This window comes from Cornus florida, unplaced genomic scaffold, assembly GCF_030987335.1.
Source record: "Cornus florida cultivar Cherokee Brave unplaced genomic scaffold, ASM3098733v1 CherokeeBrave_3.0.0_Hap2_Chr06, whole genome shotgun sequence".
Classification (NCBI taxonomy): Eukaryota; Viridiplantae; Streptophyta; class Magnoliopsida; order Cornales; family Cornaceae; genus Cornus; species Cornus florida.
Genome location: NW_026775576.1, coordinates 27,258,158 through 27,330,246, shown reverse-complemented (window position 1 = coordinate 27,330,246; position 72,089 = coordinate 27,258,158). Strand labels below are relative to the sequence as shown.

At 37.6% G+C, this 72,089-nt stretch overlaps 1 protein-coding gene and 1 pseudogene across 1 annotated transcript; one reads left to right on the top strand and one right to left on the bottom strand.

Annotated features, from left to right (window-relative positions):
- Positions 1–42,331: 42,331 nt before the first annotated feature.
- On the bottom strand, positions 42,332–45,088 carry LOC132311235 (uncharacterized). Its single transcript, XM_059809063.1, has 4 exons — positions 44,666–45,088; positions 44,479–44,544; positions 42,923–43,095; positions 42,332–42,755 (listed from the first exon to the last, which is right to left on the bottom strand). The coding sequence occupies exons 1-4, from the start codon at positions 45,009–45,011 to the stop codon at positions 42,561–42,563; spliced, it is 780 nt and encodes a 259-aa protein (XP_059665046.1). The 5' UTR covers positions 45,012–45,088; the 3' UTR covers positions 42,332–42,560.
- Positions 45,089–50,024: 4,936 nt separating this feature from the next.
- LOC132314823 (cytochrome P450 78A5-like) lies at positions 50,025–65,359 on the top strand (annotated as a pseudogene).
- The last annotated feature ends 6,730 nt before the right edge of the window (positions 65,360–72,089 follow it).

Here is a 72,089-nt window from a genome sequence, read left to right as displayed (position 1 = left end):
TCTTAAATGTCTTTTTACGTTCTTGTGTATGTCCACATTGCACAAAACTCTTAAGTTTCAACTTTTGACCTATTTTTGGGTGATTTTTTATGAATTTTTATGAAAAATTCCTCCATGGGGTGTCATCTTAAGTTCCCTCTTGTTTTAGCATGTCTTAAATGCTTCAATGATGTTAGAAAGTGTTTTCGAACTTGTTCAGAACATATTATTGGATGCATGTAGAACCTTAGAAGTGGACCTAGCATCACAAAAACATATAGCAGCAGCTTTATATAGCTGCAGCAGATGTGTCGGTCGGCTGATGGAGCTTCATCAACCGGCTGATATGCCTCGAGACTCCTTTCCAGTAGGCTTTCAAGGAAAAACCATGTTTCGGTCGACCGACAATTGGGGTTCGGTCGACCGACGGTTGAGGTTTAGCCGGCTGATGGTTGTATTTCGGTCGACCGATCCTCCCTAGGACCTTCACCTTTCAGCTTCTCTTGGACAGTTTTCTTATTCCAACTTCAGAGGGTCATATCTCACTCATTTTAAAACCAAATCTGGTCATTCTTGATTCTAAGTTCAAGAGCTCAAAGTTAGCTTTCCAATGGTTTCAACCACTCATCGGAACTCCAATCGTAGTGAGAGTTATGCCAATTTTAGTAGGATAGGGTCGTGCTGTCTCATAAACGGAGGATGCCTCTTCGTTCTAAATTCATATCTTTTCCGTCTGGACTTCAAATCAGGTGATTTTTGAGTCTAAGTTCATTAATTTTTCATTTTCTTTCCAATGGTGTGCTCGATAGCACCCACTTTCTGGTTGGAAATGACCATTTTGCCCTTTGGTTCATTCTTATCCGCTTGTGAACCGTTACTTCCGCACTTGTTTTCTTTCAGTTCCATAGCTTCATGGGGAGTCACCTTGGTGCCTTAGGGATAATGTACATCTCTTGAGGCCATTTTGCTTCTTCTGCTTCCGCATTTCTAAATCTGGTACGGGTCATCACAGTAGACACTGGGTTGAAAAATTCAGGGTCGTTACAGGTGGTATAAAAGCATCCGGGTTCGAATACCTTGGACAATGGGTTTTGGGTGCATATCATACTCACGTTGTTTTACTTTGCTATGTCATTTGTATCTTGATAACATGTCTTGTGTGATAACATGTTTACCTGTTTAGGTGTTTATCTGTTAAGCATGTTATATGTGTATATATGTTTCTTGATAACATGGTCTGGGTTAGTATCATGTCCTCGTGTGACATCATATCTGTGTGCTCATGTTAGCATGACCGTGTGCAACGTGTGTCGGCATACCTTACATTTTTCATTCATATGTATTGTCATTGATCGGTTGTCAATTATACATCAACCTTTGCAATAGCACAAATCATTGTAAAATAGGGCTATTGGTCGGGTAAGTCGAACCACTAGGACTATTAGTTTATGGCAACTTAGGTGTCTAAAGTCATTTTTAGAATGATAAAGGGGGTTATAGAGGATTTGTTGAATTGTCACTACGATTATGAATTGAAAAGTGCATAAAACATTAATGCTAAGAAGTAAAGAAGCAAAGACAATTAAAAAGGGACTAGGGAAGTGAATCCACTACCCATTAATAAGTATGCTAGTAATGATTTACTTGGGGAAATATATATATATATATATAACCATGGAATGCAACAACATAGCATTGATACATTATCTTCAAGAAATATATGAAAACAAGATATAAGAATAACCTATCAAGGCTTACATGTTTTGGTTACCTAAACTAGGATGCAACCTTAGACATGATCACCAATCCATAGATCATCAAGCCCTTAATCTCATAATAGGAGCACATGAAATAGAAATCAAAAAGAATCTATCAAAGGAAAGCCCTAAGCAATAGATTATCAAAATTCCTAAATATCATGCCAATAAAAACACTTCCATGAACTCATCTCCATTTTCACTATGAAAATGTAGCAATATAATCATGAGAGAAAAACAATCTAAGATAAGATATTTGACTTAAAATGATCATTTATAGATAATTAAATTCATTACATCATATGAAGTACTCTAGTTCATGGAAAAGTTACATATATACATTATACTCCAAATAAAAATCAAAACAAAGTAATGCTTACGAAATGGGGCTTCATCACCTCCCTAGATAGGGAGTTAGTTACCCATGAAGAGAAAGAATGAAGGAGAAGATGAAGAATCCCTCTCCATTTTCACTCCTTAAGCTCAAAAACACCCAAGACCCTCCAAACTCACTCTTTCTCTCTCTAAAACTTAGCAAAATGTGAGATACCTTTCATAATGAGCTTTCACTCTCTAAATACACTCAAAACCAACTCCCCATACTGAAAATCCTGAGCTCCCCCCTCTGCATGAAGCTAGACTGCACAAAAGAAAGATAAGGGGACCAAGATGCTGAAATTTAGGGGCAGTTGAGCTGCCTTCTGCAAATCGGCGGGCGCCCGCGGTGGCTCGCGGGGGCTCAGCAAGGCCCCACGAAATGGGGCAGAGAGATGAGGGAATTGGCGAGCACCCACAGGGCCTTGCACCTGTACTTCAAACCAAGGCTTCTCGTAAGCCTTTCCGAGCCAAAGTACTGACGCGGTTTCCACTATGAACACAAAGCCCCGAACTTCACAAAAACGACGACTGAAGAGGTTAGGTCCTAAAGGTGACTCCCCGACACGGCGCACGTATTTCAACAGAAAGTTGCCAAAACTGCTTCTTTGATCATTCTTGGGAAAAATACCTGAAATCAGAAAGAAATACACAACTGAATTAAAATTGTACATTATCCTCTAATAATGGACTTAACTAATGCAAGAAAGGGCGCTTGAATATGTAATATTCGGCGCTTATCACACCCCGAAACTTACATTTTGCTAGTCCCTTAGCAAAACAAGACAAAGAGCTTAATGCAAATGACGACTAATGAAATGCTAACACATGCATCAATCATGAAACAAAAATATCGACGAAGCTCAACTATGATTTGGTACATAGAAAATTTTGAAGATAGACATTAGGCAGACTACCTTGCATATATGAAGCCTTAACATAAAACAAGTTCAACTTAAATGCATCAATCATCAAGGTCTATATAAACACTTCAATTGTCATCTCTTGAATAACATGAACTCTAACTTCAGTGAAAGTGAGCCGGCTTCCTAATATGTAGCTTTTATCTTCTTTTTCCAATCTCAAGAACACATTTTCACATCCTTAAATCTCCTTCTAAATGAGGTCTCCAAGGAATAACTTTATTAACTGAACAACTTTTGTTGCTTATTGACAATTTTATTGATTAACTCTAAAGATCACCTACTATGGTCATGCAATGTCGAGAATTTATTAAACTTTCTAACCAACCCATGTAGCAAGTGTTGGGCCAACAACTCCCAAGCCAGATGGCTTTAAGGCGCTAAATGTAATGACACTCCTAGGGCTTAATAACTCGAATTGGAAAGGCTACGAATTTCGATGAACCATCTTTATTTATTTTTGAACAACCGTGCAATGCCTAAGTTCTTTAAGCTTTCTAACCAAACCATGTAACAAGTATTAGGCCAATAACTCCCAAGCCAGATGGCTTTAGAGTGCTAAGTGTAGAAACACTCCTAGGGCTTAATAACTCGAGTTGGAAAGGCTACGAACTTCAACTGGTCATTGAATTATATATATATATATATATATATATATATATATATATATTAACTTATGCCAAGTATATCCCTTCATTAAGGTCATTAATTCAGATCACTGAGTCCCGATCAGGGTCAATTTTGGTTGCATACCTCACAATTAGGTTTCCGGTATGCAAATGTGCAATGTGAAGCATAACAAAGTATAAAATCCGACGAAAATTTAATTGAAGTTTTTATACAAACTGATTATGAATCAACATGTTTAATTCAAAATTTTCTTTATTTTCAAAAAAATTGTCTTGACTTCTATACACAAAGTATTAAGCACATGCTTCAACCTTCAAAAAGTTCCCTTTAAATAATACGATTTTATTAACTTACGAGCATAAAAAATGAGCAAAAATATCAAATGAGCAAAAAAAATATCAAAACTGCAATAACATGCTCATGCACCAAAAATGTAATAGCATGCACATGCACCCCCAAACTTGAATGTCACATTGTCCCCAATGTGAGAAGACAAGGGACAAGCAAAGAGAATGAACAAAGGGAGAAAGGAAAAATAGTACCAAGTTGAGAGGATTGAAGTGGCGGTGCAAAAATAGGCCAGCTCGTAAATTCCAGGAGCATGCCCCCAAACTTGGTTTCAAAAACCTATCAGAAGATATCTATACAAGGCACAAATCATATGAATCCAAATTCAATGAAAATAACTGCAATTTATTCGACTAAAAACTATACGCTATACAAAGTAGCAAAAGTGATGCAGTTATAAGTGCAAAAGAAAAACTGAAATGCAAATGCCAAACGCGGCCCAAAATAAGTCTAAAAAGTACTACTGAAAAGGGAAATAAAAAGAAAAACATGAAATCACTCCACCATTGGAGTAGAGGAGGAAGCACCAGGTGGGCCAGGTGCACGGTCAATCAGTGACTGGAGCATAGCCTACAGAATTTCTTGGTTCTCCTAAGTCTTCTGGACGGCACCCTTTATAGCATCAAAGCGCAAGGAAAAGGCATCGAGACGAGCATCCAAGGTGAGATAGTCGGCGCGAGTCATGACATTTGGTGGCGGGACCAAAGGGGCAGCTGGAAAAACTGGGGCATCAGGAGCAGGAGGAGCAGGAGCCATAGGGGGGCAGAGCACCCCAATCCAACGCGTCACCAATGTGGGCCTGACGGGACATCTGAAGCTGAGCTGTGCTGGACTTCTAGACCCCAAGGTTGAAGTTCAACACATCTTTCTCCTTCTGCTCACCACAGGGAGCTCGAAACCCCATATTTTTTAGCAACCTTGTAATAAGGTATGGAAATGGGAATGCCCAGGTGGTTGTGGTGCGCGACCGAACCAAGATTAATTCATTGTAGATTTTTAGCAATTGGTCCCAAACAAGCTGTGGGACACAAAACCGACACTCCTTTTCAGTATAGTAAAGGGTTTTCAGAAAATCCCCCTTGCGTTCGGAATGGCCTGGCATGGGTAGGACGTTCTTGGTCAGGACCGAATCGAGAAACCATAGCCGGCATGGTAAGAAAGATTTATTAGTGCTTATAGTTCTGTTTCCAGTGAATTGACCAGAACAAATTTCTCCCACAATGTCCGATAAGGTAAGTTGATCGAGACCTTCAACATAAAGGGCGAGGCCCGCCTCATTCACCAGCGAAACCAAGGGGCAATCCATAGCCATGGCAAGGTCATCGAGGTAGAATTCATAATCATAGCCATCAATGGTGGTTTTGATTTTGTCTGGTTCCTCACATGAGTGGAACATGTTGGCGTAGAACAGACGGACCACACGCGGGAAGTAAGAATGAGCGTACGGTTTGAAAAGAGAGGCGAGTCCACGGGCCCTTAATTCGTGGACGGACCATGTGGTCTCCAAATTATTCTGAAAAGTATTTGCAATGTCGAATCGAGTTTCAGTTTCAATTGGCCATTCAGCCCAATTTGGGGTCGGAGGAGCATTAGAGGGGCCCTCAGAAGAACTAGCACGCTTGAAAATGACCCTAGGAACCATTGAAATGAAGAGAACTGGTTCGGGAATTTCTACGAACACCTGCTGTGCAACAGAATTGGGAAGAGAGCAAAAATAAGGTTAGAAATGCAAAACCCCAAAATTTTAACCTGCAATGGACATTCAAGCACAACCTAACAATCACCAATCCCTCAGAACAAGAATCACATCCTCCTTAGTGCAAAAATTTAAAGAAAAAGAAAGGTAGAAATACTTACCTAAGGTGTAGGACTCAATCTCCTCAAGCTTGAATGATGGATGATGAGGATGGAGATTGGAGGATGATGATGGGTGAGATGAATGGATGAGAGGATTAGGGAGGAATTGGGAGAGAAAGAGGAATGGTTTGAGGGTTTGAGAGGGATGAGGGCGAGAGTAGAGAGGGAGAGGGGTTGAAGGGAGTATAAAAGAGGGGAAAATGGGCTTCAAAGCCCATTTAAAGTCCTACCTGCGAAGGCGGCGGGCGCCCGCGGTCGCGCGGCGGAAGCCCGCGGAATGGATGGCGGAGGCCCGCGCAGCTTGGCGAGGCCCCGCCGAGGTTGGCTTAGGTACTGCCTCATTTGGCGTGCGCCCGTGGAGGCGCGGCAGGAGCCCGCGAGGCCTCTCTACAGCTGCCTTATGCAGCTTAAGATGGTCTTGCAAGGCTCGAGCCAGGGTCAAAGAATACCGGAATTGAAAATTTAAGAGTCTAAGGACCTGTGACACCTCGTAGAACCTGCAGAACAAGAATTGAAGCGCATTTTCAAAAACGCTAGACTTGAAAGATAAGGTACTTGGAAGAAAAGGGCTCAGAAAATGGAAGAATTTCTTCCATGAATGCTAAATTTATTGTCGATAGCTAGACAAACCAGGCATTACATGGCGCACTAATCCTCGTAGATTGGGTCCGTCAATAGGATTTTCTCAACTTTTCGAAAAGGGATTATCCCATCGATGTAAGGCTTAAGCCGTTGGTCACTAACCTTGAAGAGAGATCCATTGGTAGGATCTTGGAGTTCGACTGCACCGTGAGGAAAGACGGCGGTGATGACATATGGACCATCCCACCGTGAACGGAGTTTACCGGGAAAGAGTCTCATTCTAGAATTGAAAAGCCAAACTTTTTGTCTAGGGGCAAAAGACTTTTTGACACTGTGCTTGTCATGAAAAGCTTTAGTCTTTGCCTTATAGATTTTGGTGCTTTCATACGCATCATTTCGAAGTTCCTCAAGTTCATTGAGTTGCAATTTACGAGTAGAGCCGGCTAGCTTGAGATCAAAGTTGAGCATTTTTATGGCCCAATAAGCACGATGCTCTAGTTCAACGGGGAGATGACACGCCTTGCCAAAGACAAGTCGATATGGTGACATGCCAATGGGTGTCTTATAAGCTGTCCGATAAGCCCAAAGCGCATCATTTAGTCTTGATGACCAATATTTGCGGTCCGGTCGAACCGTTTTTTCCAAGATGTGCTTAATCTCCCGATTAGATACTTCCACTTGACCACTCATTAGAGGATGGTAAGGTGTGGCAACCTTATAAAGGACGGAGTACTTGGAGAGGATAAATTTAAGGTAATAATTTCGGAAATGAGTTCTACTGTCACTAATGATTGCTCGGGGCGTACCAAAACGACTAAAAATGTTGGACTGAATGAAGTTGATCACTACTTTATGATCACTGGTTTTGGTAGCTTCGGCTTCAACCCACTTGGAAACATAATCAACCGCTACAAAGATGTACTCGTAGCCATAAGAAGATGGAAATGGTCACATGAAGTCAATCCGCCACACATCAAAAATTTATATGATTAAGATGGGAGTGAGGGGCATCATGTCCCTCCAGGACATGGATCGAAGTTGTTGACATCACTCACAAGATTTACATAAATTATATGCATCCCGAAACAAGGATGGCCAATAAAATTCTCTTTGACGGACTTTGTCGGCGGTCTTTTTGGCACAGAAGTGTCCCCCATAAGCAAGAGTGTGGCAGAAATTTAAGATGCTTGTCGTTTCATGGTCGAGAATGCATCTCCGAATGATTTGATTCGGGAAATATTTGAACAACTCCAGATCTTCCCAAAAGAAATGCTTAATTTGGGAGAAGAACCGGTCTTTTTCTTGTTTGGACCAACTGGATGGAATTTTGCCTATCGCTAGATAGTTGACAATATCCGCATACCAAGGGAGGCTGGAATGGGAAATCTGAAAAAGTTGCTCATCCGGAAAGGAATCATGGACGGCAGCAAATTCAGAAGATTTTTCAATGAGTAAACGAGAGAGATGGTTTGCGACAACATTGTCGGTCCCTTTTTTGTCCCGGATTTCAATGTCAAACTCTTGAAGTAAGAGTATCCATCAAATCAGGCGGGGTTTGGTCTCTTTTTTAGCGAGCAAATGCCGAAGAGCGGTATGATCCGAGAAGATAATAACCTTGGATCCAAGAAGATAGGAACGGAATTTATCCAAGGCATACACCACAGCTAGCAATTCTTTCTCAGTGGTGATGTAATTTAACTGAGCATCGGAGAGTCTTTCTAGCATAATAGATGACGTATGGAAGTTTTTTCACACGTTGGCCCAAAATCGCGCCTAATGCATAATCGGATGCATCACACATGATCTCAAATGGAAGAGACCAATTAGGTGGTTTTATGATTGGGGTGGATGAGAGAAGAGTGCGTAGTTTCATGAAAGCTTCCATACAAGCTTCATCAAAATTGAATGGAACGTCCTTGGCAAGAAGATTACACAAGGGCCGAGAGATTTTGCTAAAATCTTTGATGAAGCGACGATAGAAACTGGCATGTCCAAGGAAGGAACGGATTTGACGGACCGAATTTGGAGGAGGGAGATTAGAGATTAACTCCACTTTGGATTTGTCAACCTCAATTCCCCTTTTTGAAATGACATGTCCTAAAACAATGCCTTCTTGGACCATAAAGTGACTTTTCTCCCAACTTAGAATGAGATTTGTTTCCTTATACCTTTGAAGTACAAGAGATAGATTTTGGAGACATGAGTCAAAGGAAGATCCAAAGACGGAGAAGTCGTCCATGAATACCTCTAAGAATTTTTCAACCACATCCGAAAATATGGACATCATGCATCTCATTGCATAGCCCAAAAGGCATGCGTCTATAAGCAAAGGTTCCGAAGGGGCATGTGAATGTGGTCTTCTCTTGATCTTGCGGATCAATTACCACTTGGTTATAGCCGGAATAACCATCAAGGAAACAATAGAAGCTTTGGCCGGCTAACCTCTCTAGGATTTGATCAATGAATGGGAGTGAAAAATGATCCTTCCTAGTGGTAGAGTTAAGTTTCCGGTAGTCAATGCACACACGCCACCCAGTGGTGGTGCGTTGTGGCACGAGCTCTCCCGCGGAATTTTCAACAACGGTGAGGCCGGATTTCTTAGGAACAACTTGAGTGGGACTCACCCATTTGCTATCGGAGATAAGGTAGATGATTCCTGCATCCAATAGTTTGATCACTTCTTTCATGACCACTTCCTTCATGTTAGGATTCAACCGGCGCTGCACCTCTCTAGAAGGTTTAGCGTCCTCCTCTATATGGATGCGATGCATGCAAATAGAACGGTCGATTCTTTTTAAATCAGCCACTGCCCAGCCAATAGCTTCTTTGTGCTCTTGTAGCACCGCTTAAAGGCTAGTTTCTTGGTCCTTTAAAAGGTCAGAAGCAATGATGACTGAAAGAGTTTGATTTGCACCAAGGGACCGGAGGAGTAGAAGAAAGTTGAGGAAGCGGTTCTTTTGGAATTTTCCAAGGAAGAGTATCTATGACAGCATTATGATCGGTTGATCAACTAACATCAACCTTCGCAATAGCACGAATCATTGTAAAATAGGGCTATTGGTCGGGTAAGTCGAACCACTGGGACTGCGCTAGTCTATGGCAACCTAAACATCTAGAGTCATTCTTAGGATGATGAAGGGGTATAGAATATTTGTTTGGTTTGTCACTAAAGCTAGGAATGTAAAGATGCATAAAACAAGAATGCAAGAAATGTAAAGGAAGGAGATCTAGGTAGAGAGGGCTAGGGAAGTGAATCCACTACCTATCCATAAGCATGTTAATACATGATTTACTTGGGGAATAATATATACACATAACCATGAAATGCAACAACATAAAATTGCTACATTACCTTCAAGAATTTTTTATGAAATCAATAGGCAAGAATAACTTATCAAAGTATTGCATGTTTTGGTTACCTAAACTAGGTTGCAACCTTAGACATACTCACTAAGCATAGAGTTATCAAGCCCTTAATCACATAGTAGAAGCACATGACATTAGGAATCAAGAATAATCTATCAAAAGAGAACCCTAAGCTATAGACTATCAAATTTCCCAAGCATCATGCCAATAAAAACATTTCCATAAACTCATCTTCATTGTCACTATGAAAATGGAAGCAAAATAATCATAAGAGGAAACAATCTTAAGACAAGATCTTAAACTCAAAATGATCATTAATAGACATTGAAGCTCTTCACATCAAATAAAACTCTAGTTCATGGAGAGGTTATATATATACATTACATCCCCAAATGTAAATCAAAAATAAGACATGCTTACAAGAAGGAGTTTCATCACCTCCCTAGAAGAGGGTTTAGTTACCCATGGTGGCCCTAGATGGAGGAAGAAGCATGGATCCTCCTTCCATTTTCGAGCTCCATTCTTTTTGCCTGAAGAACACTTCCTTCTTTCTCTCTTCCCTCCCCTCTATCTTCTCAAAATGAAGCTTAAGAGATAATGAGTGGCTTTGCTTCCCTTATCTAGATCACTTATCCACCCCAAAAGCTACCAACCAACATCTCCAACCACTTCATAAAGGAGGCAATCCAAAAGGCCTAAAATCTGAGCACAAGTGGGCTGAGTCGTGTAGAATTCTGCCCTAATTTCGAGTGCTCAAAATAGGGCCTCGAGCATTCAAAAATTGGGCAGAATGCCCTATGCTTGGTTTGCTCTGCCCGGACCTACTTTGGTAAAATGGACATACTTTGTGCTCCAAACTCTGAATGACAAACTGTTTGAAGATTTGGAAAGCTAATTCAGAGCTCTAAAAACTTTATGTTTTGGTGGAGATCCAATTCCGAGGTCTGGTTGGTTGAAATTGAAGAACAAGGCAGACTTTCATTGCTGCCAGGCAGTTCTGAGCACCTCTAATAAGAAGATCATAACTCTCTGATCCGAACTCCGAATAATGAACTGCTTGAAGATTTGGAAAGCTGATTCAGAGCTCTAAATCTTTTATGTTATGATGGAAGTCCAGTTCTTGAGTTTGGTAGGTCAAAAATGGTGAGCAAATCCGGATTTCACTGCTGCCAGAATTCAGCATTGCACCTTCCTATGTTCAAAACTCCACAAAGCATCAGTTTTGCTTCCTTTTTGCAATTTAACCTGAAAATGTGCAAAAACATACAATTGGAGATAATCTATATAAAATACACAAATAAAGAACTTAACTAATGCAATTTAGGGCGCTTGAATATACACTATTCGGCGCTTATCACACCCCCAAACTTACATTTTGCTAGTCCCTTAGCAAAAGCAAAATGCAAAACTCAATGGAATAACAAACATGGGACTGCTACTACAAAAATATCTACCATGGTAAAATAAAATAGATACATAGCTCAAATACAACTTGAAACAGACAAAAACTGGAGATGGGGTTATTGGGAAAACTACCTTGCATATATGAAGCATTGATACAAAAATTGGCTAAATACATTTCCACATACATGCATCAACATCAAAGTCTATATAAATAACTCAATTATCATCTCTTGAATGGAAATCAACTCTAGCTTCAGTGAAAGTGAATTGGATTCTCAACATGCGGCTTTTACTTTCTTTTCCAATTCCTAAGCACAAGTTTTCAAATCATTGAATTCCCCTTTAAATGAGGTCCCTAAGGCATGATTTTATTTACAAGACAACTTTTGTTGCTTGTTGACAATTTATTGCAACTCATAAGCGAAACATAGAATGGTTGTGCAATGCTGAAGTCCCTTAAGCTTTCTAACCAACCTATGTAGCAAGCGTTAGGCCAACAACTCCCAAACCAGATGGCTTTAGGGTGTTAAGTGTAGAGACACTCCAAAGGGCTTAATAGCTCAAGTTGGAAAGGCTACGAACTCTAGCGAACCATGTTTATTACAATTTTTTTGAATGACCGTGCAATGTTTAAGTCCTTTAAGCTTTCTAACCAACCCTTGTAGCAAGCTTTAGGCCAACAACTCCCAAACCAGACGGCTTTAGGGTGCTAAGTGTAGAGACACTCCTAGGGCTTAATAGCTCGAGTTGGAAAGGCTACGAACGTCAACTGGTCATTTTCTTTCTTTCTTTCTCAGTTTTTTTTTTTTTTTTTTTTTTTTTTTTTTTAGACAACTTAAATCATGCCAAAGATATTCATCTATCAGGTTCATCAAATCAAATTAACTAGGCCAAGGTCAAGGTCAATCAAGTTGCATGCCTCACAGTTAAGTTTCCAATGTGCATCTGTGCATTGTGAAGCTTAAAAGAGTGTCAAATCCAGCGAGAATCTAATTGAGACATTTATACAGACTAATTTGAATCTACATGATCATTTCAACTCAAATTTTCTTTATTTTCAAAAATATCAGCTGCTTCTATACAAAAAGTTTTAAACATATGCTTTCATCTGCAACAGGTTTCAAATTCCATTATCATTGCTTAGCAAAAATTATGAAACCAAAAATATGCCAAAAATGCAATATTGCACCCCCAAACTTGAATGTCACATTGTCCGCAATGTGAGAAAACAAGTAAATCAAAAAAAAAAGTGCAAAGAGGGTTAAAGAACAATAATACCAAGCAGAGTGATGAAGGCAAATGGTGTGTAGCTATGTGAGCGCGCAAAAGCTTCCCCCAAACTTGGACAGGAAGACCTATCGAAACAGAACTATTATACACAAGTGAAAGCATAAGTCTCATAAGAAAAATCAAAACATAAATAAGAATACAAATATGCATGTTAAAGAAAGACAAAAATCTATACAATATATATATATATATATATATATATATATATATATATTGGCATGCATGCATGGTTGGAGGGAGGGTGAGTTTGGATTGGTTGCATGGAGGAGAATTTGATGGCTGCCGAGAGGAGTAAGGGGTGAGGTTGGTTGGTTTGAGAGGGATGGTTTGGGTAGGTTGCCGGAAATGGGGGTTGAGGGAATGGTGTTGGTTGGTTGATGTGTGGAGAGAGATGCTGAGGGGTTGGCATGGGCATGGGGTGAGGTTGGTTGCTGTGGGTTGTGAGAGAAGCCGAGAGAGAAGGTTGGTGAGGGTTGCATGGTGTTATGCAAGAGTGGTGCCCGAGCGGATGAGGGTTGGGGTGGTTTGTGGGTAGAGAGATGGAGGTGGGTTTGGTTTGGCGTGCATGGTGTGCATGCGTGGAGGTGGTGAGGGTTGGATGCCGAGATAGAGAGAGGTTTGGAGAAGTTGAGGAGGTTGGTTGGTTTTTTGGTTGTGGATGATTTGTAGATGCCGAGAGTGGTTTGCTTGGTGGGTGTTGGAGGGTGGAGAGAGAAGATGCCGAGAGAGAGAGGAGAGTTGGTGGGGTTGTCTGCAGAGATGCCGAGAGGAGGTTGATGGTTTGGGTTATGGTGAGCATGAGTTGGAGGGTGGTTTGGTTGATGGGTGAGGCTCAGTTGGTTGCGTGGAGGGGTTGTGAGGTCGTGGGTGCATGGTGGCTAGGTTTGTAGATGCCGAGAGGTAGAGTTGAGTGGGTGCTTGGTGTGCATGTTGATGTTGGAGAAGGTTTAGAAGTTGGTTGTGAGTTGGTTGATTATTGGAAGTGCCGAGAGGGTGGAGATTGCATGGTGCTGTGCAGGAGTGGTGCCCGAGCATGGTGGGTTGGGTTGTGGGTTTGGTTGGTTGATGTTTTGGAGGATGGTGAAGTGGAGGGGTTGCCGAGATGAGGGGGCATGGTTGTGTGGCTTGGTAGGGAGAGGGATGGTTGAGAGGGATGGCATGCATGCTGTTAGAGGAGGTTGTGGGTTGGAGAAGAGAGAAGATGGTGGTGTTGGTGTTTCGAGCACTAGGCAGGGGAGGGTGGAGTGCTCGAATTGGGACCAGTAGGCTCGGGGGTTCGGTGGAAGGGATTTCGAGTGCGCTAGTTGAAAACAGAGAGTTCGGTATTTTGGGCTAAAAATGGATAGCAGCTGCGAGCACTCCAAAGGAACTTGAGAGGGCTAAAAAATGAGGCAGTGGCTGCTTATGAAGGGCTGAAATTGAAGGGCATCAGCGAGCACTTGAAGCTTGGTAGTAGAGTGCTCTAAATTAAAACAGTGGGCATGCAAACCGGATGAAATCACTGGGAAGGATTTTTGAAAAATTGCAACATTATGCCAATGGAAAATTTTCCAATCTTGATACTTTGCAACATGATGCAAAATGGATGGAAATCTCAAAAATGAAATTTTAAGCTTAAAACATTGCAACATGATGCAAAATGGATGGAATTCTCAAAAATGAAAATTTCAAGCTTAAAACATTGCAACATGATGCAAAATGGATGGAATTCTCAAAAATGAAAATTTCAAACTTAAAACATTGCAACATGATGCAAAATGGATGGAATTCTCAAAAATGAAAATTTTAAGCATAGAGAATTTTTGAAAATTTGCATGTCAGTCCTAAATTCAAGTCATGCATGGAAAATTTGAAACTTGGCACATTATTCCAATCCAATGCATGGATGGAGTTTTAGAAAAATTTGGAAAACTTTTCAACTTCTTTCTAATGCATTGATCAAATTGGAAAATTTTCAAAATGTAACACCTTTCCAATGCATGGATGATTTTGAGAAAATTTCAAGCCTTGGAACATCTCTTCAATGCATGGATGAATGTAGAAAAAAAAAATTTTAAACCTTGCAAATTCATTCCATTCCAAAGCATGGATGAAAAATTTTGAAAACTTTTCAACTTCGTTCTAATGCATGGACAATTTTCAAACTTTTGAACTTCAATCCATTCTAATGCAAGGAGGGAAAATTGTCAAACTCTACACTTCATTGCAATGCATGGAAAATTTAGAAAATTTTTCAAATTGTACAATTTGTTTTTTTTCAATGAGTGCATGGATGATTTCAAGAAGATTTCCCAACTTTTGCAACCTCACACAATGCATGGATGATTTTGAGAAAATTTTCAAGCTTTGGAACATCTCTTCAATGCATGGATGAGATAAGAACATTTCAACAATGCATTAAAAATAAGAGATTGCACATGAGTTGCATGCCAAAGATCCTATGAAATTGCTCGAAAGCGATGGAAATTTTCGGGAATGAAAATTAGAGCTGAGAAGGTCTAAGAGGCCAGTCTAAAATTGCGAAATACAACTGAAGACCATTTCAGAAAAATCAAATTTTTGGCTTATCGAAACCATTTCCCATAAAATTTCAAGGCACGAGCAATTTAAGAAGGTAGAGAAGCTTGGAACATCGAAAGAATTTATTCCCTTGCTTTGCTAAATTTAATGTCGATAGCTAGACGAAGTTAGAGCAGGTACTAATCCTCAAAAATCTCGATAGCTAGACACACCGAGATCAGATTAGTCCTCCTTACCCTATACCATGTCTCTCAAGAGATTCAAGCTTCCCAAACTAGGATAATTCTTTTAAAAGCGAAGGAGGAAGAGTTTAAAGACAAAAGTGGAAAAGAGGTAGCGGAAAGACCTCAACCCACTCTTCATCCTCAATGAAGAACTTTGGATTATGGGGCTTATTTGGATTATGGGAAGATGGATTAGGTGAAGGTGCACCAAGCAAGGACTTATGAAGGGTCATATTGAGCACGGGAATGCTCAACAAGTTATCCTTCAGACTTTCAACATCCTCCTCACACTTATCCGGCGGTTCGGGCTCAATAGCTTGAGATAACTCAGGAGAAGGAATGAGAGGAAGTGCAAGTTCCCAAGAGAGGGATACATTTGATGTTGCCCAAGGAAGAGAATGAATAGGAGGAATATCAAGCAAAGAATTGACCTCGCAAACAGAATTGGCAACATCAAAATCCTCATAATTAAAATGAGCTAAGCATGTTTTTAGAGGATCCTCTATTAAAGGAGGTGCATCAAGCAAGGGATTATGTAGGGGCTGTGCTGGATTTTTATAGGATACAATCTCATCATCATTAATTTCCTCATTTTGAACCACAAATTCTTCAATTTTTTGTGTGGCGACAATTTGATCTTCACCCACTATTTCTTCATTTTCACATACGGTAACCACTTGAACATTCTCGTGATGAAAATTACTAGAAGTAAACTCATCATTCATAGAATTCTCTTTTGGATTGACCACAAGTTCAATTAGAAATTCTTCTTCCTTTTCCTGATTTAGAACATCAACCATTTGTTGAATTTGGGCTATTTGGTCATCTAAATCAACTCTAGATTGGGAATGAGAATAGGCGGTGGATTGCATGCTAACAATGTCATCCAACATTTGCTTGTTGGACTCCATCATTTGCGTATGCATAGAATCTATCATTTGTTCGTTGGTAGCTATTAACTCATCCAATGGAGACGGTAGAAAAGGAAAAAAAGAGGGCTGGAAATAATGATCATTGGGTTGAAAATTGGAGTGAAAATGTTGCCCAAGAGATTGTGGGGCTGAATTTCCTATGTCACGCCACAAGAAGTTTTGATGATCTCCTGAACCTGAGTTATAACCATTGAAGTATGGATCACTACCCGGTTCAGAGAAATTTGCATTTGGTTGCTCTAGATAAAAATCCGAGAATTGTCTCACTAGAAGACATTCTCGTGTATGATGTGTATGACTAGAGCAAAATGCACAAAACTCATGTGGTGTGTAGAATGGAGTTGGAAGATAGTTATCCTCCATCTAGGAGTAATTCAACAACACACAAAGCAATCAACACAACACTTCATCACCATAACCTCTACATATGATATTCCCTTTCTCCTCAATTATCAAGACAAAAATTAAATTGGCCACGACAAGGACCGATGCTTGGAATTGAAAATACACAATAAAGATTAGCCTCGACAAAGGCTTGCAATTATCTACTTCTAAGCTTAACACATGCACGATATTCACAATTCGAAACTAGAAGGTCAAGAGACTTACCCGGGGTCCTCTAGACTTACAATTTGCTAGCATTCCCACGGCGAGCTTCGAGTTCCTAGAATCTCACTTACAACTTAAAGATGATCAAAAATACACAAGGCGTATTCACAAGACACAATATTCACAATCAAACTAAAATTAACCCTAGAACTTTGGTCGCTAAACCGTTTGCAGTCCCCGGCAACGACGCCAAAAATTGATCGGTTGATCAACTAACATCAACTTTCGCAATAGCACGAATCATTGTAAAATAGGGCTATTGGTCGGGTAAGTCGAACCACTGGGACTGCGCTAGTCTATGGCAACCTAAGCGTCTAGAGTCATTCTTAGGATGATGAAGGGGTATAGAATATTTGTTTGGTTTGTCACTAAAGCTAGGAATGTAAAGATGCATAAAACAAGAATGGAAGAAATGTAAAGGAAGGAGATCTAGGTAGAGAGGGCTAGGGAAGTGAATCCACTACCTATCCATAAGCATGTTAATACATGATTTACTTGGGGAATAATATATACACATAACCATGAAATGCAACAACATAAAATTGCTACATTACCTTCAAGAATTTTTTATGAAATCAATAGGCAAGAATAACTTATCAAAGTATTGCATGTTTTGGTTACCTAAACTAGGTTGCAACCTTAGACATACTCACTAAGCATAGAGTTAGCAAGCCCTTAATCACATAGTAGAAGCACATGACATTAGGAATCAAGAATAATCTATCAAAAGAGAACCCTAAGCTATAGACTATCAAATTTCCCAAGCATCATGCCAATAAAAACATTTCCATAAACTCATCTTCATTGTCACTATGAAAATGGAAGCAAAATAATCATCAGAGGAAACAATCTTAAGACAAGATCTTAAACTCAAAATGATCATTAATAGACATTGAAGCTCTTCACATCAAATAAAACTCTAGTTCATGGAGAGGTTATATATATACATTACATCCCCAAATGTAAATCAAAAACAAGACATGCTTACAAGAAGGAGTTTCATCACCTCCCTAGAAGAGGGTTTAGTTACCCATGGTGGCCCTAGATGGAGGAAGAAGCATGGATCCTCCTTCCATTTTTGAGCTCCCTTCTTTTTGCTTGAAGAACACTTCCTTCTTTCTCTCTTCCCTCCCCTCTATCTTCTCAAAATGAAGCTTAAGAGATAATGAGTGGCTTTGCTTCCCTTATCTAGATCACTTATCCACCCCAAAAGCTACCAACCAACATTTCCAACCACTTCATAAAGGAGGCAATCCAAAAGGGCTAAAATCTTAGCACAAGTGGGCTGAGTCATGTAGAATTCTGCCCTAATTTCGAGTGCTCGAAATAGGGCCTCGAGCACTCAAAAATTGGGCAGAATGCACTATGCTTGGTTTGCTCCGCCCGGACCTACTTTAGTAAAACGGCCATAACTTTGTGCTCCAAATTCTGAATGACAAACCGTTTAAAGATTTGGAAAGATAATTCAGAGCTCTAAAAACTTTATGTTTTGGTGGAGATCCAATTCTCAGTTTGAGTTGGTCGAAATTGAAGAACAAGGCAGATTTTCGTTGCTGCCAGGCAGTTCTGAGCACCTCTAATAAGAAGATTATAACTCTCTGCTCTGAACTCCGAATGATGAGCCGCTTGAAGATTTGGAAAGCTGATTCAGAGGTCTAAATCTTTCATGTTATGATGGAAGTCCAGTTCTTGAGTTTGGTAGGTCAAAAATGGTGAGAAAATCCGGATTTCACTGCTGCCAGAATTCAGCATTTCACCTTCCTATGTTCAAAACTCCACAAAGCATCATTTTTGCTTCCTTTTTGCAATTTAACTTGAAAATGTGCAAAAACATACAATTGGAGATAATCTATATAAAATACACAAATAAAGAACTTAACTAATGTAATTTAGGGCGCTTGAATATACACTATTCGGTGCTTATCACATTAATGTCAAGAAAGGAATTTACTTCTTGGATTGATTGGTCAATGTCAAAGTTTGAGAAGTCAAAATAAGACATGCAAGTTTCCAAAGGATCTTTGCTTAGAATGAAGGGGAGAGATTCTTCGACCACTTCATCTACCACATCGATAAGGAAACAATCATCCTCATCGGAAGGATGTTGAGTTGCATGGAAGATGTGGAGTTTGACTTGCATATTTCCAAAGGCGATATCCATCACCCCGGTTCGGCAATTAATTGAAGCGTTAGCCGAAGCTAAAAATGGCCTACCGAGGATCACGGAAATATGCTTCTTTGGGTCATGGACCGGTTCCGTGTCAAGAACCACGAAGTCTACCGGAAAGTAGAATTTGTCCACTTTGATAATGACATCCTCAAGAATGCCTCGTGGGTGCTTGACTGATCTATCGGCAAGCTGCAAGACCACGGAGGTTGGCTTTAGATCTCCCAATCCAAGTTGTAAGTAAATTGAATATGGAATCAAATTTACACTAGCTTCTAAGTCAAGGAGGGCCTTTTCTATCTTGTTGCCGCCAATGACACACGAGATAGTTGGAGCGCCCGGATCCTTATACTTTAGGGGAGCACTGTGTTGAATGATTGCACTCACATTTTTAGTTAATCTCACCTTCTTTGGCAAATGATTTTTGGAAGTGCGCTTTTGAGTGCACAAATCCTTGAGAAATTTTGCATAGGGAGGGATTTGCTTTATAGCATCCAAGAGAGGCAAGTTGATTTTTACTTGCTTGAAAATTTCCCACATGTCTTGAATTTTGTAATTCTTGTTCCCAATATGTGTCGACTTTTGGAAACGTTGAGGAAACGGAGCTTTAGGCTCATAAGAAGTTTCCACATTTGGGGTGACAAGCTTGGGATTTTCATGAGTAGGATTTGGATTAGAAGAGCTGGGACTTGAATTTGGATTTTTTGAAGGAGGATTTTTCTCATCCTTGTTTCCATCAACCTTGTTGTCAACAACACGACCACTCCTAAGGGTGGTGATTGCTTGGGCTTGTTAATGAATTGGCCCACTCAGATGAGGGGTTTCGTCAATCACATGCATCCCTCTAGGATTTTCAAATGGTTGAGCGGGAAGCTTACCCTTGTCTTTTTGGAGCAATTGATTCATGGAGTTAGCTATTTGGCCCACTTGATTCTCAAGCTTAGCTATAGACTGAGTATGAGAATGAACCATTTAGAGAGTGGGTTGCAAAGATGTCAAGAGTTGCTTGTTGGAATCCATCATCTGCTTATTCAATGATTCCATCATTTGCTTGTTTGCAGCCACGATCTCATCAGTTGGGAATACATGGGGTTGATTGGAGACATTTGGATTGTATGGAGGACGGTAGCTTGAGGAGGCCTGAAATTGCCTATTTTGAAATTAAGAAGAGGGCTGATTTTGTTGCCCTTGATTTTAAAATTTTTGGATTTTATGGGGCTTATTGCCTCCATGAGAAATTTGGATGATCTCTCCATCCAGGATTGTAAGTATTGGAATATGGATTATTTCCAGTCCTTGAGAACATTGCATTTGCTTGCTCTTGATTGGAATTAGGAAATTGTTCTGGTGTGGGACAATCTTCTGAGAGATGGAATGGACTAGTGCATGATGCGCAAACCGCACTTGCCAAATTTTGAGACAATGAAGGACAGAGATGTGGTGTCATTAATTGATAAAATTTATGAGTTATGGCATCCACTTGAGAAGATTCCTCCCTTATAGATTTTGGTTGACACAGAGTGGGGTTCTTTGCATTGGTTGAGATCGGAGCCCTACAAGAAGTATGTTGAAGTGAATTTTCACTTAAATTCTCAAGTAGAGTCCAAACCTCATCCGCATTCTTGGACATGACCACAAGATGAGTCAACCACGAATCTATGTGGTTCAGTTAAACCAACGTAGAAAGCTAGCACCAATTGCCATTTTGGAATTAAATGATGTGGACATTTCCTAAGGAGGTCTTGTAACCTTTCCCAAGTCTCATGGAGTTGTTCTCCATCAACTTGAGAAAAGCTAAGAATGGAATGCCTCATTTGGTTGGTTTTACTCACTGGATAGTACTTCTTGAGGAATTCTTGCTATAATTGAGCCCAAGAATTGATGGAATTTGCAGCAAGGGAGTTTAACCAATACTTAGCCCTATCTTTTAAGGAAAATGGGAAAAGATGTAAATGGAGTGCATTTTCAGGGAAGCCTCGCAACCTGATGGTCGAACAGATCTCAAGGAACTCATCAAGATGCTTATATGGATCTTCATTATCAAAACCATGGAAAGATGGAAGCATTTGAATGGTATTAGATTTGATCTCATATTGAGCCACATCGATGTTTGGCATCACTATGCATGAGGGTAAAGCATAGGTGGTAGGGATGAACTGGTCTCTGAGAGTCATTGGCTCTACATTTGGAATTTTGGCCCTATCATTATTAATACCCTCATTTCTGACATTTCCTACATTTTCAGCCATTGTGTTAAATTCAGTTTCAAGTTCTCTTATGCTAGAAGATTCCCTAAGGTTTCGTCTAAGAGTTCTTTCAAGTGAATTTATGTCAACTGGTGAGTCAAGAGTTGGTAAAGAAAGTGATCTACGGCCAAACATTAACAACTCACAACACAATCATCATAACAATTTATCATCATCAACTCCACATACGATGTTCCCTTTCTCCTCAATTATCAAGACAGGAATTAAATGGCCATGACAAGGACCGATGCTTTGCAATGTAAATTACAATAAATAACCTCGACAAGGGCTTCACAATTTAACTATTGCTTAACTAACACATGCAGGATATTCACAATTTTGAAACTAGAGCTTCAAAAACTTACTTGAAGTCGTCTAGACTTACAAATTTGCTAGATTTCCTCAGCAAGCCTTGAATGCCTAGAATGTCATAGAAACACTTCAAACACAGGTTATCGAAACTGATAAGAAAATATTCACAATATCACAATATTAACAATCAAACCAAAGTTAACTCTAGAACCTCGGTTGCTAAATCATTTGCAATCCCCAGCAACAGCGCCAAAAATTGATCGGTTGTCAATTATTCATCAACCTTTGCAATAACACAAATTATTGTAAAATAGGGCTATTGGTCGGGTAAGTTGAACCACTGGGACTGGTAGTTTATGGCAACTTAGGTGTCTAAAGTCATTTTTAGAATGATAAAGGGGGTTATAGAGGATTTGTTGAATTGTCACTACGATTATTAATTGAAAAGTGCATAAAACATTAATGCTAAGAAGTAAAGAAGCAAAGACAACTAAAAAGGGACTAGGGAAGTGAATCTACTACCCATTAATAAGTATGCTAGTAATGATTTACTTGGGGAAATATATATATATAACCATGGAATACAACAACATAGCATTGATACATTATCTTCAAGAAATATATGAAAACAAGATACAAGAATAACCTATCAAGGCTTACATGTTTTGGTTACCTAAACTAGGATGCAAACGTAGACATGATCACCAAGCCATAGATCATCAAGCCCTTAATCTCATAATAAGAGTACATGAAATAGAAATCAAGAAGAATCTATCAAAGGAAAGCCCTAAGCAATAGATTATCAAAATTCCTAAATATCATGCCAATAAAAACACTTCCATGAACTCATCTCCATTGCACTATGAAAATGTAGCAATATAATCATGAGAGAAAAACAATTTAAGACAAGATATTTGACTTAAAATGATCATTTATAGATAATTAAATTCATTACATCATATGAAGTGCTTTAGTTCATGGAAAAGTTACATATGTACATTATACCCCAAATAGAAATCAAAACAAAGCAATGCTTACAAAATGGGGCTTCATCACCTCCCTAGATAGGGAGTTAGTTACCCATGAAGACAAAGAATGAAGGAGAAAATGAAGAATCCCTCTCCATTTTCACTCCTTAAGCTCAAGAACACCCAAGACCCTCCAAACTCACTCTTTCTCTCTCTAGAACTTAGCAAAATGTGAGATATCTTTCATAATGAGCTTCCACTCTCTAAATACACTCAAAACCAACTCCCCATATTGAAAATCCTGAGCTCCCCCCTCTGCATGAAGCTGGACCACACAAAAGAAGGATAAGGGAACCAAGATGCTGAAATTCAAAGGCAGTTGAGCTGCCTTCTGCAGATCGGCGGGCGCCCGCGATGGCTTGCGGGGGACTGGCGTGTTTGGTAGGCACCCGCGATAGCGCGGCGGGCGCCCGCGGGGCCTTGCACCTGTACTTCAAACTAAGACTTCTCGTAAGCCTTTCTAAGCTGGAGCGTTGATGCGGCTTCCACTATGAACATAAATCCCCGAACTTCACAAAAATAGCAACTGAAGAGGTTAGGTCCCAAAGATGACTCCCAGACATGGCGCATGTATTTCAACAGAAAGTTGTCAAAACCGCTTCTTTGATCATTCTTGGGAAAAATACCTGAAATCAGAAAGAAATACACAACTGAATTAAAATTGTACATTATCCTCTAATAATGGACTTAACTAATGCAAGAAAGGGTGCTTGAATATGTAATATTCGGCGCTTATCAGTCATACCATGTACTTACGTGCTTCTTGATAACATGTTTTAATTTGATAACATGTCTGCTTGCTTATGCGGCACCTTGAGTAGATAGTCCGTTGCTATGTTGCATGCTAGCTGTTTCTTTTTATGTCAGGCTTTGACATTGTCTCGTAGGATCTGTTGTATCCCTTGGATGCATTCTTCTTTCAAGAGTTTCTTCCTTGGATAAGAGGAATTTATTCTATAAGGACCCAAGTCGGGAATCTTCTTGTCTGTTCTGTCGATTGATGCGAGTAAGGCTCATGTGAGCGTAGAAGACTACGATTCATTCCTCTTCCTTGTCTGCTGGAGTGAGACATGGGCCAGGGAGGCACCGTTTCATTTCCTTTTCCTTCGTGGCTTCACGACGTGGATCTAGGGCCTTAAGCGTAATGGTGCCAATGTCATTATTGTCGGAGTTTTGGGATTAGTTACCCCAACTCTCACAGATGCCTGGTTCCCGTGGTGCTTTTGGTAATGATCATTCTGACATTGATGTCATCCGTATCAATAGGTTTCTCAGAGTTGACCTGGTTTGGGGCATGTTATGAACTAGTACCTTATGCCGTCATGCTACCTTACTGACGAGTAAGTGTGGGCGGGTTTTGGTAATTGTTCGTACTACCTTGTCACTCTCTTCTTTTATCGTGATCCAGCCTTTCGTTGTCTTGGGGTTCTATCGGTAGTTGACGTTAAGTTAACATGCCGATTCGTGTGAGGTGTTGTCTCAGTTCATGGTTTCACGTCCCTTCAGTTGATCTCAAAACTTCTGTACTTGTTCTTCAGTGCTTTATGAGCTGTCTTCGTTTGACCTTTTGTTCTGTCCTTGTCCTGTTCTTCTTCCGGTATGTTCTGAATTTCGGGAACGAAATTCCTTTAAGGAGGGTAGGTTGTCTTTCATTCGGACCTTTTGTTCGTTCCTTGTCCTGTTGAAGAGTATGTTAGGGCCTAATATAATATAACATCACATATTGATTTCAAGCTAGATACAGCCACATGAATTAAATTTTTATTCAAGAAAATAATTAAATAAAAGTTTCAATACTCATCCGAATGCTCTCAATTTAATATATGTCAATGTGTAATTTAATAGCACGTCACAAGTTTAAACCAAGTTATAACCAACCGGGAGAATTAAATCTCACACAAGAAAATAAATAAATAACGTTTCTAAATTTAATACAAAGGCATGTGATTAAGTTGTGTAAGCATGGAATACACTCAATATAACCAAGATATAAACCTAAGACATCCCCTATCTCAAATCCCCACCGAAAGAAAAGTACTCCGAATCCGACGATACTTTTAGGTTATGTCGGGGACAACGAGAGCAACAACTTTAACCTTTAAGGTATCATGAAAATCCAAACCCGAACTAAAAAATGGTCAAAAATGGATTCTAATAAGGGGGAAAGGAATAGCACATCAAAGCCTACAATAAACGTTAAGGCACAAGACAAATAATAAAGGAAATCAAGTGGAGAAGCAGAAAGAGTGGTCGCTGCCCAAAGGGCTGCCATGGTTGCCGGCCAAAGAGGAGAAGAAGATGGTGAAAATCTTATTTTTCACTTTAAGTCATTCTATTTATAGTAAAACCCTAAAAGTGCCCCGAATGAGCCTCGCTGGGTTTGGAAAAGTGGAATTTGCGCAGATGCGCTCAAATGGTAAAACACCGTAAATGAAAAAGAACCGATGAAAAATAAAAAATGAACAACAGAAGAAACGGTGTCGAAAACCGAGTCCCGAGCAAAAAAATATACCCCGAACAAGTTCGGCGCTAATCGGAGCCGAAAACCCTAAAACTGGGAAAAATGACCGGAAGGAAATTCTAGAGTACCTGACTCAACGAAATATGAAAATGAATCCCGTATGAGGATCCAGGCTCAAAATGAGGCATTTTGCAATAATTTTCGTTAATTGCAAATGGCCCTTCCAAGAAAGGATAACTACAAAAATGACCCAAAAAGAAAATATCTTCTAAAAATATTTTCTTAAAAACCCTTGAAATAAAATATCTTCAAAAGATATTTACGAAAAACACCCCAAGAAAAGAAAATGTTTCCGAAAAAATAATGCATCCATACCCCTATGGACACGGGGATCAACTAGAGTACTTTTCTACAAAAGTGAAGATACGTATTTCATGGAAACCACTTAGAATGAAGGTACGTGAAGTCGGAAATCAACTCCAAGCATGAAAAATGAGGTTGTGCCAAAAAGTGATAAAAGGGGAAAAAGACAGAAAGTAAATAGTGTCCAAAAAGTGAAAATATGGAAATGACTCGGTCCTTAAAGGAAGTTGTCAATCCAAAGGAATGAGTCTTTGAAACCATTTCCAACCACTCGAGACAACACCAAGTGACGAGAAACAAAACTCGGAAAAGAAATTAAACGGGGACTGCGATTCTACGCTCATATGAGCCTTACTCGCATCAACCGTCAGACTAAGGTTTCGAAACACCCGACCAACTAAACAGAGAAGAAGGTTCCCGACATGGGTCCTTACGGAATGAATTTCTCCTATCCAAGGAAGAAACTTCGTAAAACAATAATGCATCCAAGGGATATGACAGACCGTAATAGACAGTGTCAAAATCAGACATAAAGTAAACAGCTAGCATACAACATAGCAACAGACTACCTATTCACACAAGTAGTAAGATCACATAAAGCATGTCAATGTATACAGGAGAAGAATGTAAAGCATGACACTATGCTACATATAATCATGTCAAGATGAACAAATGTATATAATGTACTCAGGTAGACAAACATATACCACATGCTAAAATAACAAGCAAGTACCATGTGCTAAGGTAAACAACCATATATCATATGCTAAGACAGTCAAGGTAAGCTTCTAAACAAGTTGCCACATTAATAAACAGACATGTTATCAAATCAGAATATGTTATCAAGAAGCATTTAAACACATAGAGCATGGCAACATAAGCATAATATGCACCTAAAACCTATCGTCCAAGGTATTCGAACCTAGACGCTCTGATACCATCTATGACGGCCCTGGTTTTTCAAACCGGTGCGTTTTATGATGAACTGAAGATTGACCCGATAACGAATCTAGATGCGGAAGCAAGAAACAAGACAATGGTTTCCCAAGGCACAACATATCTCTAAGACCCAAAGATGACCTTCTATGAGGTTATGGAACCCAAATGAATAAAGTGCGGAAGTAAGATATTAGAAAAATAACAATTAAGCCCCCAGGGGCAAAATAGTCATTTCTAAAAATTAAGATTCGGGTGCCACTGAGCACACTGCTGGAAAGATAACGAAAAACTAATCAAGATGGACTCAAGAATCGCATGATTCAGAGTCCGAACGAAGAAGAAACAGTAAGACGAAGAAAAACAAGCACTTAAGGCTAAAAGGGTAAACTGGTAATTATCTAGGAATATCCGAGTGCAACCGAACACACTTTTGGATAGACAATGAAAAATTAGTCAAGTTAAAAAAAAAATTCATCTTATTTTGAGTCCGGACGAAGAAGAATAAGTGAAAACAAAAATCGACGTCAGGATGTCGAGACGGGACACCACAGGCGCCCACGAGCATCCTGACAAACACTCGGACATGCTAGAGCAAAAAAAATAAAAATAAATAAATAAATAAATAAATAAAGAAAAAAAAAACCGTTGTGAAATCCCCAAAATGCCCCTAGATCAGAAAAGGTCAAAAGGGTCTAAAAGTTGCTACATGGGCTTTTCCGAAATCTGTCATAACAGAGAGCAAAAACGGGGCCCTTAACGACATTTTATGTAAAAACACAAAGAAGAAACCCCCTCTAAAATCGAGTTTTCTACCCAGGTGTGTGGAAGAGAATGAAAAAAACACACTGTGAAATATCCAGAATGCCCCTAGATCAGAAAAGGGCAAAAACTTAAAAAATGAAACTTTGCAACAAGTATGCATTTGACCTTAAACGCATTTCTAGGTTGAAACGAATGTGCACGCAATATTAATAAATGATTTCAAGTGCACCGGAATGGTCCGCGGCTCCCGAGAAGACCCAATGCAAAATCCGACCCCCAGACGGCCAAAAAAGGCGAAAATGCACATGAAAAGGGAATTTTGAAACTTAAAATTATAAAATGGTTTCAAATTACCGTTTGGTCCTTGGCCACACTTCATGCATGATTAATGAGACCCTATGGAAGAATAAAAATGGAATTCTCACACCCGATGCAAACATGGTGAAGCAATGACTTGGCATTTTTTAATATTTTCATAATATTTTGTGAAGTTAAAAATTACATAGGATACAAAATACATGTCATTGGCCTCCGGCCTCATCTCATATATATCAAATACAACGTAAAAGGTGTACTTATGTACCCGTTACATATATAGAATCAAAGATACAAGTTTTGACATATAAGGCTAAAAAATGACATTTCTTGCTAACATTTGCATAAAATTGAAACTTAAAAGCTATAAGTCATCTAAGGAATGATGAACATCACGAACCAAGTTTTCATACCTGAAACAAGTCGCATTCAGCGAGGGGTGAGTATCCTGTGGTACTCGTAGGGAATGAGCATGCATAGACCTAACATTTTATAATATAATCACCTTAAGGTGAAACATATTAAAGGGGCTTATGCCACCTAACGTCTATGTCAAAGTGAGACTCAGGGATCATCCTAAGTTACATAGGTGATTGAAATGAAATATACAACATGCAAGCATACTGGGTATAAGAGTACGAAACGAAATTGAAAACATACGAGGCAAGTATACAAAACACAAGTATACTAAACGGGATCGGAAACACACAAAGCAAATATACGAGACACGAGTATACTAATTGAAATCTAGATACAAAAAGCAAGTGCACAGTTTCAATTATGCTAAATGAGACCTAAATACACAAAGTAAGCATAATGTCTATGCAATTAAACAAGGTAGGAAATACTTCAAATAACACAACAAGGTTCTTAGATCTTCAAGAGATAACACTTAAAATCTAAGAGTTTAAAGATTTTACATGTTGATATAAATCATTACATGTGGTCCATGCCACCTAGAATCTAAGTCAAGTTACATGTATAGGATCATTCCTAACTCATGATAACATAAAGTAACATGAAACGAGATAACTAAGAAAATTAACAAGATTGAAACAATTCAATTAACACGACAAGGATAAGGCGTGAAATCAAGGATAATGCATAATATCTATGCAATTAACAAGATACGAACATTCCATATAACACGACAAGATTCTTAAAACTTCAAGGAATACATTTGAAATCTAAGGGTTTAAATCAAACAATGTGGATACTCGGATATCGCTCGGATTAGAACCGTACTCTTGGGATCACTTTAGGGCTACTAACCCATGGGTACCTTCCCCTAGTGCGCACTCTATTGTAGGGGGCTCTCTATCTCCAGTACTAGAACCAAGTCTTAGCCTTGTCAAGTCTTGATTGATATCGCCGAGTTTCTAAAATCAACAGGTTATGCAAGTCAAGATTGTATCAAGATACAAGTAATGCATTAAACCACATTCCATGCACAAACAAGATTATGGAAACACACAAGTCATGCCCTCAATCCTCAACTATAATGGCATGTGAAATGTCAAGAAATCATAGTGTGTATCTATATAAATTACAACTAAGATATATTGCATATGGAATCCATTGATGTAAATATACCATAAGTATAAGACACATGATTTAATTATTTGTTAAACAACACATGAATAATTAAAGCATTCTAAGACAATTGTGCAAGTCCATTAACTACATTAATGAAACCAAGACACAAGAGGTCATGATGCATGATAAAAAGGTAAAAACCCTATGAAATACAAGTCCAATTCATAAGTTTGACAAGGGTTCAATCGCAAAGCATAATTAACTCGTTGGAAGCATAAAAGAGGATTTAATCAACTTAAATGATTAAATTCTCAAGACTACAAGGCAATTCTAAATATTCTACGAATAAGATATATCAAGGATCATGTCAAGGACAAGTTTAATATCAAGTTACAAGTTCATTCCATACAACATGCAACCATGTGAATTAAATTCCATACAAAGGAAATAATTAAATATAAGTCTCAAAACTTATCCGATTATTCTCTATTTGATACACGTGAAAGAACTTGTCAAGGAAATCATGAATACCAAGTTAGAAATTTAATCAAGCCCATGGAACCATTGAATAGAGTTTAATTAATTCATTTAATTAAAATCTCTAGGTTTTAAAACTCATCCGAATACTCTCAAATTAAAGTATGTTATAAAACATGTCAAGACTTGATTTAATAGCATAATACAAGAAATTTTTATGCAAGATAGAACCATGATGATTAAACCTTCATACAAGAAAATAATAAAATGAAAGGTTTCAAAACCTAATCAAATATTTCTGATTTAATATATGTGAAAGCATATGGCATGCTCATCTACTATATCAAATCGGAAATCCAATGAAGTGAATAGTACACTTGGAATAAATTAATTAATCTAATTAATTAATTATCTCTAGATTTTAAAACATCTCCGAATACTCTTAAATTCACATATGTTGAAGAGTATGCTAGGGCCTAATATAATATGACATCACATATTGATTTCAAGTTAGATACGGCCACATGAATTAAATTTTCATTCAAAAAAATAATTAAATAAAAGTTTCAATACTTATCCAAATGCTCTCAATTTAATATATGTTAATGAACATATCAAGATGTAATTTAATAGCATGCCATAAGTTTAAACCAAGTTATAATCGAGAGAATTAAATCTCACACAAGAAAATAAATAAATAAAAAAGTTTATAGATTTAATACAAAGGCATATGATTAAGTTGTGTAAGCATAGAATACACTCAATATAACCAAGATATAAACCTAAGACATCCCCTACCTCAATTTGAGATGAAATCTCAAATCCCCACCGAAAGAAAAGTGCTCTAAATCAGACAATACTCCTAGGTTATGTCGGGGACAACGAAATGAACAACTTTAATCTTTGAGGTACCTTGAAAATCCAAACCCAAACTTGAAACCCGAACTCAAAAATGGTCAGAAATGGATTCTAATAAGGGGGAAATGATGAACACGTTAAGGCCTACAATAAACGTTAAGGCATGAGACAAATAACAAAGGAAATCAAGTGGAGAAGAAGAAAGAGTGGTGGCAGCTCAAGGGGCTGCCATGGCTACCAGCCAAAAAGGGGAAGAAGATGGTGAAAATCTGATTTTTCACTTTAAGTCATTCTATTTATAGTAAAATCCTAAAAGTGCCCCGAACGAGCCCCGCCGGGTCTGTGAAAGTGGAATTTGCGCAGACGCGCTCAAACGGTAAAATATCGTGAATGAAAAAGAACCGAAATGAAAAAAAAAAAAAAAATGAATAATGGAAGAAACGGCGTCAAAAACTGAGTTCCAAGCAGAAAGATATTCCCCGAACAAGTTCGGCGCTAACCGAGACCGAAAACCCTAAAACTAGGTAAAACGAACGGAAGGAAATTCTAGAGTACCCGACTCGACGAAATATGAAAATGAATCCCATACGAAGATCCAGGCTCAAAATGAGGCATTTTGCAGTAACTTTCGTTAATTGCACAATGGCCTCTCCTAGAAAGGATAACTGCAAAAATGACCCAAAAAGAAAATATCTTCTAAAAATATTTTCTTAAAAACTCCTGAAATAAAATATCTTCAAAAGATATTTACGAAAAACACCCCAAGGAAAGAAAATGTTTCCAAAGAAACAATGCATCCATGCCCCTATGGACACGGGGAGCAACTAGAGTACTTTTCTACAAAAGTAATGATACGTATTTCGTGGAAATCACTTAGAATGAAGGTATGTGAAGTCGAAAATTAACTTCGAGTACAAAAAGTGAGGTTGTGCCAAAAAGTGATAAAAGGGGAAAAAGACGAAAAGTGAATAGTGTCCAAAAAGTGAAAATGTGGAAATGACTCGATCCTTAATGGAAGTTGTCAATCTAAAGGAAAGAGTCTCGAAAACCATTTCCAAGCACTCGAGATGACACCAGGTGATGAGAAACAAAACTCGGAAAAGAAAATTAAATGAAAAAAATTTATCCGTAAAATTTGAGAAAAAGGAAAAGAGGGAAAATGACCGGGTCATTACATTCCTTCCTAACGCGTGAAACGGTGCCAGTGAGGTGTGGTGGTCCCGGAGAAAATGAGCGACAGCCACGCGGCAGTGGCAATGAGTAATGCCACCACCGCCTTGACAACAATATCTGTGTGTTGCAAGAAGCAGGAGAGACTGGCTATTCTTCAAATTCGATTCCACTCGCTAGATCACCTTCTTCAATTGTCCCTAATATATATATATAACATTACATCAACGGGTATTGATTTGCCAGAGCACTCACCGATAATAGCAGAAGGAGTCGCTAGAAAATCCATCACAATTCTAGTTATCTTCTCCGTCTCTCCGGCAACTCCATTCTAATTCCTCGAACTTCAATTGTATCAAAGGCAAAAAGTCGAATGAAAACAGGTTGTATCTTCAAGAAAGGAATTCGCAAGTGTCAACAATTTGCTTATTGTTTCCTTATACGTGTCAAGTCTGAAAATCGTGGTGGTCGGAGGAAAAGAAATCCTTGTTTGAGTTGGGGTTAAAGTTTCCAGTTGCATTTGTTTACATAAGTGCATCTGCTATTATATGTAAAGATTATTTCTGTTCATAAGCCTTGAAAACTGATATATATATATATATATATATATATATATATATATATATATGTTTACCACTGCTCGTAAAACACTGTCCACCGCTGTTCCTCACTGCCTGCACACCATCCTCTTCATCGCCGAACTAACCCTTTTCTCGCATAGTAAAAAAAGACACCCAAGAGACATGGTACAGTCGCCGGTAGTGAGAAGATGAAGAAAAAAAGAAGAAGGGTATTTTAGTCATTATAATGTAATATAGGGTGCACGTATAGTCACGTGATAAAATCCGTTAATTTTAGACGGTCAACTAATGGGGAGGAGGTGATATGATAGTTTATGTAGTTGAGGGGGTTAGTAAATAGTTTTTATAAATAACAGGGTGGTTTTCAGATTTTAGCCCTATAAAAAATTGTCTAAGAAATACCTCACATTTAAAAAGTGCATACTTATCTATTTTAAAATTTTGTGCAAATTACATTGGTCAACAATTTTGACTAATTTTTTTTTTAGATATTTCTTTTTTTAATAAATAAAAATAATAATAAATTAAATAAATAATTAAATAAATAATAAATAAAAATAGGGTTTTGATTAAAATAAATAAATAATGCCTTTATTTTTAATTTTTTAAATTTTAAATTTATAATTATTTATTTTCCTTATTTTATTTTTAATTTTGTTTTTGTCTGAAGAGCATTTTAAATATTTCAATTTTTTAATTGAAAAATTGTCTTTATTCGCTCAATTAAAAAAATTTAAGAGGTTTTTTTAACACCCAATTCGGACATTCCATATAAATTTTTATTTTATTATATTTTTTTTCACTTTACCCAGAATTAATTAGTACAGATAAGATTTGGACTCAACGATTATCGATATAATTGAATTACAATTGAATTGAGTGCTAGCTGTGGTCATTTGTCTCTGGACTCATCATCATTAGTTGTCCATTTTATGTGTTAATGCCACATGGGACCATATTCTTTCCATAAACGTGGTCATTTGCGGATCACAAGGTCCTTAATCATTATCAACAGACCAATTGCCCAATCTAAATCTAATTGTGACAACTGACTGCTTAATTCAATGTAATGTCCACTTCATAATTCTCCCAACTTATCAAACCTAACTATAAACCATACCAAAGTTAATTCATTATTAAAGTCGTGATAAATAAATAAATAAATATATATATATATATATATATATATATCTATATTTATTTATTATTGAAGTAGTAAAGTTAAAAATAGATTTTTAAGGATTAAGTGCAAAAAAACTCTATCTACCATCTATATAGTATTATAAGTCAAAATAGTCCTTGTGTATTGTAAAACACCCATATATTATTGATTTGGTGCAAATAACAGACTTAAAATAACGATAATAACCTCATTTCAGTAGAATAAATTAATAAGTATAAATACAGGTCATGTAAAATGACCATTTTGTCTAATTTGTATAGGATTTTGTTTGTCTGAAATAAAAATAAAATAAATCTCATTTTATCTAAGAATGGGACAAGGTAAATCAAACAATCCCAAAACCAAATATAATAAAACTCAAACCAAATACTCCCAAACTATATAATACACCCTTAACTTTTCTTTTTTTCCCTTCCAATAAAAAATAAATAAAGAAAAAATAATAAAGAAAGATTTCCAAAAAATTTAATTTTCCTTCCTTCCGAATTTTTCTTATCTTAAACAAACAAAAATTAATATATATATAGATATAGAGAGGAAAAAAAAAACGAAAAAGCAAAAGCACAAAATAAAAACAGTTACCAGTCGCGCCTAACTTTTTATTTTGTACCACCTAGATAAGTGTGACAGAGGAAGGAAAAGAAGGGAAAAGAAACGTCTACACTTCTGTATCTCCATTTTGCTTTCATTTATTCCATCTAACTTGATCCAAAATTAAAAGTTGCTACCAGAATTTCCCAAAACATATAGAGCCATTAATTAACAAGTAAGCGTATATTTCATGAAAGTTATCAGTCATGCCACATGAGGCCATAAAGTAGGAATTAAATTAAGCATATGTTTCATGCCAACAGGAGGCCATAAAACTGTGCCAAAGATTTAGGTAAACTAGTCTTTCTATCCTAAATGCCTACATTGCCAACAACCAGGCATGGATCTATGAAGAGTTCAGCGGACATCGATACTCCTACTAGAATTTTTTATTATTACATTTTTTATCACTAAATTTATACTTTTTTTGTATTTATATCCTTAAAATTATGAAATTTCCCCCACTGAAATTTTGAAAAAAACCTCTCTATATAAATTTGTCCCCCCTCATATGAAATTGCCCCCACTGAAATTGTGAAAAAACCCCCCTATATAAATTTGCTCTTCCTCATATGAATTTCTAAATCAGTCCCTGCCAAAAATAAAAAATAAAAAAACAATGGAAGTTCACTTTGAGATGCCCGTGTTACAAGGGATACTTATCCCACGTTGGATTCGAATGGAGAGTGAAATGTGAATAAATGAGTGAGTATACAGTATTACCTAATAGTTTAAGTTTTTAGGTAAATGGATAAGTGTCTCACCCGTTATAGTTAGTATCAGAACCAGACCCAATTCTTAATCTGGTGTGTCAAGCGCCGGATCCTGAGGCATCCAGGTGAGCCCAACTGCAACGAGGGCGTTGCAAGTTCGAGTTGAAAAGAATGTTACAGGGGTACTTGTCCTATAAGTGTAATGGGTATAAATGCGTGGGTATGCAGCATTACTTAATAATTTAAGTGTTTGGGTAAATGGATATAAATGTGCCCATTATCCAACAACTTAAGCATTTGAATAAATGGGCAAGCTTGAAGTCGTATGCCTCCTACGTGTAAATTTGGAAAGTTAGAGATAATGATAAGTTTGAATCAACTAGGAACATGCTTCTCTTAATTCAAATTATTGTGTATTGAAAAGTAGGCTTCATGGTTATCAAATTTCCTCAATGAGTGTAGCTATTCATTACTTTTAATTTCTAGCAACATTGTTTCTTTTGGTTCCATTAATGGTAAGAGCCCTTGGCTTTCAAGCTTGTCTTCCAAATTACATGTGCTTTTCCAGAGTTGTTTTTGTAGTCATGCCACATGAGGCGATAAAGTTGTGCCAAAGGCTTAAGTTAAAAAAAAACAAAAAACAACAATGGAAGATCACTTTGAGATTCTCATTACGAGGGTACTTGTTCCACATCGAATCCGAATGAAAAGTGAAATGAATATAAATGAGTGGATATACATCATTATCTAAGAATTTGAATTTTTAGGTAAATAGGTAAATACCCACCCGTTACAGTTGGTATCAAAACCAGACACAATCCTTGATCCGGTGTGCCAAGCGCCCGGTCCGGGTGAGCCTAACCACAACGAGAGCGTTGCGAGTGCGAATGTAAAAGAATGTTACAAATGGTACTTTGTCCCATATCGGATCCAAATGGAAAGTAAAATGGGTACCCAATAGCTTAAGCGTTTGGATAAATAGGTAGGCAAGTGGATCCAAATAAAAAGTGAAATGAATATAAATGCGTGGATATGCACAGCATTACCCAATAGTTTCCCGTATGCCCTCTCTGTGTAAATGTTAGCGTAACTTCCTTGCTATTACTTTATCCATTCGTTGCTCTCTTTGATATTTCAAATTCCATGTGCTCTTCCAGAGTTGTTTTTGTAGTATGGTGCAACAAGTTCTTCTTTCTTCCCATTTTTCATCTTCTAATTCTCAAGATTCTTTTGTTCGAAACAATTTCCAATGACTCATTTTCTCATCATTTAAGATCTTAGAAAAATCTAGACAACTTTTATTTTCAAACATTTTAGAAGATGATAATAACTTCTTGCTCCCTTTGCTGTAATTCTTCTTTCCTCGTTGTCAAACATCGTTTTCACATCCCCGATGAATGGTTAAGATCCATACATCAATTACCTTTCTTCTTTACCATGCTTAAAATTTGGAAGAATGAGAAAATAGTAATTGATGTTTAAAAATGTTCGAAAATAATAATAAACATCTTTAAAATTTGGAAGTATGATAATAAACGAAGAAGAAAGATAATAATAAACGATGTTCTCAATCTTCTTTCTTCCCATTTTTTAAACATCGTAATTCTCCTTTTCTGATTGTCATATTGTGCGTGACTATTCTAAACTAATTCTTACAAATCAAGAGAAATAAATAATCTTTTCATTTTAATAAATAATAGAAATCATTTCGAGGCTATCCAGATTGGACTCCACAATTTTATAGGTTTTCACATCCTTGATGAATGGTTAAGCAGCCGCCCCGACTCTCTCTCCCACCTCTCTCTAACTTTCTCTCTCTAACAGCTTTGTCTTCTTCACTCTTCCTCCCTACTCTCTGGTTTTTGTTTTCTCCAGTTAGATTTGTTTCATGTTTGGTTCGTTTTCGAATCAAATGGACAGATTTATTGTTTTCTCCGACTAGATCTCTGGTCTAGGTCAGTTTTGGTTTTCCCCGCCTCAATTTAATCTTTTTCTCCGTAATTTGATCTTGTACGGAGTTTCTTAGGTGTTGAATTGCCTTGTGCTTGTAACTTTAGAGTGGTTGCTGTGCTGATAGCCAAATTAGTCTCTCCTGTTTGCTGCGTTCTCCCATGGTGCCATAAATAAAAATAAATGGTTAAGATGCATTACAACAATTAGTCTAGAATTATAATAGTGAGTCAAATCAACCTCTAGAATTCTCCACCAAAACACCCTATATATTTATTTTATTGGGCGAATTTCGAATGGCTATGCTTATAGAATCCTCCACTGAAACACCTTGAATCTTCCCTGAGGTTTAGGCTATTTAAACGCTCTAAACCCCGGGAGTATTTTGTAATTAAGGCCATTATTGTGTGTCGAATGTAATTCACACATTAGCATTTCTTGCTCTAATTCTATGAAATCACATTTTTCTTGTTCATCCCGTTCTTTTAAACAAAATGCTAGCAAGCACTACATGCCTTTTTCGAAACCAAAACCAAAACCATGTTTTTAAAATTAAAATGCAACTTTAAAAACTTCCAAAGGATATGTTTTAGAGGTGCTTAACGACTTCATTTAACAGTAACATTTTTTTCAAGTTCATTTACTCTATAGTTAAAATACAAATTGATCATACTATTCTTACGTCCACCAAGTAAACAAGGAGTTGGAATCTTTTGTTGTAACAATATTGTAGGGTACCGTGAGGATAGTTGTGATTGATCATACATGAGAGTGATCACAGTTTACACCCAAAAGAAAAAACCAAGGCAAAAAACAAAAATTACTAAAGCCCTATTTGTTTGTTGTTTTGTTTTGTTTTAACCCGATAGAAAATAAGTGTCGAAAGCATGTTTGTAGTAATGTCTATTTATTATAAGATTTTTGAAAGCAAAAACATAAAAACATACTTGGTAAAAAAATGTTACAAGTTTACAAAACATAATGATTAGGAATGTCATTTAAAAATTTTTTAGTTTTTTTTTTTTTTTTTTCATTGCTCATTACTACAACAAAAACGCCAAAAATAAAATACCTAGCTAACATATTAAACAGGCCCAAAGTGAGCAAAGAAAAAACTCAAATACTTCCTTGGATTCCTTTCAATTGTGTGCGTGATAAATATCAATTAAATTATGTTCCAACCCTGTTACACATACTGAGACAAAACAACTTGGATGGGTCCAATGTTGGCTCATGTCTTAATATATGGCAAAGTACATAATTTAAAGCCTCCAAGGTACTGTAAGAAATGTGAACAATATTTAGTCAACTTGGTATGCATAAAGAATTAAAATGATCTGGAACGATGTGGCACTTCCTAGTATACTTAATCCAAGAAGTGGCTTAAGTCAAACTCGACAAACGCAGTAAATTCAAGCAATAATTACGAAAAGTAAACACACCGAAGAAGAAAAAAATAATAATAATAATAATAAAAAATAATAATAATAAAAAAAAACGTAGTTCAGTAAAGCCTACTTTCGCGGTGGAGATCCAGCGAAAGTCTTCAGTGTAAAATCGAAAATTACAAGTTTCAACCCCTCATTCTCTATTTTGTGTGATTTTCAGTGTCTCCCTCTTCCAACTCCAAACCCTAAACACGAGAGTACTAATTATGGTCCACGACCTACAAACAGAAAAAAAATTCCCTTGAGCCACACAAATCTCATCCAACGGGTTGTCGGGTTACGAGCCAGCACCAAATTCAGAACGCAACATCAAACATTGCACACATTGCAGGGGTGCAGTATTTATGCAAAACTAATTGACTATCAATCATGCTGAACATGTCAGGGCTAATAACAAGACCAGCAAACACAAAGACTGAACTGCATTTACCACCCCCAACACCATCTCCACTTTAACCAGTTGTTCCTACAACATATATCCTCTCCTCACCACCACTGCTCCAGGTGACTATCTCCGACACAATCACAACGACAACCACGCTGCATTCTGCTCATCGATGCAACCACTATGCTGCCACTACCACCATAATCATTGTCACTTGCACCAGAAGCACAAAACAGTGCCTCGGAATACAGCATTTTGGCAGTACCTTGCAGTTATAAGCAGAGACTGTGACAAAACAGTGCCTCGGAATCCATCTCTTTCTAAGTTGTGATTGAATTCACTCAGTGCAACCTTATTGACCATCTTTGAAATCTTTTCCATCTCGGAACTCAACCACATACTGTTTTAGGCGTTCATAACACGATAAAATCTCACCTTTCTAACACACATTTTCATCCCAATCTAAAACCAATTCAAGTTATCAGACAAGTTGGGCAATGGGTGCGAAATACCTCAAACCATTCAAAGAAATAGAAATAAAAACCTCGGTCAACAATTCTTTATGAAAGCTTAGTTATTAAAGGAAAAACACTAAAAAATTCCTTCTCTTACCAAACAGAATATATATGGAATAAAAGTTTAGCAATCAGTTGGATATTGATACTATAATGATCAAACTTCAAAGCCAAAGGATTATCCAAAATAACCATCATAAATATTTAGGATCAATAATACAAAAGAATGGGGAGATAGAAGGTGATATAGTTAGAAAAATTGGAGCAGGCTGGACAAAATGGAGGCAGACTAGCGCTGTTTAATGCGATAAAAGAGTAACAAATAAATTATAAGAAAAAATTCATCAAATAGTAATTAGGCCAACTATTTTATATGGTGCAGAGTGTCGAGTTTAAAAAAGAAAAATAAACAACGAATTCACGTAGCAAAAATGAGGGATGTTAAGATGCATGATAGGAGTAACCAAAAGAGATACGGTAACTAATTAATATGTGAGTGAGAAATTAGGAGTGTTGCTTATTAACGGTAAAATTAGATAAAATAGACTTAAATGGAATAAACATATTTAAATAAGACCTATAAATGCACCGGTAAAAGGAGGAAGACCGATTTGCATAGAAGTTAGGAGAAAGATAAAGCAACAGAAATTAACATGGAATGAAGCTATTAGAAATAATTTTTAAAAGTTAAATATTATATGACTGAAAGTTAGGACTCTTCCATAACCAGCAACTTATTAAACATACACGGTAACAACAAAAGCACAGCCCAAACAGAATCTAGCATGTTATTGGCAATAAAAATTTGTAGTATGTTAGATGGACATGGTATCTAGTGTTCATATATGTACAGACAAAGTGAGAGGCAAGCATCATTGTCCAGAAAAATACCCCCTCCCATTTTAACAAACCTAAACACACATCACTCATATGAAATGAAAAAGGGATGAAAATTTATTATGCTTAGAAACCATAAAATTTGGAGATAAAAAGAATTTAAAACTGCTCGTCTGCTTGTGATGACTTGGATCATCATTTTGTTTCATGCATATTTGTTGTGACCATATGAAATTGGTTTTCTAATCTATTGGGTTGGAATATGCATCAATGTGGCTCTCACTACTATGTTACATGGACTCGGGTATGGGTGTTGGACACGGGTACGTATCCATGTGTCGGACGTGTCAAATCTTCAACCAAAAGGACACACGAACTAGACTAAATATTCATTTTATTAATTATTTTATTTTATTTTCTAGAGTAAAATAATATCTTTATCTAATATAATATTCAATATAGGCATTTACTCATTTTAAAGTAATACTATAATGTAATTGAATGATTGGATATGCTTTTTAAGTACATGTCCAACCAAAAGTGCTGAACAAATATCCCATACCCATGTCCGACACGGGTACTTCACTACTTTTGAAGAGCCCATGTAACAAAGGGCTCTCTTACTCAGCTGGTGCAGTGGTCTGTTGAGAAGAAGATTACACAGAAGGCTCAGAGAAGGATCTTTGCAACTGTTATTTGGCAGATTTGGTGTGAGAAGAACAGCAGGATGCATCACCAAAAATCAAGAGATTCATTAGATGTTGCTAGGTTTGTATGGTGGGAAGTTTCAGAGTTAGCCAGTATGACCATTGATGGTGTTTTGTAATATTGCCCCTAGTAGGGCATGAACACTCAACCACCCATACGGGGAGGAGAGAACATACCATTCAGGTTAATGCCCATTGGCATGCTTGTAAAAAATTCACATTTAGCTTACGTACTTCTACTGGTATAAACAAAATAGAACATATTATGAGGATCCCTGCACATGTTAGGACTTAGGAATGAGAACATAAGTTAGAAGCTAATTTATAATCAAGGGTGGGGATATCTGGCGTCTGGGTTATTGTGAGAAAAAAATCCTAATCATGAAACATGTTTTTCTTTTGGATTGATGAGACAACACCATGTGACTAGTAATACTTAATGGAAACATTACAATGACATAATGTGGACTGCGATTATGTTGGTGAGGTGATAATTTAATGTGATAAATTGGGGCAATTAAATATGACATGATAATGTTGAAAGTGTTAGCAAGTTTTATATTTTTATTTATATTTCATGTTAGCAAGGGTACCTTTGTCTCTTCCTTTATTTTAGTTAGGGTTATTTCTTTTTTTACTTCAGTCTCTTCTTCGTAACCAATTATTCTGTAATACGACAGACACATACTTTTCTCTTCTATTCTGATTGCACAAAACTTTACAGAAAGGTCAAACCTCTAAGGGAGGTTATGTCACATGGGAGTCCAAGTGGCTTACTCTCTCACTTAGGCCATGGTGAACCTCAAGGAGAGGTCTCAAGAAGGAGCCCGAGAAAGGGTCAAGGAGGGTCACCTCAACATAGCCTAAACCTCGGCCACTAAACCAAATACCTCCTAAGATCCCAGAGGACTATTGTTTGTGAACCTCACATGGCAAATTGTCGGACACCAAGTTATGGAACACCTGTGAATCTTGCTTCCAACTCAAGCAGTTTACAAGGTGCATCAAGGATCTTCTAGTCTTCAAGTCTTTATGGCATTGCTAATTTATGGAGAAGCGGTTTTGGCCATGGGCATTGAGTCTTCAAGTGGGGCTTATTTGTGAAGAAGAAACTCTGACAGCAAGGTTAATCCAAAGAGGAGGTTTTCACAGTTGTCTTTAAGCAGAACTTATATAAGTATAGGTCCTAGCAGCAAGGTCTATACAAAGAGAGGAGAAGAGGTCCTAGCAGCAACGTCTATACAAAGAGGGGAGAAGAGGTCCTTGATATATACTACCTCAGTCCCATATTAAATACTCCTTTTGGGGATTCTATCTCTTTAGGTCAACACACATTTCATTGTCAGTCTCCGAAATTCAAAAACCATCCCTAAAAGGTTTAAGGATTTACATGGTTAATTTGGAGAAGTTTTCAAAATTTAAGGATACCATAGGAAGTTTTGATATTTTTACATCACTTTTCAAAAGGAACATTTATATTGGGACATGTCAAAGAGAAAAGAGGGACAATTGTTTTGGGCTGGAGGCTATGCCAACAGCAAACCTTCTTCTCAGGAGAGGAGATACTCACAATAATAAATGACTTCAGAGGGTTGGGACCCAATTGGACAGAGATCTTGGAGGTCGAGGTTAGGGTCATCTTGAAGCACCACATGCAATAATGTGCATAGTGAAGTCATTGTCAGTAAATTATTACCATGGGTGTATTCCATTTGAAAGCTATTCTCTAGGATTTCAAAATCACCATAAATAGATATGAGTGATGATGCTCAATAGTGGTGCTACCCATGAAAGATAGGTGCTGCTGTGGCAAAGGATGGGTGCCTGATACCAACAACGTGTATAGGTAAAAAAATAAATAACATGAAATGTTACCCATGTGACATTCCACCTTAAGTTTTGGGTTGTTTTGTCAAATCTAACAACCCAAGCCCACTTGAATACAGGTTATATGAACACGACATAAATAAAATATGCATGCTAACTCAAGCTTCCAGAAAAACCATGAACTGAACCTTCAGTCCACTTAAACCCATTAAACTTTGTATTTCTGACATTGAAAGATAATAACCACATCCCCCTCAAAAGGTAATCAGCAGATTGAGTTAAGACCGTTTAAAGTGACTGACGGCATCAGTAGCTTCTTTTCATGGTAATAATATGTACATGTGATACATTAGATGGATACGTACAAAAGAGGTGTGAGATACCAAAGAAGCTTCAAACAGAAGGAGCAGACCTGAGTACCCTTTCTAGTTTCTCAGCCTTGGCGTAATCCTTGTCAGTGAGAGGACCAGCAGGGAAAGGTGTGATTTCCACAACCAAGTGTGGAGTTGGGAGCTCATCAAACAGAGCTCTCACATTGTTACAACACACACTTTCTCCATGAGCACTTTCTCTCCTAATCTGACAACCCTACAAACATGAAAAAAGATTGGTAACAATCAATAACACATTATTTTTCAGATTATTATTCTTAAAAGAAACTACAGAATACAAATTAACAAAACGCAGAAGAAATCTAAACAAGCAAATAAGAAGGAAGATCATTCCTAAGAGTTTTTTCTTTGAAGTTGTATTACCTTGTGGGAAGTGGCATCTCTGAAGTGATCATCATCTGATAGTAAGGATGCAATGGCTTTAAGAAGGCACTGTCCTTGAGATTTGGAACGTATTCTATAATTCCGCCTAAGTGTGCCCTTTGTTGTAGGATGCCATTTGCTCACTAGTTTCCTTTTGTCAGCTGCTTCTTTCTCTGCTTAAACAAACAAGCAATTGAGTTTTTTCATTTTCAAACAAGATATCAAGAAAAATAACAAAGGCACCCCCACATGTGCAAAGACTTGAATTATCCAGAAAACAATAGTACTATAAAAGAATCAAAGTTTATGTACAATATAAAAAGACAACTGTCCTGCTCAAAAATGATTTTGCAAAAAGACATCCTACGATTGATCCAAAAAATCCCTCACGCTATGCATTGTCCACTGATTGTTCACTTCATTTCTGAGTATTGGAAAGCAAAAGCACAAAAGTACTGGCTGAAAGATGATTCCTTCCACTCTGTCCCTATTCTATTTTTTTTTTTTTTTTTTTTTTTTTTTTTTTACTTTGATAAGTAAAGATGTATTAGAAAATGTTCAAAAGGGGAACACATCCACGAAGCTACACAAAGGCCAAAGGCCAAGAAGGAACCAACCCAAAAAAATCAACAAATTCATCTATAGATTTACACTTCCTCCCCAAAACCCAACAAAAAAGAGAGCTAACAATAAGAGTTTTAATGCCCCAATAGCACATTTCTCTCCATCAAAGCATCTTCTATTCCACTCCTTCCATAAACACCACCAAATGCATAAGGGCGCCACCCTTCAAAATTCACAAACGTGGGTTCCCGCAAGGCACCCTCTCCAAGCATCAATCAACCCTCTCGAAGACTGAGGCATGACCCACTGAAGTCCAAAAAAACAAAAAGAAGAGCCCAACAATTGAAAGCAACGTGACAACACAAAAGGAGATCGTCAACTGACTCACCATCCCTCTTGCACATGCAACACCAATTGATAGTGACCAGTCTTCTCCTTCTCAGATTATCAAGTGTCAAAAAATTGTCCCTATTCTTATTTGCTTTTCCTAGATGATACTCACACACCCACCTCAAGGAATTGTTTGCACCCAAGAAGATTCAAACATTAGACTTGATGCTTCATGAGGCATCACAGCCAAGTTCTTACCCACTTGAGCCAATCCCTTGGTGTTTTGTCACTGTTCTTATTACTATATCCTGTTTTCTAAAATGTTACCTTTTCAAACAAACACCTAATTGTTGATTAGTAAACAAAAGTACATGACGACTTAACCAATTTTTTAATTTAATTTTACTCTCTGATTTGTCCTAATCAGTTAATTACTGACCTATTGATTATAAAAAAAAGTTATCATTAACAGAATCAAATGGAATAAACAATTAATTTGATAGAGTAAGTACATTTTCATTGAAAGAATATATTAAGCTTTACCATCCCTTGAACTAGACTCAGTTGCTTTGATTTTTCAATTCAAGTAATACATTAGTCCATGGACTCGCATAAAAGCATTAATAAAAGATAAGACATCAAAATTCAATAAACCCACAAACCTGGTTTGCCTTGTAACTCCTCAAACCACTTAGAGAACCCCAATACAGCATCACCAGTTTCCAACTCTAAGAATCAAAAGAATAATATTAACAATGAATCAAAATGAAATCACATTTCAATAATCCATTTATTTTTGTGGGAGTGAATAATATTCACACATATATATAAGGACATTATGAAATAGACCTGCGACAAGTGGATTAGCTTTGGATCCAGCTAAACCAGCCTTCAAAAGGGCATAGTAGATGCAAAGCCTGCCAGCCCACAAAACAGGAGTTTCAAGCAAAGAAGCATGTAGTATTGTGGGAGTGAAATTGGGTGATCCCAATCTATTCAAGTAGAGCAATCTTTTTAGGCTTTTGGGGATGGGTCCACTTCCAAAACATGGAAAGAGGGTTTTTGGCAGCAAAGTTGCTGCAGGGTGGCGTTTGTCGAAGTAATAGCACTTGGCAATGGTGGTGATGGTGGCGGAAATGGTGGTTGTGAACTGGGTAGAGGATGCGAGTGCGACGGAGGTGGTTTGCAGAAGCATCTCCTTCTTGTTATACTGAAAATGACAATAGCTAATTGGAGGCACTCCAATGCGTTTTTACCAAAGTCTATATCTATGTGTGTGATAATATATTATACGGAGTACTATTTATATATATAGATACACACGTGTAGAGATAATGGGATAAGAACGAAAGCAAAAAGTTTTATTTTTTAAAAATAATAAAAAAAAAAAAAAAAAAAACCTGAATTCTCTATTAGTTGTCTTTATTGATAAGATTTTATTATTATTATTATTATTATTATTATTTCGAATGATAAAAAGAATACGCCTTATAGTTATTTATTAATATTAATTGGTGCATTATTAAAGGTAGCGAAAGCAAAAAGTTTTATTTTTTAAAAATAATAAATAGATAAAAACCTGAATTCTCTATTAGTTGTCTTTATTGATAAGATTTTATTATTATTATTATTATTTTTATTATTATTATTATTTCGAATGATAAAAAGAACACGCCTTATGGTTATTTATTAATATTAATTGGTGCATTATTAAAGGTAGCGTGACGTAACTACGTTGGCACGGATTTAGGAAATAAGATTTAGGAAACAAGTTTTTGAGATTCTGCTTTCGAATTGCACTCCTAATTTAAGTAGTACATATATTATGAAGTCGATACACTACTCTAAGAAAATAAAAACAAAAAAGTTATGTAATCTAATAAAAAAAAGTGTGTAAATAAGGTATTGGTGTGTTTTTTGCCAATTTTTTTATTTTATTATTTGAAAAAAAAAAATGATAATTTGAGTATAGACAATTCATTATGATTAAGCGGGAGCAAGGAATTTCATGAGAAAAATTAAACATGACAACAAGAAAATAATAATAATAATAGTAGTAAATAAGAATGCAACAGGACAAAAGGCAGAAAAACAGTAATAACGAATTAATATGTTTTGATGACTTATTTATTTTTTTATCAATTTGTCAACAAAAATACAAAATATAAAATTGTTGTCAAACATGCCATAAGTGTATAAAAGTCTAAGTAATAAATTTAAAAAATAAGTGAATAAAAAACGACTTCATTATTATGGTTAGAGGGGAGCAAGGGATTTGATTCAGGGAGACATATAAACATGACCAAAAAAAAAACACCAAGAGTGCAATATGAAGAAAAACAATAATAGTGGATTAGTGTGTTTTCATGACTTGTTTATTTATTTATTTTTTTTATCAATTTGTCAACGAAAACAAAAAACAGAAAATTTTAGTAATAAATTTAAAGAATAAGTGAATAAAAAAATGAATGAGAGAAAAAAAAAAAAAATACTACATAATACATATAAATCATATATGAGGGCTAGAAAAATTAATTTGTTTAATATATATATATATATACACACATATATATGTGAGAATTTTGAAGAGAAAAAAGTTAGGTTGAAGAAAGAAAATGTAATTTCTTTTGAAGAGAATGTAAATAAATTTGAAGAAGAGTAAGAGTAAGAAGGAAAAGAATAAAGAATTATTTTTTAAATTATAAGCATACAACCTTAAAAAAAGAAATGGGCCACCCAAGCCCATGCTGGCTCCACCCTTTTCTATCTTTGAATTGTTAGTGTGGATAAGTGGATTTCACTATTTGATTTTATAGTTTGGGGTTAGGAAGAGGGACACTTGTACGAACGAGTCGTACTTGTATCGTACTCGTGTCGGACACTAATACTTCTCTGATATTACTCGGATACGTATCTGACACTCATACACGTGTCTATAAATAAAATTTAATTTTATTATTTCGAACACTTCCTCAACACTTCCCGACACTACGTCGACATTTCTCGGACATTTCGCTGACCCTTCTCGAACATTTCTAACACAAATCTACCCGCTTATCTTGAAAATAATATATATACTATCATGACAAAATAGTGAAATACTGGTATATATGATATAAAAATCATTACAATAATGACATAATTTTATTTTCTAATTCATTTCAGAGCAATTCTTAGTAGAGAAATTATAAATGAATTAAAGTTTTATAATATTATTACTAAATAGATGTATATAAAAAAAAATTATATTTATATGTAGCCATGTCCACACCGTACCCGTGTCATACTTTTATAAAATTTGACGTGTCAACATATCAGTGTCATATCGTATCCGTATCCCGTATCCTTGTCCATGCTACATAGATTAGACCTAACTCTAATGCTTACCTTTTTTCATCTTCAGACTTAGTGTGACTAAAACAAAAGTTAATTCCATGCTAAGCTAAGTCTAGATTTTAATTTTATATACTGTAATATGTGATAGTGGAAAAAAGAAAAATGAAAAAATGAGAAGAGAAAAGGGTTGAAGTAATCAATATGACGAAAAAATATACGAACGTATCGTAATCGTTCATGTTGTACATGCACACGAGCTCACATAAACAATTACAATGTACCCGATGCACCGAGCACATTATATATGTTTTCGTTGTTGACTCATTTGGTTCTCTTACTAATGGCATTTGCTGGCTTCCAGCTTTCTGCCAAAATAGTACATCATTCTTTACATATTTTCCAAGTAATTATGCATCAACGAGCCAATTTTTACTTTTTTAAATTAAGAAACAAAATAAAATAGCACAACAGTTCCACGACATCAATACCAATTAATAAAGCATTTAAAATTTCTTCTAAGTTTATATTTGTAAAAAAAAAATTAAATTCGTATAAATAATTAATACGATCATCTATCATATACACTAGATATGCTATTATGCTATGATTTGTAATTTTCCTATGTCCCAGCTGGTTAATTTTATGAATTTTGTTGGTGATGACATTATTAAAAACTGCAATGACAATTTAGGGCATGAAAAAGAAAGTTTAGAATAATTATAATAAGGCACAAGAGCACCTAAAACAAAACAAATTTGGAATTAGAAGGTAGAAATTCCATATCAAGATTATTTTACAACAAGATCACATGCTTTAGTTAATTTTCTAAATCTGTTTTCTTCTTTTGATTAATTAGAACTGTCACAATTGGCTGTTATGCATAATTTGATATTTTTACCTAATTTTTTTCTTCTTTGGATCAAAGTGAACCGTCACATTTATTTATTTATTTATTATTATTTTTTTTCTCAGAAGTACATTTAATTAATTTGCATAATTTTATTCTAAAATATTTTAATTTTGTAGAGAATTATTTGAATATGAGCAATTTGATTGGTTGGCTTGTACACGTTTTTTCACGCTAAAAACTTTATAAAGAATTTATAACAGTTATTTTAAGGTGCCCCAATATGCTTGCAAGAAGAAAGGAAAAAATGGAAACGATTTCGTTACTCAGGGGCATAAAAGTAATTTCAATCGAGAAGCAATCCTTATATAACCGCCTTCTCACGCTCTTCGTCTCCTTACTCTGCTAGTGTCACAGGGCTAAATTATACCACGAATTTTTGCCTCTGCAATGGCACTTGGGGCCACCAAGTCTCAGCCAACACAACAACACAATACACATAGTATAGAAATGTAAAGAAGGCACACACAGTTTACAGGGACAAGCCCCAACCTTTGCTCATATTAAACATATTACAAAGGAACATGAGTTCGTACAAGGAACAACCAAGGCTCACACCCTCCTCTCTGTCCCCTCTACAAAGCCCACCTTAGCATTATATAGGCCACTCTCAAAACCGCCCATAACTGCCCACTAAGATGATGGATGACACCCCCATCCACCTAGGGTCGTGCTGGCACCCTCTAAATGAGCCAGCACTATAATGCAGTTGACAAGCCCAACTGCTAGACTTGTTGGCATGTTATGCTCATGCCACATAACCACAAGAAGTTACATTCTACATAGTGGAGGAAACCACCCTGAACCGCCTGTGTGTTGGTCCTCTCAGAATTGTGCCACATGTTTGGGAGGTTACTCAGCACTCCCCCACTTCCCATGATGAGTGGGAAGTGCTAGTAACTTCCCCCAACCGACCGAGCCCACTAAGCCACCACCTCTTGTAACCGCAAGCCATGACTTTGTGTTGTCTATGCTCTAGCCACATCTGAGTCAACCTTGTGAACCTAGCCCAAGCCAAGTCCACCAATCTGCACCCACATATATATGTCTCTGAGTGCACGGCGTGCCAAGCCATGCACGCCCGTGCGTGCGCTCGGGTGCACACCAAAGTGCACGCCGGCGCACACACTAGTGCCCTTCTTCGCGCGCCATGTTTGAACCCTCATACGCCCGTGGCTGTGAACCCACCTGGACGCCCATGCGTACGCCGAGCTAGACGCTCGCGCACACTAGGTTGGACGACTGCCCGCGTGCCCACCTGCACCCCCGCACGCGCGCCGCTGCACACCAGCGCGTGTGTCGGTGTCCACTTGTTTGCCCTTTAATATCTTGGATGCTCCCCACTTGTGCAACCATCTTGGAGTGATGCAACACGTGCCCATGCACGTTGGCTAAGCCCTCTAAGCAAGCCATGCCATAGCCCAACCGATGTGCTCTACAGACCCCCCCTAATATAGTCTTAAGGAAATCCAGCACTCTGACAGGAGTAAACATCACCCATGCTTGAGGAGTCATAATGGCCTTTCAGACCTTTCCCGACATCCAAATTGAGTGCCGTCTGTGCCAACCAGCTTCTATGGACTCAAGGTACCTCCCATAAAAGATCCCGAGTCAAAACTCCAAGTTTCACTTTTCGCCATATTTACGAAAGTGCCACTGGGCACCCCCAGTGCACACCGAGCATCCTTTTAAGCATCTTGTGTGCACGGTGAGCATCTTGTGCATGCTGACAACCCCCTGAGCAATCCTCATGGCTGTCTAACCAAAGCCAAAATATTCCCAAGACATGGCATGGCCTTGAAATGCCCATGTCTTCCCTTGGACAACCGTCAAGGGGCTTACAGTTAGCCACTTCGGCACTTCCTACTACACACACTCTTTCTCTCTCCTCCGTTGTTTTCTCTTCCGTTAGAATTCCGCCTCCATTTCTGAACTACCCTCTTTCTCTCTCTAAAACAGCCCAAAATGTCATCCGAATTTTATTCTCTCTGCATTCCTCAAACAGGGTATTCCTCCTCAGTACTCAGTTTCGATCTGTTTCTCTGTGTTCCCCTCTTTGTTGCTTCGTTTGCTTTCTGGTTATCACCTGGTGGACTCGTTTGGGCTCTCTCCAGGGTTGGAATCAGAGGCCATCCTAAAACATCCATTCCAGGACCCTCTAGTCTTCCTCTTCTAGGTCTGGTCTTCGCTTTCACTGGCTCTTTGATTCACAGAGTCCTCGCAAAGCTCGCTCAGAGTTTTACCGCCGTACCGTTAATGATGTTCTAGATTGGGTTCACCCGTTTCATCATTTCAAGCGAACCCGAGACCGCCAAAGACATTCTCAACAGCTCGGCTTTTGCGGATCGACCCATTAAAGAGTCTGCCTATGAGCTTCTCTTCCACAGAGCAATGGGTTTCGCTCCATATGGTGTGTATTGGAGGAATTTGAGGAAAATTTCTGCGACCCATTTGTTCAGTCCCAAGAGAATCGGCTGTTTTGGGGAGTTTCGGCAAAAGATTGGGATCAAAATGGTTGGTGAAATCATGGATTTGATGGAGAGAAATGGAGAGATTGATGTAAAGAGAGTTTTGCATTTTGGGTCTCTGAACAATGTGATGATGAGTGTGTTTGGAAGGTGTTATGAGTTTGGTGGTGTTGGTGATGGGTGTGAACTGGAGGGTTTAGTGAGCGAAGGGTATGAATTGCTTGGTATTTTCAACTGGAGTGACCATTTTCCTCTTTTGGGCTGGTTGGATTTGCAGGGAGTGAGAAAGAGATGCAAAGATTTGGTTGCTAAGGTGAATGTTTTTGTTGGGAAGATCATAGAAGAGCATAGGATGAAGAGGGTTGAAAATGGTTGTGGTGTTAATGACAACTCTGCTGATTTTGTTGATGTCTTGCTTGATTTAGAAATGGAGAACATACTCAATGACTCTGACATGGTTGCAGTTCTTTGGGTAATTTTTTTTATTACCCTTGCTTCTCAACCTTTAATTTTTTAGTTTGTGAATTGTGTTGCTTTTATTGTGCTTATGATGATGATTTAATATTTGCCTCAGTTCTTTAAAACAGATTTCAATGACTCTAAAAATATATAGAGTAACAATTTTTAGACAATACAATGCATGTTCTCCTAAATTATGCATTCTTTTTACCTCAATGAGAATTTCAAATAAATGAATTTTCAAATGTTTACTATATTTTCAAATTGTTTTCTGAGTTTAAGACCTGTGTTCATAAATTAAGTGGTTATCTTCCCTATATATGTATATTTATTTATTCATACTACATGTTTTATCATCAAATATACGAATGTACTATAGGTGAATGGAGGTTTCTGTATTTTTGCAGGAAATGATCTTTAGGGGGACTGATACAGTGGCAATACTCCAAGAGTGGATACTTGCAAGAATGGTTTTACACCCTGGAATCCAAGCCAAAGCCCAATCTGAAATTGACACTGTGGTTGGAACCTCCCGAGCAGTATCCGATTCCGACCTACCTCACCTTCCCTATCTCAGTGCCATAGTGAAGGAAACACTGCCAATGCACCCACTAGGACCATTACTGTCCTGGGCTCAGCTCGCCATCCACGACACCCATGTCGGCCAGCACTTCATTCCGGCTGGCACCACTGCTATGGTAAACATGTGGGCCATTCCTCATGACGAGCAGGTGTGGTCGGAGCCAAATGAGTTCAAACCAGAGAGGTGTACACACAAATTTTGTAAGTCTGCAATAGAAACAAAATATGGAGCAAAATAGAATTTTATTAATTTATGAATGTGGAGTACAGTCATTTGTAATATCTTTTACAAAAAAAGAATGGTCCTCTGATTCGATTTCCTTGTTTTTGGTTAGTTGGATCCAAGGGCTGCACGAGCTTGTTCTTGAATCACTGTGGAATTTGATGAAGAACGGCACGTTGTTGGATGTGCTTGATGTTCTTCGCTTTGGGGTTTTGAGTCTCTAGATTTCTGAGTCTCTGAACTTCTGAATTCTGAATTTGTGTCTGAATTTGTAGACTTCTGAATTTTGAATCCTCTCCCTTTTTCTTCCTCCAGGCCTCTATTTATAGGCTTCTTGGATTAATAGGATGATGACACGTGTCATCTCCTGATAAGGATAAAACTATAACTGGGCCGGGCCGGTTATATTGTGATAATTATCCTTAAAGATAATTATTCAAAATATATTTTATTAGGAATAATTATCGTTTAATTTAATTATCTGGGCTGGGCTAATTAAATAATTTAAGTGGACCAAGCCTGGTAAATTAAATAATTTATTTAAACATTAGGCCTATATTTAATGGGTCCATTCATTAAAACCAAAGCCCACTAAATTTTAGTGTCTACAAATTGCCCCCACTTCAAGTCCCAATTTTGACAAGACTTGTCTCTTTTTCCAAGTGGGACTTGAAGTTTCCTTTTTTTTTTTTTTTCATCTTAATTGTACTTTCCTATTTAAATTGAATTATCTAAATCCCAATACAACTTGGAGGTATCTTGTTGCCTATATATACCCTCAATATTGTAGGGTTTGATATCAATTCCAAAAAAAATCTCTGAAGACTTGTCAGATCACAAATAATTGGTACGTGTATTTCTTCTTCTTCTTCTTTTTTTTTTTTTTTTTTATCTTTTTTTTTTTTTTTTTTTTTTTTTTTTTTTTTTTTTCTCTCCCCACGCATGTAGGAGAATTTTTTTTTTTTTTTTTTTTTTTTTTTTTTTTTTTATCTCTCCAAGCATGTAGGAATTTTTTTTTTTTCTCTCTCCACGCATGTAGGAGAATTTTTTTTTTTTTTTTTTTTTTTTTTTTTTTTCTCCACACATGTAGGACATTTTTTTTTTTTTTTTTTTTTTTTTTTCTCTCCACGCATGTAGGGGCACAATTTTTTTTTTTTTCTAACCCCCTTTTTTTTTTCTTTGCAGGGCTTGATTGGGTATAACAACTTGATTTGTGTTAACCGTAGCAGAAATTGAGTCCTCCTTCTAGACAACACCGATTTGAGCTTTGTTATCCATCATGGTGGTGTTCAAGTGTTTCGCAAAGCAAAAGCTGACTATCTTAGAGAGCGAAAATAGTCAACGAGTCCAAGGAACGACATTAAGTGTATATGACTCACTTTTTGGTCGCAATGCTATTCAAGTGCCTGATTCTAACAATAAACATTGTTCATCTCATTGGACATGCACGGCCACATGCGAACTCACCGACTTTGGTCCTGATCAGATTAATGAAGAATCTATTATCTCTAAAGCCTTGATACTAAATTCTTCACTTCATGAGAGAGTTGTTGAAGAAAACCAGTTTTCACTATTGGGTCTTAATGTTCAGGCGAAGGAAATATCATGGAGTATTCCCTATAAACTTCCTGCTGAATTGCTATACACCAAACTATATTGGGAGTGGTTAGAAGATATCTTGGCGCGTTTCCATGACTTTCTATCAAAACAACAACTATATGGTGCTTTATTCGCCTCCCTATTTTCCTATGATCGTCATGAAGATGTATTCATAGCATTCCTTGAATGTTGGTGCCCAGCCACTAATACACTTCATTGTTCTATTGGCGAGCTATCAATTTCTCTTCGAGATCTATATATGCTAGGTGGTCTCCCTCACCAAGGAACAATTTATGATGAAGTTATTCCTTGTGCAGATGAACTATCAAGAGCTGGAAACAACAAAAATTCTATCCCTTTGAGTTGTCAACACCTATTTTTGGCCTTCTACAGACTTTCCAAGAAGTATAAAGGAGATCAGAATGTGAAGATATCTGACTGGATTAATTTCTGGTTTAAAGGTGCATCAAGACATGCCAAACCTTCAAAGAAATCAACAAAAAATAAAGTTCACCGCCCTATGAGGACTCAAAATCCATCTGGTGTGATCCCTCCTATCCGGTCGATGTCCACCAAAGAGAAAGAAGTATTTATCAACCTTGGTGTAGATGAAACATCGAGAGACACCACTTATCTAGCTACTTTTTTAGCCTGTTGGCTCTGCAAATTTGCCTTACCTGCACACCCTGGCAACATAATTCGTCCTGGGACTTTCAAGGTCGCAAGCATGTTAGCAGATGGCTGTAACATTTATCTTTCCATCCTGGTTCTGGCCAGTATTTACAGAGGCTTGAACGAGGTTGTTTCCTCACCAGATCCTGGAAGCTGCTTTGCGATATTTCCTATTCACTATGTATTTGGATGGTTGAGTGAATATTTCAGAACTAATTTCACCATTCCTAATACCAACTATTGGCCTAGAATGACATTATATGCAAGCGAAGGAGGAGCAAGATAGTTTGACCATTTTGAAGCCCAAAATTTATTCAGATCATGTAAAGGAATAAACTTAACTTGAATGGCTAAAAGATCTTCAAAAGAGCGACTTATTGTAGATAATGGCGAGATGAAAAAGGCTGACTTTGACACCCTAATCAATCTTCGATCATGTTATTTGACATTGCGCCAAAATGACCGTCTTATCATTGAGCCGTATAGTCCACACAGATTTAGCCGACAATTTGGGTACCATCAAGATATTCCTGGAAAATTAAAAAATGACTTTCGTACTTGCACCTTAGAGGAATTTTTAAAGCATTGGAACTCATCCGTTCATTATTCTTCTGGTTGTGATGCATTGCTTCCTTCAACCTTCAGCCACCAAAAATCCTCAGTTACCAGAGCATATGCCAAATGGTGGTCCAACGTATATATTGATCCATTTACATAGAAAGAAACTACCTTAAAGCAATCTAAACGCATGATTTCCCCACCAGAGAAACCAACTAAAATCAGGAAGGTTTTAATTAAGGGGCTGAAGTCAAATCTCCCATCTAAGCCAGTGCCCAAGTTAACCATCAAATCTCATAATGATTGTGACGTTGTTGGAGGATCTAGTAGCCATCACCAAACAGCAGAAGATGTCCCACCACTAATCAATAACCATCGCCGTCGTCAGTTGTCAATGGAGTTAGATGAGGATGTGAAAGCTTATGATGAGGATCGTAACTGGAAGCATGTCACCGACAAAGTGAGACTTGATTCAGTACAGGTATGTGTTGCCACTTCTCTTGATCAATTTTTTACTGGGGTACCTAGCAGTTCACAACCTATACAGGTAACTGTTATTATATATATATATATATATTTTGTACTGCAAATTACCATTATTTATTATTATTATTATTATTATTATTATTATTATTTTTAATAGATAAAAGACAGCAAGGGATTTCTTGGGGAAGATGTCATCATTGTTGCTAACCCAACATGTAGTGAAGAATCTATTTATGGACCGTCTGCCTTAGAGTTGGCCACTGCGATAGGAAAAGGTACAGAGATTTCACCACAAAGAAGCAGAGTTAGTCAACACTCGGATGTTTTGGGGGTTGCTGAAGTGACTAGTCAAGCTATGGAGGTGGTTGAAAATATTGGTAAAGATCATGTAGTTATCCCTTCTTTGATTTTAAAAGAACAGGGTCCACCCTTGCATCGTGTTGCCCCTTCTGAAATGTCAATTTTCAATGCGGAAGAGATCGTTCTTGATGTTCATCGTCGTGCTGCTTTATTCTTTATCGATTTCATAAAGAATATCATACGCGATACTCCTACCGATAAAATACCGTCTCGAGCACCTAAACTTCAAACACTTTATGAAGGACTCGCAAAACTCCCTGTAGACCATTCAGCTTTGAAGAGGCGAATTGACTCATATATCAATAATGCGGCCAATTATATTGCTACATCTTCTTCATATGCCTGTATGATGACTTCAGATTCTCAATCCTAACGATTGGCCAGTATTGATGCACAGCTCACCAACGCTAGGTCTATAGAAGATGATGGTGCTAAGCGTATAGAATCACTTCAATCTAGTTTGAGTGAAGCTAAATTTAAAGAAGCTAGATTAGTGAAAGAATTGCAAGAAGCCAGGGAAGAGACTCAAGGGCTTAAAGTCCTCCTATCAACAACGGATGCACAGTTATCTCAGAAGAAGGAAGCCATCACCAAACTTTGGGAAGATCGAAAATCAATAGAAGAAGCTAACGTCATCTCGAATCGCGATCTTGAAGTAGTGAAGCAACTGGAAGAGATATTGTGGTAAGAACGTGACGAAATTATCGCTATGAAATTTTAGTGTTGATCATCATTGTTTTCCAAAAAAAGTTGTAACTTTGAATTTTAGCAATAAACCAAATGATTTATTATCTCCATTTTATTTACAAAGATGTTATCATTATTTATTTGTTTCACCGTTCACAGTTTATACTCTTGTGGGCCAGGAGTTTATAAAGATTTTTTTTTTTGGGCGCACTGAACTTAGAATAAAAGTCTAAGCTGCCTACGTACCCTTAAAAGAGGGATCAAGTCATCACGTAGTTCAAATAGAGATAAGGGTTTTTTTTTTGGCAATCACAGTTTTAACTCATGTAGGCCAGGAGCATAATGCAGTTTAAGCTCATACGATCAGGACCATTGCCTTCATGGGTAGTAGCGCTTCAGGAATTTGCCATTAATGGGCCCCACTCTTACTCCGTCTTCATCAATAATGAGATATGCGCCGTTAGTATAAACTTCGCGAACAACATATGGTCCATCCCATTTGGATACAAATTTATTTCCCTTGCGATTTATGACAATCGGTCTACGAACAGCTTATACTAAGTCTCGAACTTGAAATGACCGAGGTCGAACTCTCTTATTGAACGCTTTAGAAAGTCGAGCTTGATAACACTCTCGCTGTTGTTGAGCTTCTAATCTCTTTCCATCCAATGCTTCCAGCTCTTGAAGACGTAAGATGGCATTTTCTTTACTTGTAAGACCTTCTTGTATGGCTATCCTTAATGAAGGGATTTGTTGTTCCAATGGAAGAACTGCTTCTACGCCATAGACCAGAGAATATGGAGTTGCTTGAGTAGGTGTCCGATGCGTAGTGCGGTATGCCCATAATGCTTCTTCCATTCGCTCATGCCAATCTCGCTTTGTTTGGCTGACTACTTTCTTCAATAGCTCACATAGAGTCTTATTGAATGCTTCTGCGAGACCATTTGCAGGGGCATTGTACATGGAGGATTTACGTTGTTTGAATCCAAATTTCTCACAAAGGTCAGTTACCCAACTGTTTTTAAAATTCGTCCAGTTATCAGTGATGATGTATCGAGGGACACCATATCGATAAATAATGTTGGACTTGATGAAGTCAACCACTGTTTCCTTTTTCACATGTTTATAGGGTGCAGCTTCCACCCATTTTGAAAAATAATCAGTTGCAACCAAGATATACAAGTGACCTTTTGAAGACTTTTCTAAAGGACCAACTACATCTAATCCCCATGCATCGAACGGCCATGACATCACAGTAGGGTGTAATGGTTCCGGTGGTTGGTGTATGAAGTTAGCATAGAATTGACAGGCTCGACACCTTTTTGCATACTCTAAGCAATCTTTGACCATGGTGGGCCAATAATAACCCATTCTTTTTACGCGAAAGTGCAGCTTTGGACCAGATTGATGAGCTCCACAAATCCCAGAATGTGCCTCCTTCATTGCATGCGTTGCTTCATCATTTCCAAGGCAGCGAAGGAAAAGGCCCTCATAGGAACGCCTATACAATGTATCGTTGTAATAGATGAAATGAGGTGCTCGCCTTCGTATTTCAGTCTTATGGCGTAGGTCTTCGGGAAGCTTTCCATGTTCCAGATAATCAATGATAGGGATTCTCCAGTCTTCTTCCTCTTGTGTCCAACAAGAAACCACATTACTTTCTTCAAATTTATCCTCCAAGACTTGTGGCAAGACCCATCTTTGACATACAGGAACATCAACCAGGTCTTCATCAGTTAACGCCAATGTTGTAGCCAAATTTGCCAAAGCATCAGCTATCCGATTTTCTTTTCTTGGAATGTGCTCTAGTATGACGCTATCAAACCGTTCCAACAAATGAGAGGCGTAACGATGGTACGGTACTAGATCATCTTTCTTAACCTCATGTTCTTTAAGAAGTTGGTTGATCACCAACTTAGAGTCTCCATATATTGCGAGGTTCGTGATGTTCATCTCATTCGCCATTTGAAGGCCGATAATCAAGGCTTAATACTCAGCTACATTATTTGAGCAGTTTTCAGCAAGTGCAAAAGAGTATGGAATGACATGTCTCTTTGGAGAAACAAAAACTACACCTGCTCCAGCCCCATCTGATCGTGCTGCCCCATCAAAAAACATCATCCATGGAGGGAGGATATCCACAAGGAAGACTTCTTCATCAGGAAAATCTTCAGAAATTTCCCAATCGGCTGGAATAGGATGGTCAGCTAAGAAATCAGCTAAGACTTGTCCTTTTACTGCTTTTCGTGGCACATAAATAATTTCAAATTCGTTGAAAAAAATTGACCACCTCGCCAATCGTGCGGAAAGGACCGGCTTAGACATGACATATTTGAGAGGATCTGCCCTTGCAACAAGATGTATCGTATGAGTCAAGAAATAATGCCTCAATTTCTTAAAAGCGAAGACAAGTGCGAGGCATGTTTTTTCAATTAGAGGATAATTTCGCTCCGTCGGGGTGAGTCTGCGACTTAAATAATACAATGCCTTCTCTTTATGTTCTTCATTATTCTGAGCAAGTAAGGCACCCAGCGATTCTTCTTGCGCAGCAATGTAAAGTATGAGTGGCTTTCCAGGTACCGGTGCTCCCAATACCGGAGAATTGAGAAGGTACTTTTTGATGCTATCAAAAGCATTTTGGCATGATTGGTCCCAATTAAATGGAACACCTTTTTTTAGGAGTCGGTTAAAAGGCTGACAACGACCCGCTAAATTTGAGATGAACCGACGAATGAACGCAAGTTGACCTTGTAAACTTCTAAGTTCACGTAAATTCTTTGGTGGCGGCATCTTTTGAATGGCCTCAATTTTATTAGGATCAATCTCAATACCACGATGACGTACGACGTATCCCAGGAATTTCCCTGAAGTCACACCAAATGCACATTTAAGGGGATTCATCTTAAGTTGATATTTTCGAAGGCGATTAAAGACAGTACGTAAATCCTGTAAATGATTTATTCGTTCTTTTGTCTTAACCACCAAGTCATCAACATAACATTCAACAATCTTGTGGAGTATGTCGTCGAAGATCCTTTGCATAGCGCGCTGGTATGTTACTCCCGCATTTTTTAGTCCAAAGGGCATAACTTTGTAACAATATATGCCTTTAGGAGTGCGAAAGGAAGTTAACTCCTCGTCCCTTAGAGTCATTCTTATCTGATTGTACCCAGAGTAACAATCCATAAAAGAGAGAGCTTCATGTCCAGTGGTTGCATCTATAGTGAGCTCAGGGATGGGAAGAGGAAAATCATCTTTTGGGCATGCCTCATTCAAATCACGAAAGTCCACACAGATTCGAATCTGTCCATTTTTCTTCTTCACTGGAACAATGCTCAAAATCCATGTTGGATATTTGACCTCACGGACAAACCCTACTTCAATCAATTTGTTGAGTTCTTCCTCTATCCTTGGAACTAACTCTGGACGGAAGAAACGATGAGACTGCTTAATCGGTCGTGTCCCACGTTTGACAGCGAGATTGTGCACTGCAATTTTAGGATTAAGACCGGGCATCTCTTTGTATGTCCAAGCAAAGACATCCTTATAGTCAGACAATAATTGAAAGTAATCATTTTCTTCTGAGGGGTTTAGGAATGCACTAACAAAAACTGGTTTGGGTAGATCGTCAGTTTTTAAGTTGATTTCTTTGAGTTGATCAATAGTAGCCTGCCCCCGTCTTCTAGTGTTGGTGGAGCTTTCTCGATATCATCTGGTTGTTCACAGTCAGGTTCCTCTTCAACAGTGATGTGGTATGAAGTAACACAAGACGATTCGCCAGTGTCTTCTATTCTATCCACTTTTGCTGATTGATTAGTAAATACAATGGTTTGCCTTCGAGCTTTCAATGTAACATCATTGGTGACATCTATCTCTGTCTTACGTTTCATTCGCGAAGACACTAGGCTCTGAACTTCACTATTATTCACCACGTCGATGTTAGCTTCTTCTGACTTCACAATCTTGCTGTTTTTTAGTGGTGCATCATGGATAGTACCAATTCGAGAAAATACTGACTTTCAAGATTGAGGTTGTGCAGATTTTCTTCCTTGGTCATGAAAGCTCATTCTGTTAAAAACAGAGTTACGAGGCAAATTGCTGATATAAGAACTTAAAACATTTGATTCTTGGCTTGACAACCTGTTAAATACAGATGTTCGATCGCATGGAGCTCTTATACGGTCAAAGACTGATTTTTGATGCCCAGTCTGCTGATCTTGTTCATCCTCAACTTCTTCAAACCCAATGTATGAGGTGCTTGACTTCTTATCCCTCTTTGTGATTTGAATTCGAAGTGGCTCAGAAGCTACGAAACCGAGACCAGACTTAGGTGAAATGATTTTATGCCCTTGATCTTTCAACTTCTTCTATGTCTCATTGAGGCCGTGCACCTTCTCACCGGTGACCTCAGCATTCAGTTTTCCAAGGCTTGCAGGATTTGTAAAATCATACCCCGACTTAGCCAAGAGTTGGTATGCTTTAGGATCGAACCCTTCGTCGGTCCTTTGTTTTGGAAGTGATAAATGATCAACCATAGATTGAGAAGGCCGCACGAACCCTTTTAACTGACACTTGGAAGGCGAAGACTTCTGAATCTTAGGGAGAGGAAGAGTTAACTCTCCTTTAAGCTTTTGCATATCTTCTTTTTCCTTGGTTTGTGACATCTTTAATTTAAATTCCTTAGTTTCAATTATCTCGATAACAGGTGCCTGCCCTTCTTGTCGCTGAGATTTTGGAACATACTTTAAAATAGGTTTCGTCCGATGTGCTTTTATCGAGACCCCTCGCGTTTTAGCTACCTTTACAATGTCTGTCACTGAAACGTCTAGTGGATCACTTAATGCTTCTTTTGCTTTTGTAGATTGAATCTCTTGTGTAGACAGAAGGCTTGGGATGGGCACTTCCGAAGGTATATCATGATCGATATAGAACTTGGCATCGGCAAAATGAGATTCTGCCTCTGTAAATGGCTTATAATCTGCCACAACCGTTTGTACGCCATTTTTATAGAATTTGAAGCACTGATGAAGAGTCGATGGAATGACGCCATTATTATGTATCCAAGGCCTTCCCAACAACAAATTGTAGGATATCTTTGCATCAATCACATGGAATAAGGTTTCTGCTTGGAGCTCGCCAATAGTTAGCTTTGCCCGAATCATGCCGATAGCTCTTTGTCCTCCTTGGTTAAAACCTTGAATAATAAGACGGCTACGTAATAACTCGTCAATTGTGATGCCAAGATTTTTCATCGTAAATTTTGGCATTAGATTCACCGCCGAGCCACCATCAACGAGTAACTCTTCGTTCTTTTATGTAACCGGAGACGAAGAGAGGACAATTGTGCAGCTTCGAACCCAACTGAAGATCCTCGTCCGTGAAAACAATTGGTGCACAACATGACTCAAACGTACCTCTGACCACTTCATCATCATCAGATTTTTCAATGATGGCTGTATTATGGTTCTCTACAGTCTGGACTTCACCTTGATTCTCGTTCTTCTCATCATTAAGGCTTGTTTTCTTAGTTGAAACCATGTAAGTTGTTATAACTTCGTCATTTAGGTATCCTTTTGGAAAGAACTCTTGCAAAGTAATAGGCTTCTGACTCTTTTTGCTTATAGAGGTGTGTTTAGTTGATTGTGTCTTCTTAACCCATTTTCTGTTATGGCCAGACTGTTTATGGTGATATTGGGGTTTCTTCTTCCTTTGCCCTTTGTCAGAATAATTAGTCTGAAAAATATCAGCTTGTTGCTTCCGTGGTTTCTTTTTTGTCACCAGAGTCCATCCTTCTTCATCATCTTGAGGAAAAACCCTTCCAAATGTTGAAATGTCACGTACACTCCCTTGGCCAATATAGATTGGGATTGGTTCCAATGAACCAAACTGGATAGTTGTGCAAGATACCTCTGAAGTTAAAGGTTGAGAATGAGCACTCCCCACGACAGAGGTTGTCAAAGTAGCAGTAGTATGATTTGAAGTTACAACTTCGTCTGTATCCAACAAGATTTTTCCTTGTTTTGCCAGATTCATCACCATCTCCTTGAAGATAAAACACTTCTCAATTGGATGACTGATAATGCGATGATATTTACAGTATTTTGGATCATTGATATGTCCCATCTCTGGAGGACGTTTGCATTCAGGGAGTTCTATAACTTTACTTTCAAGTAAACATTCCAAGATGCCAGGAACATCAGAATCGGGGAAGGGGTATTCTTTCTTCTCTAACTCCTTTAGCGTAGGACGCTGTCTCTCCCTCTCTTGAAACTGGCGAGGCTTTTTATCATCCTTCTTGTCATCTTTAACAGATATCTTGATTGGGGTGGTTGAGATAGCCATTGAATCTTTAGCCGCATTTTTTGATGACTTGTCGCCCTTCTTCCAGTCCTTCTTATCTTTGCGTGGTTCTATAGTCATGGGACTTTTGCCGTCATGGGATTTCATACTGATCTCCATGTCATGGGCACGCGTAGCCAATTCCTCAAATGTGCGAGGTTTTATGCCTTGCAGAATGTAGAGCAGGCCCCAATGCATTCCCTGCATACACATCTCCACAGCAGATACTTCTGACAAACGGTCCTTGCAGTCAAGACTGAGGGCTCTCCACCGATTAATGTAGTCAATTACAGGCTCATCCTTCCATTGCTTCGTGTTAGTCAACTCTATCATATTAACAGTACGTCGAGTGCTATAGAACCTGTTCAAGAATTCTCGTTCCATCTGGTCCCAACTATCAATTGATTCTGACTTTAGGTCAGTGTACCACTCGAACGCATTTCCTTTAAGGGACCGGACAAACTGTTTGACTAGTAAGTCCCCCTCTGTTCCGGTATTGTTACAAGTCTCGACAAAATGGGCAATGTGTTGCTTGGGGTTACCTTTTCCGTCAAATTGCTGAATCTTCGGAGGTTAGTATCCTACATGCATTCTCATACTGTCGATTCTCCTTGTATAGGGCTTTGAGTACATGAGAGTGCTCTGTGAGACACCACCATATTGAGCTCGGATTGTATTCGTTATCATATCTTGCAATTGTTCGACAGATAATGAAGAGACTGAAGAAGAGGTATGATTGGTTTGACCAGTCGCCTGTTCTATCCCCGGCGTCTGGTTTTGACTGGTCGCTTGTTCTGTCACCGGCGTCTGTTTGGGGTTCTCCCTGTGAGTACCTTGTGCTGTAGAATTAGGATTCTCCGTTAGTATTGCTGTGGAAGATGTAGGTTTCCCAGACGGTGGTGGTGTGAAAGTTGCACGATTCCCGGATGGCATTGGTGTTTCACCGAAGGTCTGAACTTCCAATTTATTCATTAGTGTAGCGATTTACAAGTCCTTTTCTTCAATAGTCTTTGTGAGGTTCTCAATGGAATGAGCCATAGTTGCTAGTTGTTCTTCCACCGTAGCAGCTCCAGTTATCATAGCAACAACCACATCTGAGTATGATAGGCCTTGAGAATCCACGTTCCTTGAAATGATTGATTGCTCCGAAGTCTGACGTGGTGACTCTGGGGGTGAACCGACACTAGAGTGAGCATCATAGATAGAACGAAGTGAATCTGGTGGTGGAGCCTCCTCTGGAACAACGTCAAGGTTTTCGACATGTTGAGTTTTCGCGTTCGCCGGTGTTGCAAGATTAGTTTTCACCACATCTTGCTGAAGTTTGAATGACGCCATCGCCTGGGACTTGCTACGTGTCACAGGGCCCGTCAAGGTATTTCCATCGCTTAATTTGGTCTTCGTGCCACTTTTCATGGTGGCTTTAGCGTCGACCTTTGCAATAGCGATGTTTTTTTGGGCTTTCTTGTCTGTCTGAATCTTAGGGGGAGCCATAGAATCTGATAGAGAAGAAACTTGATGGTAGGAGAAAGAGATGAGAGGCAAAGGTGGTCCCACCGGGCGTGCCACAAATTTGTACAGACAAATTTTGTAAGTCTGCAATAGAAACAAAATATGGAGCAAAATAGAATTTTATTAATTTATGAATGTGGAGTACAGTCCTTTGTAATATCTTTTACAAAAAAAGAATGGTCCTCTGATTCGATCTCCTTGTTTTTGGTTGGTTGGATCCAAGGGCTGCACGAGCTTGTTCTTGAATCACTGTGGAATTTGATGAAGAACGGCACGTTGTTGGATATGCTTGATGTTCTTCACTTTTGGGTTTTGAGTCTCTGGATTTCTGAGTCTCTGAACTTCTGAATTCTGAATTTGTGTCTGAATTTGTAGACTTCTGAATTCTGAATCCTCTCCCTTTTTCTTCCTCCAGGCCTCTATTTATAGACTTCTTGGATTAATAGGATGATGACACGTGTCATCTCCTGATAAGGATAAAACTATAACTGGGCCGGGCCGGTTATATTGTGATAATTATCCTTAAAGATAATTATTCAAAATATATTTTATTAGGAATAATTATCGTTTCATTTAATTATCTAGGCTGGGCTAATTAAATAATTTAAGTGGACCAAGCTTGGTAAATTAAATAATTTATTTAAACATTAGGCCTATATTTAATGGGTCCATTCGTTAAAACCAAAGCCCACTAAATTTTAGTGTCTACAAGAGGTTCATGGAGGAGGAGGTTCCCATTATGGGGTTTGATCTCAGGTTGGCTCCTTTCGGCGCTAGGAGGAGGGTCTGTCCCGGTAAAGCCATAGGGCTATTAACCGTTCAGCTTTGGTTAGCCCAGTTGCTTCAGAACTTGAAATGGGTTGCTTCTGATAATGGTGTGGACTTGTCTGCTGAGTGCCTCAAACTCTCCATAGAGATAAAACACCCCTTGGTTTGCAAAGCTGTTGCTAGGGTTCCTGGAAAGTTTGAACAGTGGGGTTTCTGCGTTTTGGAAATTTTACATGGGGTGGTCACACACGCTATCTATTGAAGTATTTGCTGTTTTAGGTTGTCGAAGCAGTAGTGATATTGGCGACAAACTCTTTGGTGATTTTGTTTAATGAACTGGTTTGGTTTTGGTCTGACTGGAGGATTAAGATTCATGGTTTTGCACAGATATGGAATTTTTATGCATTGTACACACCTTTTTTTAACATTTTCTTGTTTTCTTTTTTTTCCCTGAAGGTTAAAGCAACTGACATATATAGAATGAAAAATCGAACCTGGACCATTTGGTCACAAGCACAGCACCCTTACCAACTGGGGTATCACACCACACCTAAAAAATTGTGCGGAAGGATCAATTAATACACCTTTTTTACGTTTTCCATATATAAATAAAGCAACAACAGTTTGTATGCTCACTTTTGTCTTGATATTGTTTACTTTTGCAAAGTCAGACCAGGGCAACGTTTTCATTATGTTATCAATTTATGACTTTTGAACTCCTTATCATTTTAGTTGCATTTATTTACAATCACCACATGTGTTTTGCAAAGATGAAGACAGAATCAAGTTGAAAAATGACAACATAAAAGAATGTTTTTGAACAAAATAATAGATGTAAAAACTTTATATTGATTGATAATTTTTTATTTTATTATATTTTAAGCAAAATTTTTATAAAAATTGAAGAGAAAATTGATCTATCTTATTAACACTAACCATTCATACTTGTCGTTGTAATGCTTGAAACATAAAGTACCAACTCTACGAATGACATAGTCAATCCAATATTGCGTATCTGTATCCATTGTTACACTGCTCTGTAAATGCAAGAGGTTCTAATTCTTATCCAATCTAGTGGGTGGGTTGTTATTAATAGGACACCTATTTAAATACGTTTTTAAATAACGTTTCATAAAGGTATGAATCAACATACAAAATAAGTTGAACAGATTGGACGTAACCCCTAATAATTCATTATAACCCTAAACACTTGTGCTGTTTACAAGTTCAAATTAAGGTAACCCTAATAATTAATTATAACCCTAAATACTTGTGTTATTTACAACTTCAAATTAAGGTAACCCTAATAATTAATTATAACCCTAAAATAAGGTAACCCTAAATCTTTCTAATCCTACAACAAGTAACAGGTTATGCTTCTGTACCAACATTTAACTTATATTTATTTTATAGTGATATGTTAAACCACCATCAGCATTTGATTTTATTTATTTTAATTCACTTACTAAATTACTTGTACATAAATTTCTCATGTAAATAAATCAATTACATTCCCCTATAAACATTAATTGGGGTAGAAAGCAGTCATGTTCGTAAGATATACATATAAATTATGTTAATATTATCAATATATAACTGTAACCCTCAAATAAGTAAACCCTAAAGTAAGAAAACCCTCACATGCTTAACTTGGCAGGTGTAAAAGGAGTTCATAGTATTTAATACTTCAATTATATCTCAACCAATACGCAGTAGTAGCAACTGGTATATATATTATACTTTTAAACACTAGTGTTTCTCCAACGAAATCCATACACTAATATTTTTTTAGGTACAAACATATATTCTTCCAAATCAACGGCTCGACGTCGATATTACGCTATTTTTGTTGGTCAAAAAGTAGGGATATACACGAACCTAGCAAAAGCTAAAACACAGACACGAGGGTTTCCTAATGGCAAGTATTATTCTTACCATATCCATGTAGAGGCCATTCAAATAGTTCATTGATGAAACATGCACTACCATGGGTCCATGTCAAACTCTCAAGGCGAAGCAGTAGACATCATTCAACCAGTCCACAATGACCATGGACCTCCATCTGAACCTCTTATTCAACCTCAACAACGTATCAGGTATAAAGAGTTAACGTATTCAATAAGTGTCATTATGGCAGAGTGCAGGCGAGTAGGAGTGACCATTCTTAAAGCACATCATCTTGAAATGCAAAAGTCGAATGCCGAAGATATGCAATCCAACATTATCCAACTAAAACGTGAGATCCGTCAATTAAATGTAAGATGGCGTAAGATAAATAAACTGACAAAGGTGAAACATGCACTACCATGGGTCCATGTCAAACTCTCAAGGCGAAGCAGTAGACGTCATTCAACCAGTCCACAATGACCATGGACCTCCATCTGAACCTTTTATTCAATCTCAACAACGTATCAGGTATAAGGAGTTAACGTATTCAAGAAGTGTCATTGTGGTAGAGTGCAGGCGAGTAGGAGTGACCATTCTTAAAGAACATCATTTTCAAATGCAAAATCCTAATGTCGCAGATATGGAATCCAACATTGTTCAACTTGTGACGGCGCTGGTTTTTATGCCAGTGCGTCCTATGATAAACCAAACATAAATCCAATAATGAATTAGAATGCGAAAGCAAAACGTAAAACAATGGTCTCTAGAGATACTACACATTTATAGAACACCGATGTGATCCTCAATGAGGTCACGAAACCCAATGAAAATGAATGAGGAAACAACGTCTCAAAAACGGACAAGAATGAACCTAGGGGCAAAATGGTCATTTTATAGAGAAATGGATGCTATCGAGCATACCATTGGAAATTAAACAAAAAATTAATGAATTTAGACTTAAGAATCACCCGATTCGGAATCCGGACGGAAAAGATATGAATTTAGAACGAAGTAGCATCTTCTAATTTAGAGATACCACGACCCTATCTCACTCAAACTATTATAACTCTCACTATGGTAGGAGTTTTGTATGTTATTGGTATCATTGGAAAGCTGATTTCAAGCTCTTGAGTTTAGGCTCAAGAACGACCTGATTTGGATTAGGAATGAAGGAGTTATGGCTCTCTGAAATTGCTGCAACAAAGTTGTCCAAGAAAATAAAAAAGGAGAAGGTTCCAGGGAGGATTAGCCAGCTAAACCCCCATCATCAGCCGGCCGAAACCCAATCATCAACCAGCCAAACCCCAATGATCAGCCAGCTGTAACGCCAAAAATCCCAAAAAAGGCTACTGGAATTGGTTTAGACAATTATCGGTCGACCGATAAACTGTCATCAACCAACCGATGGACCTAGTAGCAGCAGAAAAAGCTGCTGCAATCCATGGAGAAGGTGTTTGGCTCAATTCTAAGGCTATGCATGCTTCCCATTTAATCCAGAGAAGTTTCAAAATATCTTTAAACCTTAAATGAACAACCATTACATGCTAAATTGAAGTGAAGCTTTAAATGATACTCCAATGCATGAATTATGCTAAAACTTTCATAATTCATCCAAAGATAATTCAAAAGTTGAAATCCATGTATTCCTTGAGATGTAATCATGCTCGCATGTGTAAAATGATGAATTAGACGTGCTAGAATGGCCTACGGGCTCATGGCATGACATATACAAAATATGACCCTTCAATGCATGAAATCCCATGTATTCCATAAACAAACTATAAAAATAAAGTAGTATACATGGCATATGAGTGTCTTTAGCCCTTGGCCTCATTACATACACATCTAAAAAGTAACAAAAGGTGCACTTAAGTGCACATTACATGGCTTGAACAATAAATACAAGTTTTTATACAATACACCAAAAAGGATCATGATATGTTAACAAGTGCATATTCAATGTCACCAAAAATACTCCAAGAAATCTAGCAAGTCTAAAAGTGTTGTGCATCCCACAATAAAGCTTTTTTTCCTGAAAAACACCCAGTAACTTTGGGGTGAGTAAACAAGTTTACTCGTAGGGAATGAGCATGCAAAAGTTCAATTTATTATAAGGTTTAATATTCAATAAAATTTAGTCCATGCTATTAAAATGACATTGGAACTTTTAACATAGCACAATGAGATGCAATATCATATGCTTATCAAGTTTGAAAATTAAAGAGTGAAATCAAACTAAAGTGAATACTTGGATATCGCCCGGACTAAAACCGTACTCTTGAGATCACTTTAGGGCTATTAACCCATGGGTACCTTCCCCTAGTGTGCACTATAGTGTAGGGAGTTCGATCCCTATCTCGCGTACTAGAACCAAATCCTAGCCATGTCAAGTTCTTGATGATATCCCAAGTTTCCAAAATCAACAAGTAGAGCAACAAGTCATAATATGTGATAAAACGCAATAAGTTCCATGAATTACATGATTAAGTCATTAGATCAATATGTTAGAAATTAAATAGATCAATTAGGTAATTTATCTAGATTTTAAGAGTTGTTATAATGATTCCAATTTAATATATGACAAAGAGTAACTCATGGCCATGCTATATATCAAGTCTAAATTGAAACACAAGCATGGTACAAATAATAAGAATTTAAATCAACTTAAATTAATTAATCCTCTAGATTTAAAAGCTCATTATACCAAATTAATACATAACAAGGATCAAGTCATGGCCAGGCCATATATCAAGTCAAAAATAAGTTATATACATGTGACGGCCCTGGTTTTTTCAAGCCAGTGCGTCCTGTGATGAACCGAAGATTGACCCAATAACGAATCCGAATGCGGAAGCGAAAATAGAAAACAAGACTCTAAGAAGTCAAAGTGACCTTCCATGAGGTCGTGGAACTCAATGAGAACTGATGCGGAAATGAATGATAAAAAAAAAAAGATCGAACAGACCCTCCAAGGGCAAAATAGTCATTTCTGAAAATATAAAATCGGGTGCTACCGAGCACACCACTAGAAAAACAGCAAAAATTAATCAAATTAGACCCAAGATGTAATGACCCGGTCATTTCTTCCTTTTCCATTTTTCCTCAAATTTTGCGGATAAATTTTTTTCGTTGTCTTTTCTTTTCTGTGGATGGTTTTTTGTCGCTTAGTGTCATCTCGAGTGCTCAGAATTGGTTTCTGAGACTCTTTCATGTGAATTGACAACTTCCTTTCAGGACCGAGTCATTTTTGCATTTTTCGTTTTTGGACATTATGCGCTATTTCGTTTTTTCCTTATACTGTCATTTTCCCTATTTCGTCTTATCTCCGTCTGTCAGTTTTTGGCACAACCTCACTTCTTGTGCTCGGAGTTGGTTTTTGACTTCGCGTATCCTTATCGTGAGTGGTTTCCATGAAATACGTATCTTTACTTTTGCAAGAAAGTATTCTGGTTGCTCCCGGTGCCCACAGGGGCATGGATGTATAAATCTTTGGAATTAATTTCATTTCTTGGGGTGTTTTTCATAAATATCTTTTGAAGATATTTTATTTCAGGGGCATCTAAGAAAATATCTTTTGGAAGATATTTTCATTCTGGGGCAGTTTCGCAGTTAACCCTTTTTGTAAGAGCCATTATGCAATTAACGAAAGTTATTGCAAAATGTCTCATCTAGAGCCTAGATCCTCGTACGGGATTCATTTTCACTTTTTGTTGACTTGTAAATTCATAGAATTCTGTTCTGGTCATTTTTCTCCAGTTTCAGAGTTTTTGGACCCGGTTGCCACCGAACTTGTTTGGGGCATAACTTTCTACTCGGGACTCAGTTTTCGACGTTGTTTCTTCCGTTGTTCATATTTTCTTATTTTAAATCTTTTTATTTCATGAATTTTTGCTATTTGAGCGCGTTTGCTCAAAATCCCCTTTTCTGGACCTGGCGGGGCCCTTTTTGTGATTTACTATAAATATGTGCCTTAAAGAAGAAAAATCAAATTTTCATCTTCTTCCTCCTCTCCTTGTATGACCAAAGGCAGCCATGGATGCCCATGGAGCTTCCATCTTCTCTCTCCTCCTTTAACCTATTTTTCCTAAGTGAAAATCCTTCGGCCTTTGCATTTGTTGCTTGTCTCGTCGTGCTCTACCATTACCCCTTATTAGAAACCATTTCTAACCAAATTTTGAGTTTCGGATTTAGGCCAAGTTTGGATTTTCATGGGGCTTCTTGGAGATTCATATAGATCGTGTTGTCCCCGACAAAACCTAGGAGTTTCGTCAGATTCGGAGCCGTTTCGTTTTGATGGCTTTTGAGATTTTCATCTCAAATTGAGGTAGGGGGTGTCTTAGGATTATATTTGTGTTGTATTGATGATTATATATGCTTATACAACTTGTATGCATGTTTTGTATAAATCTTGGAATTTAATTTTAATTAATTTCTTTGTAAAGGATTTAATGCTCAAGGATATATATGACTTGGAATTGAATTGTAACATGCTAGAAAATTATGCTTGGATATGTTGGTTAACATATATTAAATTTAGCTCATTTGATTAAGAATTACAACTTTTATTTAATATTTATCTTTAGTGAAAGTTTAATTCACATGGTTGTATCAAGCATGAAATCAAGTTGTAATGTGGTATTTAAATAGGTCTTGGCATGTTCTCTAACATAGATTAAATTGAGGGCATTTGGAATTGTTTAAAAATTTAGAGGAAATTAATTAATTAGCTTGATTAATTTTGTTTTAAGTGCTTTAATCACTTAAATTGTCATTTGATGTTATATATGTGATGACCATGACATGTCCTTCAATATATATTAAATTGAGGTTGTTTGGGATTAACTTGGAATTTAGAGAATTTAACTATTTATGTCTAATTAAATTCTATTTTATCACTCCATGGAAATTGCATTTTGGAAGTTGTTTTTATATTTAAATCATGGATTTGGATTTGGTGTATGTTCACTTGATTACTTTTGAGTATTGGATAACATAGTTGTCACTTTTATATTCATGAGAATATGTTTTTCCTTATTGAATATATTGTTGCTATGTGTAAGGAATTGCACATTTTGTATTTGACATCTTTCATGCCATAGTAGTTGTAGACTTTGAGCATGTATTGTATATGTTTCCAAAATTGGGTTGTGCTTAGTAAATGGTTGATATCTTGTATATACATGTCGATATATATACGTTGTTGCACAATTTGTTGATTTTGGAAACTTGGGGATGTCATTATTGGCTACGGTTAGGACTTGGTTCTAGTACGGGGAATTGTCCCTCTATATAGTCTAGTGCGCACATAGGGAGGTTTCCCATGGGCTAGTAACCCTAAAGTAACTATGTTGTCGGTCTGATCCGGCGTGACGTCCGAGTATCCACTTTGTTTGATTTCGTATTTCATTTCAAGTTGATAACTAGATGATATCG

Coding starts and splice junctions, on each gene's coding strand:
- LOC132311235 (XM_059809063.1), bottom strand. CDS start 45,011: ATGCTTCTGCAAACCACCTCCGTCGCACTCGCATCCTCTACCCAGTTC. Junction 44,545..44,665: donor AGCTAATCCACTTGTCGCAG/GTCTATTTCATA, acceptor TTTGATTCTTAG/AGTTGGAAACTGGTGATGCT. Junction 43,096..44,478: donor GGAGTTACAAGGCAAACCAG/GTTTGTGGGTTT, acceptor TTGTTTAAGCAG/AGAAAGAAGCAGCTGACAAA.